This window comes from Cebus imitator, unplaced genomic scaffold (assembly GCF_001604975.1).
Source record: "Cebus imitator isolate Cc_AM_T3 unplaced genomic scaffold, Cebus_imitator-1.0 Scaffold537, whole genome shotgun sequence".
Classification (NCBI taxonomy): Eukaryota; Metazoa; Chordata; class Mammalia; order Primates; family Cebidae; genus Cebus; species Cebus imitator.
The window spans coordinates 1084319-1151805 of NW_016107852.1; the positions used below are offsets into that span (position 1 = coordinate 1084319).

General features: G+C 37.7%; 3 protein-coding genes across 5 annotated transcripts in view; 2 read left to right on the forward strand and 1 right to left on the reverse strand.

The window, feature by feature from the left end:
- Nucleotides 1-16728, forward strand: part of SCARB2 (scavenger receptor class B member 2) — a 56310-nt gene extending 39582 nt beyond the window's left edge. The window contains exons 5-12 of the mRNA XM_017514788.2: nt 408-499; nt 1027-1146; nt 2626-2795; nt 5432-5550; nt 6894-6967; nt 8559-8610; nt 12056-12214; nt 13711-16728. Coding sequence (XP_017370277.1) covers nt 408-499; nt 1027-1146; nt 2626-2795; nt 5432-5550; nt 6894-6967; nt 8559-8610; nt 12056-12214; nt 13711-13749 — 825 coding nt within the window. The 3' untranslated portion in view covers nt 13750-16728. The remainder of the gene's footprint in view (nt 1-407; nt 500-1026; nt 1147-2625; nt 2796-5431; nt 5551-6893; nt 6968-8558; nt 8611-12055; nt 12215-13710) is intronic.
- A 9852-nt stretch (nt 16729-26580) lies between these two features.
- Nucleotides 26581-57769, forward strand: NUP54 (nucleoporin 54). 3 transcript variants are annotated; one of them, XM_017514789.2, is made up of 13 exons: nt 26581-26791; nt 27462-27623; nt 30258-30341; nt 30442-30588; nt 37857-38083; nt 39898-40085; nt 41167-41363; nt 42573-42627; nt 43104-43197; nt 47857-47964; nt 54295-54414; nt 54707-54817; nt 56941-57769. In XM_017514789.2, the coding sequence occupies exons 1-13, from the start codon at nt 26725-26727 to the stop codon at nt 57067-57069; spliced, it is 1689 nt and encodes a 562-aa protein (XP_017370278.1). In that variant the 5' UTR covers nt 26581-26724; the 3' UTR covers nt 57070-57769. The 3 variants fall into 3 exon arrangements, with proteins under 3 accessions (XP_017370278.1, XP_017370279.1, XP_037589474.1); XM_037733546.1 differs by lacking the exon at nt 26581-26791 and adding an exon at nt 27060-27345; XM_017514790.2 differs by lacking the exon at nt 27462-27623 and having other exon boundaries at nt 26585-26791.
- A 7667-nt stretch (nt 57770-65436) lies between these two features.
- ART3 (ADP-ribosyltransferase 3 (inactive)) overlaps nt 65437-67487 on the reverse strand; it is a 39226-nt gene continuing 37175 nt past the window's right edge. The window contains exon 12 of the mRNA XM_017514791.2: nt 65437-65843. Coding sequence (XP_017370280.1) covers nt 65713-65843 — 131 coding nt within the window. The 3' untranslated portion in view covers nt 65437-65712. The remainder of the gene's footprint in view (nt 65844-67487) is intronic.

Below are 67487 nucleotides of genomic sequence, written 5' to 3' on the forward strand. Positions count from 1 at the left end.
GCTTATGTGATTGTGAAAGCTGGTAAGTCTGAAATCCATAGGGCAGGCCAGGAGCTGGAAACTCAGGTAAAAGTTGATGATGTGGTCTTAAGTTTGAAAGCTGTAGGATGGGCTGTAAACTGGAAATTTAGGCAGAATTTCGATGTTGCAGTCTTGAGAATTCCTTCTCTAGGAAACCTCTGTTTCTGCTCGTAAGGCTTTGAACAGATTGGATGGGGCCCAACCACTCATTGTTGAGGGTAATCTCCCTTAAAGTTAACTGACTGTAAATATTAATCACATCTGCAAATTACCTTCACCACAACATCTGGGCTAGTGTTTCACCAAGCAGCTGGGTACCATAGCCTAGTCAAGTTGTCATAAAATTATCACAGTTACTTTAAATGATTATATTAAATTATTTTCAGAAAAATGGTACTAATGATGGAGACTATGTTTTTCTAACTGGAGAAGACAATTACCTTAACTTTACAAAGATTGTGGAATGGAATGGGAAAACGTAAGTCTAATGATTTATCAGTGGAATTATTTTTTCAGTTTTCATTTAAACTATATATCTACTGCTACATTGTTTAAAAAATGTATGAAATTTTCTTGGATGAAAAATGTAAAAATATGTAAATAGTCTTGTAATTATTATTCTATAAATCAAGATGGTGGTAAAATATTTTACAAATTAAATATTTAGTGATTTGTAGATTTATCATGGCCAGGCATGAATCACAGGCCAGTGAAAAGTCTACTCTTGCGTAGTAGTCATTGAGCAATGTGTAATAGCTACAGCACAAATACTTTTCAAACCACCACATGTTTTGGGATATTTGGCCATTGCCTCTATGAAAATTGATTTGGGGTCAGGGACCTACTTTTTCTCCCCCTTGATCTAATTAACACTGTTGTGTCTGTGTATAGATAAGATACTGTGAGTAGACAGCTCCAGTTAAATCTTGCAAAGTCCTGACCATTTAAGAAAATCTAAACTCAAACGTGATCATCTTTACTCTTTCTTGTGCTTATCAATTATAGGTCGCTTGACTGGTGGGTAACAGACAAGTGCAATATGATTAACGGAACAGATGGAGATTCTTTTCACCCACTAATAACCAAAGATGAGGTCCTTTATGTCTTCCCATCTGATTTTTGCAGGTAAAAGCTTTAAAGATAAGTACTTTTTAAGACATAAGGTCTTGCACTGCAAGACCACCAAAAGTGTGAAGAATATGTGCAGACAAACTTATTTTGCATGGATGTTTATGCTTAATCAGTGATAAATGCTGATGGCACATCGAGGCAGTATAGTGTACGGGTTCACAGTACAGACTCCTGACTGTTGGTTTGAATCTTGACTCTACCCCTTACAGCTGTGTGACCTTGGGAAAATTATTTAACCACTCTGTACCTCACTTTCCTCACTTGTAAGACAAAGTTAGAAATTGTTAACTATGTTAGACATTGTTTTGAAGACAAATGAGTTACTATTAGTAAAATACTTAGCCCAGGGCCTGTCACACAGTAACCAGTATTAAGTGTTGGCTCTTAGTTACTATGATATGCTCTGTCAAGCATGTATTAACCTGGGCTTCTTCCAGTCAATAGGTAGTCTCTACATAGAAGTCAAATAAAAGATACAATTGTCCATATTTCAGGAGAGTGGTTTCCCTAGGGGAGGCAGAGAAGGAATGGAATCAAGAGCGTTATGTAGACAGGTTCAGTTATATCCATAATATATTTTTTATTTGTCTAAGTGGCAGATACAAAGGTATTTGTTATAGTATTTTTTCTCTTTCTGGTGTCTAAAATATTTCATTATGAAATGCTGTAGGGGTGGTTCATGCAGTGAAACCACCTATGTTATTCACAAGCCTGCAAGAAATGTATCAACACCTCTGGTTTAGAGATGAAAAAGTTAGGCCCAAAAAACTATTCCTGCCAGCCTTCAAAGGAAGGGCTGAAGAATCATTGTTGACTGTGTACAGCAACGTGCTCTGTCAGTCAGGCACTGTGCAGTGTAAGCGGTGGTCATGTTACATGTGAACATGTTTGAAACCAATAAGCATGAAAGGCAGAATTATGTTGAATTCCATTGAAATAAATGACTGGGCAAAATGTGGAAACTAATTTTGGGGGGTGGGAAATGAGTATCAAAGTGTGTATTCTAATAAAATAACTGTCCAGTGTGACACTTTTCAAGTGCCTAAGACCCTACCAGGCCACGGCCATTGCTGCCTGTTCTGCCTTAGCTTTGGCCCTGCCGTGCTCTGGCTTCCCTGGCTTTGCCGGTGGCCTGTCCACACTGGCATGTGTCCATGCCAATCTAGAGGCCTCTTCTTTCTTGTTTATGTGAGTCTCCATTCTAAATGTTATCATCTTAGTTTTCTACCACATATTGTTTTTTCTTGTTTGGATATCACCACCATGGCTACCTCTTAAACACCTTTCACCACAATTCATCTTCTGCTTTATTACACATTGAGTTGACAGAGTGCCTTCCATTCTTTTCTACTTGATGTATGAGCTTCTGGCCATTTGTACCCGAGAACTGTTGCTAACTTGCAGATCTGGGGCATATCTGCAAGTTACACTGACTGGAGTCCACATTCACTTTTTATTCTTACTTCCGAACAGGTCAGTGTATATTACTTTCAGTGACTATGAGAGTGTACAGGGACTGCCTGCCTTTCGGTATAGAGTTCCTGCAGAAATATTAGCCAATACCTCAGACAATGCCGGCTTCTGTATACCTGAGGGAAACTGCCTGGGCTCAGGAGTTCTGAATGTCAGCATCTGCAAGAATGGTAAGAACTCAGAGGGGATTGATATGGGTGTCAAGAATGCAGAAGGATTGGAGTCCAACAAAGAATATGTAACTGGACACAGTGACGCACACCTATAGTCCCAGCTACTAAGGATGCTGAGGTGGGATGATCATTTGAGCCCAGGAGTTCTCACGTCCAGCCTGAGCAACATAGTGAGACCCCTGTCTCTAAAAAACAAAACAAACAAAAAAGAATATGTTGTCAGCCCAATAGATGTTTCATAATGTGGCTATTGAATGGTAAAAAAAATTATTGGCTTTTCTGTGATGCTTTTTATTTCTAGAATGCTGTGTTGTGCTTTTTTCTGGGCAACGGTTTAGAAGTCTTTATAGTAATTATAGCTTATGTTTACTAAGCACCTGATGTATGCCAGTCACTGTCCTAAGTGCTTTACATATTTACATGTAGTTAATGCATGCAAAACATTAACTGATTTCATGTTCAAAACAATGCTAAGGCTGGGCATGGTGGCTCATGCCTGTATTCTTAGCACTTTGAGAGGCTAAGGTGGGAAGATTAGTTGAGGCCAGGGGTTCAAGATCAGCCTGGGCAACATAGCAAGAACCTGTCTCTACAAGAAAATGTAGATATATTTTTTCTTTTTTTTTCTTGAGACGGAGTTTCACTCTTGTTGCCCAGGCTGGAGTGCAATGGCACAATCTTGGCTTGGTGCATTCTCGGCTCACCGCAACCTATGCCTCCTGGGTTCAAACAATTCTCCTGCCTCAGCCTCCTGAGTAGCTGGGATTCGAGGCATGTGCCACCATGCCTGGCTAATTTTTGTATTTTTCTCCATGTTGGTCAGGCTGGTCTCGAACTCCCGATCTCAGGTGATCCGCCTGCCTCGGCCTCCCAAAGTGCTGAGATTACAAGCATGAGCCACTGCACCTGACCTTTTCTTGCAGTTTTTATTAAATTCTGTTTCCCTAAGAAGCTGATGCCAGAATCAACAGAAATATTCTACTTTGCACATTTAAACTTCTTGCAACAATCCTTTTCTGCTTCCCTCTTATGTATTGCCAAATTTGGACTGAAGTGAAACCCTCCAGGATTAACCTCCAGTGTTTTGAATTCTCCAGCGAAACATTTTGGATAGTGGGATGAGTGAGTGTTCTGGAGTGAGGCAGATCTGGGTTTGAGTCCTATTCTATTTGTTGGCAAATTGGCCAAAGTTTATTAAGGAGTGTTCCAGACTTCTTAATAAAATAGAGGTGGTTATAACTTCTTGAGGTTGTGTGAGAGTTAGAGATAAAGTATGTAAAACACTCAAGACAGCAGCCCTTATTAAGCCCTCAAGAGATTTAAAACATACATTTTCAAGGTCATTATAGGTCACAAGAAGGAAGTCATGGCTTTGTGGAACTATTAAGCAGTAAACAGCAAAATGCATGTGCATGTCAGAGATGTGTGATGTGTTCCTTGAGCCATGGACTGGTGGATGCGTAAGCAAATTTAAATAACTTGCCAATAAGCTCCTTTCTCCAAAAATATAAATCTGGCAGCAATTATTGAGTCCCTCTCTTCTTTTCAATAGGCAGATCTAGAAGAGGTTTCCCTTGGTGCCTTGTTTCCCTATTTGGTCCTATGTATATAAAACACATTAAATTTACGAGCACTTATTTGGCTCTTAAAATGAACAAAAAAGAAAAAAACCCAGAATCTTTGTGATCTGGTTAGAGGCAGGGTGTATAGCACAACCAGGCTGACTCTTAAAAAATTTATATATGGACTGCCCCTCTTACCCGGCCGGCCAGTGCGCCGGCCTCCCTTCCCTTTAAAAAAAATTTAAAAAAAAAATTATATATGGCCAGGCGTGGTGGCTCAAGCCTGTAATCTCAGCACTTTGGGAGGTGAAGGCAGGCAGATCACTTGAGGTCAGGAGTTCAAGACCAGCCTGACCAAAATGGTGAAACCCTGTCTCTACTAAAGATACAAAAAAATGACCCGGGTATGGTGGCTTGTGTCAGTAGTTCCAGCTACTTGGGAGGCTGAGGCAGGAGAATCACTTGAACCTGGGACGCAGAGGTTGCAGTGAGCCGAGATCGTGCCTATCTTTGGTAAAAAAACAAAATAAAACCATGACAATTTGTTTTTTAATTAACAAAAAAAGAAAGACAAAAAACCAGTCCACTCACTGATAGAGAATTGTAGTTGAAACTAATGCTTTGAGGTGCAATACTTCTCAGTCACTTAGTATTCTGCCTTCATAACCTGATGGCTAGCTGTCCCTGGGTAAATATGGTAACTTCTGTGAACCTCATTTTCTTCAAATGCAAAGAGAGGCTAATAGTTCTAACTTCCTTGGGCTGTTGGGAGCATTAATTAAAGTAATGTATATGGAGCACTTATTCTTTAAGTTTAGTAAATGTTTGTTGAAGAATAAATAATTTAGCTTTATATAATGTGGAATAAAAAATATTGGGGTAAATGAGATGTCAGAAAATGAAGTATAAATCCTGAAGCAGGAGGTACAGAATGATGTTTTAGCCTTCCCAAGTTAACTTATATGTAGCTTTTTTGTTTTGCTTTAGGATCCAGGCTGTGGCCAGGAACTTTTATATGCATCTTAGATTTTAAGAACAGCATCATTCATTTCTATTTTCCTTCAAATGCAGGTGCACCCATCATTATGTCTTTCCCACACTTTTACCAAGCAGATGAGAGGTTTGTTTCTGCCATAGAAGGCATGCACCCAAATAAGGAAGACCATGAGACATTTGTGGATATCAATCCTGTGAGTACATACTTCCTCCTCGTGAAAGAGCATATGTTTTATTCTGTCTACACAGTGTTCGCCAGTGTAGTCCTGAGCACTCTTTAAAAATGTCCTTACTTTCATATGCTTCCATAGCCCTGTAATTAGAAGGCTGAATTCTGTGGATGAAATAGCGGAAATACGAGCAAAGCTGCCTTTAACAAAAAGCAACAGTGAAAACTCAGTTACCGGAAACTACTGAGATTGGACCCATGTAACCCGGTCAATCTTCTGTTGCTAGCCTTGGACCTCAACATATATTTATTTCTCCCTTTGGGACACAGATCAGTAAGGTTAAAGATGTCCCTTTGCTTCCTCACTGCCAGGAATATTTTGGTTGAAATATGAATACATATATTAACCTCAGTCACTTTTGGCAAACTTCTTTCTACAGGTTATTTGAGAGTTTATTATATTACTAATTGTAAAGGTATCAAGATATACATAGAGGAGAAATACATACATATATGTGTGTATATATATAATACACATTTAATCCTGTATTCATAAAGGAGAAAAACAAAAACCATGCTAACCGTATCTTCATTTTTGGAATTTGAACATTATGGACTAGTAAGAAAAAGCAAGAACATTCTTTTAGCACAGTATTTTATGGGAACTTCACACTCTTAGCTACATACATTGCATTTATATCTGAGGAACCAGTGATCTCATGCTCTGGTGAGTAACATTGTGTGTGGTTTTCTCCCTTTTCTCTCTTAACCATCAACTGATCAGTCCCCTTGGATCAGCCAGACTGTTAGCAGTGCTTGTCACCAAGGGATGAGTGCAGTCTCATAACCTTAGTGCAGAGATGGAGCTGCCATAAGGAAGACAAATGCTGCAGCTGTGCCCCACGGTGGTGTTAGGTGGGCCCTATACTTGGATGCCACTTTCTGGCAGTGACCACCACCCTCTTCTTAGCTCAAATGGACAACTGCCTGGAAATCCAAACCTGACAGGGTATCTTTTGGGTCTCCTTCCTGTTGGAGTCCTTCTAGGGCTGTGCTATTCAGAGCGGCAGTATCCTTGGAGCTTGTTAGAAATAACCAGTCTACAGAATCAGAGCCTGCATTTTAACAGGATGCCCAAGGACCCACATCCATATTCATGTCTGAGACACATTGGTCTACCAGCCACCTAATACAACCAATGGTTCTCATGCTGTTCTGGGGATCACTTTTACTTGGTTCTGCTCTGTTTGTCACATATGGTAATGATGGCCTTGTTTATCAGGCCTACACAGAAATGGTGCTCTATTGAAAAAATTGTTTGCAGTTTAAGAAATCCTAATGTTTTCTTTTCACTTCTCTGCTTTGCAGTTGACTGGAATAATCCTAAAAGCAGCCAAGAGGTTCCAAATCAACATTTATGTCAAAAAATCAGATGACTTTGTGTAAGTTCTGCTTCTTTCTGTGAAGGAACAGCAGTTTTTCTCCATTGCCCTTCTGATTGGGTTGATGTCAGGAGTAGTACAGCCTGCTTCATCTGAGTCTGCTCGCCCCTGCCCTTCAGGGATGGGGCATGATCAGCATTTTCATGGGTGCCTTGGTCTTGGAATTTACTTGTTTTATTTAATCACACACTTAGAGAGTGCTTCCCATGGATCAGGTATTGTTCTCAGCACCTTATATAGATTCACGTATAACCTTGTATTATCTGCATTTTACAGATGAGGAAACAGAAGCAGAGCATTTAGGTAACTTGCTAGAGACCACACAGCCTTACTATCTAGTCAACTTTTATTCACTCCACTAAGCCTTTCCCTCACTCACCTTGACTATCTTGGTGTATTAGGCTGTTCTTGTATTGCTATAAAGAAATATCTGAGACTAGTTAATTTATAAAGAGATTAAACTGTCTCACAGTTCTGTAGGCTGTACAGGAAGCATGGTGCTGGCATCTGCTCAGTTTCTAGGGTTGCCTCAGGGAGTTTTTACTCTTGACAAAAGGTGAAGCAGGAGCAGGCACATCACATGGGGTGAGCAGGAGCAAGAGAGAGAAGAGAGGAGGTTCCACACACTTTAAAATACCAGATCTCATGAGAACGCACTATCACAGGACAGCATCAAGGGAATGGTGCTAAACCATTCTTGAGAAATCGACCCCCATGATCAAATCACTGCCCACCAAGCCCCACCTGCAACACTGGGGATTGCATTTCACCCTGAGATTTGGGGAATGAGTATCCAAACTATATCACTCAGAGACTTGAGACAGTCTCTTCCTCTTCCTCTTCCTCTCTCTCTCTTCCTGCTGCTCCCACTTGGGGCCAGCCATAGCTCTCATTTGTATAGTTAAAGTCTCTTGAGTCTAGCCTCACCTCCCCATGCAACTTAATTTGGATTCCAAAGTATAATCTCCTGCTCAGACTTTTCAATGAAAATTTTTTAGATATGAGAAAATTATGATAATGTTGAATGAAATAAACAGGATGCAAAACTATGCATAATATATTTATCTATTTCTCTATCAAACTTGGCTTGTCTCCCCCACTGAATTTGCCAGATTTAATACCAGGTGTCATGGCACTTTCTAAGAAGTAGATGTGGTTTACCAAAATGCATTTTGTCATCTGTATATGTATTTCTTAGGCAGTATAATTTAGTAGTTAAGAGCTAGAACCTTAGAATCCAAGTAGAATTACATTTCTGGCTCCACCACTTACCTGTGGTGATCTTAGGCAAATTATGTAGCCTTTCTGAGTCATAATTTTCTTGTCTGTAAACCTGACTACTGTAGGAATTGAGTGAGACAATATCCCGAAAACACCCAGCACAGAGCTTGCACATGGTGTGTGCTCAGTTGGCTGTTGTTGCAAGGACAGTACTTCAGTGGCCTAGTTACAGAACACTCTGTAAGAAATCAGTAAATTCTGGGTAATTTAAGAAATAAATATACTGGAATCTTCATATTGACACATGTGTCCAGGAAAGTGTACCATCGTGATGAGGATGTCTCTGAAATCTCATCCTTTGTCTTTGTAGTGAAACAGGAGACATTAGAACCATGGTTTTCCCGGTGATGTACCTCAATGAGGTAAGTCCTGAGATGGAGGGAGCCATGGGTGTTTTCAGACTCAGAAAACATCCGTTATGATGTCTACTATTGTAGTTATGCATAAGTTAAGATATGACAGAAGGGCAAAAGATTTTTAAAACCTGTTATTCCTCAGAAAATTTCACTTAAATGTTCACATGAATCTGCCTGTGTCTGAGAGTTGATTTGGAGAAATGATGAAAGAAATTCTCCTTCTCAAGAACACTATTTGGGCAAAACTCCCTTCTGGGTAGTTGCTCAGGTAAGAAACAAAAACAGAGGTAAATGAGCCATTGGCAGACATGTTGAAGCAGGATAATAGTTCACACTCAGATAGATGCCTGCTAGACCTTTGTCTCCTCCTTCTTTGCAGCCATGCTGGCTTAACACACCTGTGATGAATTCTTTTCTGAATCACATATCACGTTTACTGTAGTTATATCTCCTCAGTTTCTCCTGCTTCCACCCAGTTGAGGAAAAAAAAAATGCAGGTTTTTTTCTTCAATAAATTCTTGATTGGCAGACTTCTAGTTTTTAATATTTTCCTGTTTCCTAAAAATACTTGCTATTTGTAGAATATTGAATAACAGAGACTAACAAGAAAAAGAAAAACTAAAATCACTATTCACAAAATCTGTGTCAGCCTGATAATACTGTTTTTAATTTATTTTATTTTACTCAATGTGTTGTACAGTCTTTTCCAATAACAACTTTAAAAGGTAATCTAATGTTTTACATTTTATAAAATATGTGCTCTTTATAGAACTCTTAGAAATTTTTTTTAAAAATTGATTTATAAAGTAAATTATTGATGAGTCCCTCTTTCTCAGAGGCAGGTGCAGTTGACATCTTCAGATGTGATCTTCAGATGTCAACTCCTGATATTTTTCTGGTCTTGATATCGCATAGTTGAAATCATACTATAGATACAATTTTATTTGGCATTATATTGGTATTCACATTTACAAACTTTTTTTTTTTTTTTGAGACAGAGTTTCGCTCTTGTTACCCAGGCTGGAGTGCAATGGCGCGATCTCGGCTCACCGCAACCTCCGCCTCCTGGGTTCAGGCAATTCTCCTGCCTCAGCCTCCTGAGTAGCTGGGATTACAGGCACGCGCCACCATGCCCAGCTAATTTTTTGTAGTTTTAGTAGAGATGGGGTTTCACCATGTTGACCAGGATGGTCTCGATCTCTTGACCTTGTGATCCACCCGCCTCGGCCTCCCAAAGTGCTGGGATTACAGGCTTGAGCCACCGCGCCCGGCCCATTTACAAACTTTTAAAGGTTCGTGACTACAGTTCTAAGATGAGGTTTTTATTGTTTTATAGGAAAAATTCAGGCAGTGTTTACCAATTTATAGGACCTCTTTGCAATTGCTCCTGGATCATCCCTGTTCCTGTTTGCGGGCAGGGGCACGAAAGTAGGTCTTTTTGAAAATGCAGAAGGGCCCTTTCCTGCCAACTTCTGTTCAGTAGTGGCATATTTGAAGTCCCTCCACTCCCAACTTTTGCCTTGCTTTTTTGTGAAAGACTAAAAGTCCAGGTGTGTGGAGTGGAACCTTGTATTTTTGCTGCCTCCTAGGAAGAGCTTGATTATTCTCTTCTCTAGAAAAATAAAAGATTAGACCTGAAAGTGACCTTGGAGACTATTGCCGCACCACCTTTTTACTGAGGTGGGAACGCTGGGAGCCTTAGCCAATTACCAGAAATAACCAGTCTACTGAATCAGAGCCTGCATTTTAACAGGATGCCCAAGGACCCACATCCATATTCATGTCTGACACACATTGGTCTACCAGCCACCTAATACAACCAATGGTTCTCATACTGTTCTGGGGATCACTTTTACTTGGTTCTACTCTGCTTGTCACATGTGGTAATGGTCCCCTTGTTTATCAGGCCTACACAGAAATGGTGCTCTATTGAAAAAAACTGTTGTAGAACCCAGCCCATTGACTCAGTTCAGTGAAAAAAAAATCCTTTCTTTTTATTTTTTTATTTTTTATTTTTTGAGACAGGGTCTCACTCTGTCACCCTTTATAGTGGTGCAATTTCGGCTCACTGCAGCCTCAACTTCCTGGGCTCAGGTGGTCCTCCCACCTCTGCCTTCCAAGTAGCTGGAATGATAGCTGTGTGCTACCATGCCTGGCTAATTTTTTTTTCTGAGATGGAATCTCGCTCTCTCACCCAGGCTCGAGTGCAGTGGCCCAATCTTGGCACACAGCAACATCTGCCTCCCAGGTTCAAGTGATTCTCATGCCTCAGCCTCTCCAGTAGCTGGGACTACAGGCGCCTGCCACCATACCTGGCTGATTTTTGTATTTTTAGCGAGATGGGGTTTCACCATGTTGACCTGGCTGGTCTCGAACTCCCAACCTCAGGTGATCTGCCCGCCTCGGCCTCCCAAAGTGCTGGGATTACAGGCATGAGCCACCATGTCCAGCCCATTAATTTTTGTCTTTTTTGTAGAGAGGTGTTTTCACCACATTGCTCAGGCTGGTCTCAAACTCTTGAGCTCAAGCAATCCACCTGCCTTGTCCTCCCAAAGTGCTGGGATTCCAGGCGTGTGCAACCATGCCAGGCCTCCAATGCAAAGTAAGCCTAAACTAGGCCAGAATTGTTGCTCATAATTTCTATGGAATTGAGCTCTTCAGATACCACGTTCATTGCACTAGGTGGTAATTCCTCTGCTCTGCATACACTAAGTGTTATTCTAGCACATTTTCTACTTATCAACAGTCTCTGGAATTCTGGTTAGCCCACAACTTCACTGAGCACTTTCTATAGAGGGCTGTGGTCCTGATTACTATGTATGTAACCAAGAAAGAAATTATATTTTCCATATACCATTTTTGCAGTGTTTCATTTATTTATTCATTTAATCAGCCAGGATTAATCAAACACCTACTGTGTGCTGGGTTCTATACCCAGTGTGGAGGTGACTGAGGTTAGGTCTTGCCTTTAGGGACCTCACAGTCATTGTGAGACAAACAGAGTTAAAATGTAGAGTGCAAGGACAATGAGTAAGGACAATGATGAAGGTAGAGTGAGATGGAAACTCAGGGAAGAGGCCTTTGACTAGGTCTGAGGTGGCCAGCAAAAACTTTTGGAAGGAAGTGATACTGAGCTGGATTTTTAAGGATGAATTGGCATTACCTGATATAAAACAAAAGATGATACTGTCTCAATATTTCTGAACACATTTTACCTCCTTTTTCCAATCTATTTTAAGAGTAAAAAAATGTCTTCAGAGACAAGATATTAATGAACAAATGCCCCTTCTGATTAATCTGACTTATAAATGGATTTTCAGTATATTTGGCTTGCTAACAGGAGGAAGTTCCCAATTTGTATTAAATGATTTGAAGGAAAGATACAGCAAAAAAGGTTACACACTGGATGTTTAAATAGTATCAAGGAAATACTATTTTCTTGCCTCTCCAGAGTGTTCTCATTGATAAAGAGACTGCGAGTCGACTGAAGTCTGTGATCAACACTACTTTGATTATCACCAACATACCCTACATCATCATGGCACTGGGTGTGTTCTTTGGTTTGGTCTTTACCTGGCTTGCGTGCAAAGGACAGGGATCCATGGATGAGGTGAGAACTGGCTGAAGGAACTTCTTCCTTATTTGATAACTTTACTTGAGGAATTCAGCTGTACTTCATTGGAGGGCTGTCAGCTGGCTTATTAGGATGAATTCTGGGATTTTATACTGTGCATAGTGATTTCATGGTTATTTTACTGTTCGACCAAATGGGAAGCAAAGGAAGTGTGTCAAAGAAGGTGGAGGGATAGAATATACCATCTAGTATTTGGGGAATAGAATCTTTTTGGATGTATACCCTGAGAGTTAACTTTATGTCTTTGAAAACAATAACCTGAAAGAAAAGGAAGAATATGTAAGTTACGCATCTGATCTTTGGTGTCAGACTGCCTAAGTCCAAATCCCAGTTCTGCCACTTAACAGCTATATGACCCGGGAAACTGTGCTTCAGTTTTTCTTCATCTGTAAAATGGGATAATAAAAGCCTCCCTTAGGAGTTTTTCATGAGGATTGGATGATATAGTAGACATAAAGGACTTGGCCCAGTGTTAGCATATAGTAAGAGCTCAGTAAAGGTTTAATTATTATTACATATGATAAAACAGTTCCAAAATTTTAGAGCAAGGCAGCCAGGACCCTGCTTAGAAAGAATCCCTGATGTATCCAAAGATACCTATGATTTAGGTTCCACTGTATTAACAAATACAGTGGAATGTGGGCATAGTTACTTTCCTGGCAGGCTAGGATAAAGGGTTGGGTTGGTCTCTCCAAGTGACCAGCAGCCTGAAAACCTCCCATAAGCCTTTTCTGTAGAATCTGAAAACCTCCCATAAGCCTTTTCTGTAGAAGCCCTGCTTAAATTTTCTGCAGCTTCCTTTTTTTTTGCAACACAGCCTTTTTTTCCTCCAGTTTCCTCAACTAAGTGTCCAAGGCAAATGTGAAGTAGAAAATAAATAGGTGAAACCATCTGAGTAAAATTAGCTGGATTTCCCTGACTTCCATATTCTTCCATTATTTCTCTTATCCCATGCCAGTCACTTCAGCCTGAATTAGCTGTGAGGCAAACTATTTTGCCATTTCTATGTGTGGATCTTCCAGTCTGACTTTGTGCAGTCACTGAAATTGTCTTAGGCACAAATGAAACCTCATGGAAATGTTGATTACTGCTCCTCCAATTAACCTTCCTCATATATTCAACAAGCAAGCAATTATTGAGCACTACTGTCTCTGAGACACTATTCCCTATTAGGTTTCAAACCAGTAAGAAAGCAAATTCAATAGAGTCTGATAAGTTTTATAATCCAGATCAACACAGAGAAGCACACTGTTCTGGTATTTGAGAGTGGGAGTGGTCAGAGAACCTCCTGAAAAGGTTGGGGCTGAATCTTAACAAGAAGCAGCCCAAGAAGGGAGGTGAGTGGGATGAGCCACCTTCTTATAGGTCTCTCCTCCTTCCATGTCCCCACTCCTCACCCAAACTTCTCACACTGGGGAGAAGTTTCTGACATGAAACACCTAACTTCCTTTCTTCTCTCTTCTGTGTCTCAGGGAACAGCAGATGAAAGAGCACCCCTCATTCGAACGTAAACATCGCCTGTGCTTGGTGAAGGAACCGTGTGAGCTGTCCTGACCTGGACCATGGCAAGGGGAAACCCTCCACCTCCTTGCAGGCTTGTTGCCTGTTGAAAGGATGGAAAAGACACAGCGCTGGCAAGTGATAGGAACATTCTGGCCAGAGGTTAAAGAGCAGGCTGACATGGCTCAACATTAAGCTTTATAAAATCATGTGGGCTCTGAAATTGTTTTTTTATGTGTCTAGCAAGTATTTAATAAGCCCTTGTATAGTAATTCTTTTGTTGTTGGTTGCTGTTAGCTCCAGAATTTTGTGACCACTGTTGTGGATAAAATGTCTCTGCATCACATGTTAATGCTACTTGGTCTAACTTTATTCAGTGTGCTTCATTCACCAAACTTTGTGCTCAAAATCCATATATACCATTTTATGTTGTATTCCTCCATTTCACTTGCAAAACAGAAGTCAATTAAGAGTTCGGGACCCAGGGTAAAATGGTAGCCAATATATCATTCAAATGCATCTGATTTCTAAAACATTACATGTTACATTTTATGCTAATCTTCATTTCATAATTCCTCCAGGAAAACTCAGTCTTCCAACTACAATAAAATACTGGGTAGAATCAAATGGGAAAGGGGTTGGGTGGGGTGATACCAGTGAGTTGATAGTGACAAGCTCCTAAGGATTTTTAACATGTACTTTTGTGAATGAAGAGAATGCATAAATAATGTTGGTGAGGATAAGTACAGATATTTCATGTATAGTAGAACTAAATGCTAGTTATGATGCTTGTGGATAGTTGTTATTTTTTTAGTCAAAATGATTGTGATGTGAAAAGATGCTTCTGAGAGAATGTAATGAGTAACTGATTTTTCTTCCTGAGTCACCCTTGCCAAATATGATACTGTATTAATTAATCTACTTTTGAGTGATTATTTGTAAAATTATGAATATGGGAAATCCATCTATCTGCAGCCTAAGTTACACATAAGTTTCAGAGAGTCTGATTAGACTCAAGAGACATTTCTTCTGGAAAAGCTTTCTTCTTGGTACTTTTGAAATTCTTTTTACAAGTTATTTCCTCAGATTCAGTTCCTTCCAGTGCTTTGTAGCTCACTGTCACTCACCGAATACAGAAACATGTGCCCTACACTTCCTGTGACAATCATTTTGCTGACAGAATGATGGATGTTTAAAATACCGCACAAAGTACTTTAAAGAAAGGTGTGTTGGGACCAGAAGCAGAGCTACCACTTTTCAAAGGACTTCTTGGTTTCAGCATAACTTAAGTCAGGGGATCAGGAGCCATCATATGTCACAGTGTTCAGAATTGAAGCATATTTAAGGGCATTTTCTCTGATTCTCTAAGTTCACCATTTATTTTCAATTGAGAAGCCTTCGTTTAGCTGACAAAGTGCTTATTGAATTTCTTAACAACTGAGCCATTCAAAGGGATTTCTTTTTGTTTAAAATTGGATTTCAATGTAAGCAAATGAAAAATATAGATTTTATTTCCATAGCTTTTTAATCTCTGTATTGAGGTAATAAATCACTTTACTGACAATGTTTCCTTTTTCTACACTAAAGCAACATGTGATATATTTCCCCTTTTGAAGAGGCAGTTCATCAAACTTAGCTTTTCTAAAGAATCAAGTTAGAACCTTTAGATACTCCAACTCACCAAAATGTAAAAAACTAACAAAAATATTTGGTCTTCAATAAGGCTAAATATCTAGATGTTTAGAATTTATCAGTATTTAACTAGATAATTGGGCATGTCTTATTTATGCATGTACTTATCCATAGTAATAAAATTGACAAGCTAGTGCATACTTATTGGTTCAGTCCTATTATCAGGATATAATCATCTATGAGGAGGATATTTTAAATACTGTAAATGATAACAGTTAATGATAAACACATTTAGACTAAGTCACACACTGGCAGGGAGACCAAAAACATATTACTTCCATACTTGTGTCATGATGCTTTTTTTTTTGAGACAGAGTCTTGCCCTGTCGCCAGGCTGGAGTGCAGTGGCACAATCTCAGCTCACTAAAACCTCCACTCCCAGGTTCAAGCGATTCTCCTGCCTCAGCCTCCCAAGTAGCTAGGACAATAGGCACATGCCACCACACCCAGCTAATTTTTGTATTTTTAGTAGAGACAGGGTTTCACCATGTTGGCCAGGATTGTCTCAATATCCTGACCTCGTGATCCAACCACCGTGGCCTCCCAAAGTGCTGGGATTATAGGCGTGAGCCACAGTGCTTGGCCTGTGTCATGATTCTTAAGAGTTACTTGGTATAAATCACATTTGATACTATCCTTCTGAAAAGTCTGAGACGGACCTACAAACTACAGTCAAAATTACAGATTAAGAGGAATGAATGCACCTATTCGGTTTTAAAGTTGAAAATAAATTATTTCTCATGTTCATTCTCTCGTGGCCGTTATCCTAGAAAGACCCCCAAAGGCTTTGGGATTGTAAGCACTGTCATGATCACAGAATGCAAGCTTCTGGTACCATGATCCTCAACTTGGAGAGGAAAAAACCAAGACAGAGTGCTTAACTCACTTCTCTCAGGGAAAATTAGGAGTTGAGCACAGGACAGGAAATGGGCTTTGCCACTTTTAGCTCCAGGCTTTTCCAACTAGACTTATTTCCTCATGTTCTAGAAAGATCACTAATGGTCAAGTGGAACAAGCACTACACCAGTAACCCCTATTGGGGTTTTTACTTAAGGGAGGCTAATTTTTCATTTAAATCGCTCAAGATATGAGTCCTGCAAAAGGTAGTCCGCATCATTGGCCCCTCTGGGCATTATCACTAGAGTAAATTGCTTGTGCCTGTTAACAAGAATACTGACCAGAATGCTCTTCATGTAGTTATACAGTTGGTTCATTTCATGCAGTTCTTGACATGTTTATTTCTACCCTTAATGCAATGAAATGTTTCATTAATAAAAAGAAAACCACTTTATATAAAATTGCACTAGAAGTCATATGTCATTGGATGTCCTGTTGTTAGAGTTTCACTGGAAAGATGTTCCTTGACAGATGCAGCCCTGAGTCACACACTTCGGCCACCTCTGATTTCAGCTTTGCTGTAGTGGACAGTTACAAGCAGCCTGACAAGTCCCACTCCCAGCAGTCCTACACTCTGCTTTTCTGTCTCAAGCCTTTCCCCAGAGCCCTGGAACCACCATAGGAGTATCAGGGATTTAACCCAAGGCAACCCTCAACCAAATGGGGCAGGAGTTAGTCAGCTGATAGACATTTCAATCTTCAGAGAAGCAATCCTCAGGCTTATTCCACATGAGTCCTCAGTTGAGTTGCCCACAGTGGTAAATGCTATTAGTGTTTCTATATTCCCTGTCTTAATCACCCACCCCCTCAATGCTGCTTCCCAAATCATCCACATGTCTTAACATCTTTATCTTAGGTCTGCTTCCAGGTAAACCCAACCAAAATGCAGTAAGTCCACCTAGAAGGGCTCAGTAGGATCCAAGAGTTATTGGAGAGGCACTGGGGCTTTTGTTTTTTCCTTTTTTCTTTCTTTTTTTTTGGAGACAGAGTCTTGCTCTGTTGCCCAGGCTGGAGTGCAGTTGTGCAATCATGGCTCACTGTAGCCTTGACCTCTTGAGCTCAAGTGATGGTCCTACCTCAGCCTCCCTAGTAGTTGGGACTACAGGTGTGTGCCACCACACCTGGCTAATTTTTGTATATTTTCTTGAGACAGGGTTTCACCATATTGCCCAGAGTGGTCTTGAACTCCTGGGCTCAATCAATCTGACCACCTCGGCCTCCCAAAGTGCTGAGGCTTTTGTTTCTAGGGACATTTGTTCTAAAGTTATTAGTCCCAAAAGTCAGATTACCTTTAAAATCTTTCCCATCCCAATATTGCAACTAATTTTTGAAATCAGCAAGTCCAGATCAGTCTTTTTTTCCTTCAATTTTTTTAAATTGCATTTTAGGTTTTGGGGTACATGTGAAGAACACGCAAGTTGTTGCATAGGTACACACATGGCAGTGTGATGTGCTGCCTTCCTCCTCATCACCTATATCTGGCATTTCTCCCCATGCTATCTCTCCCCAACTCCCCACCCCTCGCTTTCCCTCCCCTGTTTCTCCCCAACAGACTCCAGTGTGTGATGCTCCCCTCCCTGTGTCCATGTGTTCTCATTGTTCAATACCCATCTATGAGTGAGAACATGTGGTGTTTGATTTTCTGTTCTGGTGTCAGTTTGCTGAGAATGATAGTTTCCAGGTTCATCCTTGTCCCTACAAAGGACACAAACTCATCGTTTTTGAGTATTAAAAACATTAGTATTCCATAGTGTATATGTGCCACATTTTCCCTGTCCAGTCTATCATCAATGGGCATTTGGGTTGGTTCCAGGTCTTTGCTATTGTAAACAGTGCTGCAATGAACATTTGTGTGCATGTGTCCTTATAGTAGAACGATTTATAATCATTTGGATATATACCCAGTAATGAGATTGCTGGGTCAAATGGAATTTCTATTTGTAGGTCCTTGAGGAATTGCCACACTGTCTTCCACAATGGTTGAACTAACTTACACTCCCACCAACAGTGTAAAACTGTACCTATTTCTCCACATCCTCTCCAGCATCTGTTGTCTCCAGACTTTTTAATGATCGCCATTCTAACGGGCGTGAGGTGGTATCTCAATATAGTTTTTATTTGCATTTCTCTAATGACCAGTGATGATGAGCATTTTTTCATGTTCGTTGGCCTCATGTATGTCTTCTTTTGTAAAGTGTCTGTTCATGTCCTTTGCCCACTATTGAATGGGCCTGTTTGGTTTTTTCTTGTAAATCTGTTTTAGTTCTTTGTAGATTCTGGATATCAGCCCTTTGTCAGATGGGTAAATCGCAAACATTTTTTCCCATTCTGTTGGTTGCTGATTCACTCTAATGACTGTTTCTTTTGCTGTGCAGAAGCTGTGGAGTTTGATTAGATCCCATTTTTCTATTTTGGCATTTGTTGCCAATGCTTTTGGTGTTTTGGTCATGAAGTCCTTGCCTATGCCTATGTCCTGAATGGTTTTGACTAGGTTTTCTTCTAGGGTTTTTATGGTGTTAGGTCTTACGTTTAAGTCTTTAATCCATCTGGAGTTAATTTTAGTGTAAAGTGTTGGGAAGGGGTCCAGTTTCTGCTTTCTGCACATGGCTAGCCAGTTTTCCCAACACCATTAAACAGGGACTCCTTTCCCCATTGCTTGTTTTTGTCAGGTTTATCAAAGATTGGATGGTTGTAGATGTGTGGTGTTGCCTCCAAGGCCTCTGTTATGTTCCATTGGTCTATATCTCTGTTTTGGTACCAGTACCATGCTGTTTTGATTACTGTAGCCTTGTAGTATAGTTTGAAGTCCAGTAGTGTGATGCCTCCTGCTTTGTTTTTTTTGCTTAGAATTGACTTCGCTATGCGGGCTCTCTTTTGGTTCCATATGAAGTTTAAGGTGGTTTTTTCCAGTTCTGTGCAGAAGGCCATTGGTAGCTTGATGGGGATAGCATTGAATCTGTAAATTACTTTGGGCAGTATGGCCATTTTCATGATATTGATTCTTCCTAACCATGAACATGGAATGTTTCTCCATCTGCTTGTGTCCTCTCTTATTTCATTGAGCAGTGGTTTGTAGTTCTCCTTGAAGAGGTCCTTTACATCCTTTGTTAGTTGTATTCCCAGGTATTTTATTCTCTTTGTAGCAATTGTGAATGGCAATTCATTCTTGATGTGGCTCTCGTTAAGTCTGTTATTGGTGTATAGGAATGCTTGTGATTTTTACACATTGATTTTGTATCCTGAGACTTTGCTGAAGTTGCTTATCAGTTTCAGGAGATTTTGGGCTGAGATGATGGGGTCTTCTAAATATACAATCATGTCGTCTGCAAATAGAGACAATTTGACTTCCTCCTTTCCTATCTGAATACCCTTTATTTCTTTTTCTTGCCTGATTAGATCAGTCTTAAAATATCCAGTTCAGTGTTACAAATGTCATATATTAAGGACATTTGATCCCTAAGATACATACTTCCTAGGAATCCTAATTCTGTAATAGGTTTATGTCACAGAGAAGCTCCTTGTACCTATTTCTTCTTACCCAAGGTAGTTAGAGACACCTGGAACATTGTAACATGCCAAGTCTAATTACTTCAAATCAGAGAGTAAGAAAAATAAAAAAATAAAAATTTAAAACAATAATGTATATTAAAACATATATTCATTAACAGTAAGAAAACAGTATTGGATGAGAGGTATAGAATATAAAGTACAAAAGCATGTACACACTATTCAGCACAAGATAAGGATATCATTTCCAATAACAACTATTTTTTCATTTAGTCAAGTTTTTAAACACTTTTATTGAGGTATAATTTATATACCATAAAATTCACCCATTTTAAAAGTACAATACAATGATTTTTAGTAAGTTTACTGAGTTGTGAAGTTGTAGGACATTTCTATCACCTCAGTAAAATTCCTCATGCTGGTTTATAGCCACTGAGTCTTGCCAACCCTAGCCCCTGGCAACCACTAATCTTTCTGTCTTCACAGATTTGCCTTCTCCATATAATCATTCAGTACGTGGTATTTGGATCCTGGCTTCTTTCTACATTATACCTAAAAATGTGTTCAACTAATTTCACTAAGCACCCACTTTATGCTAGGCACTATGAATATAAACTAGGCTACTGGTTTAAAAGAGATCTATGGATCTTATGGTCTAGTGTGGAAAACAGTAACCAAATAATCATACAGATAAATGTAAAACTTCAACTGAGTTTCATGTTTTGGGACCATCACTAGGAGCTGGAGTTTATTAAGCAAAGCAAAGCATTTCAGACAAAGGGAGCAAGACATGCTCAAGGACAGGAGGAAACATGTTTACTACAAGTGACTGAAAATGTTTGGCTGCAGAGAGGGATGAATGGTGGGAGATAAGGTTGGAGAAAAAGGCAGAGGCCACATCATGTCAAGTCTCATTAAACCATATTAGAGATTTGGGTATTTTGGTATGCCTTAAGACCAGTGGGGAGCTATTGTGTTTTCAACTGGGTTGTGGGAGGAAGGTGGGCAAGTTCGTTTAGAAGCTTGTTTAGAAAGGCCCATTTTAGGTGCAAGATGAAGACTACACTTGAAGAGAATCAACATGGATGCAGGGAGATCAATTAGGAGCTGTCGTGCTAGGTCTAAATGGGCATGCAAAATGGGTGCTCAGCTACAACCTCTTCTCACTTGATATTCTCTCCCTGACAATCCCATTTACTTCCCAGACTTCAATTACAACTCAAACACAGGCCTCTCTGTTCAGCTTCAGCCTCACGTATCTGGATACCTGCTGGATATCCTTAGCCAGGTTGTCCTCAAACGCAGTAAGTAAAGGAACTCATTTTTCTTTTCTTCCCAAATTCCCATTGTAAGAAAATGGCATTATAGTTGTATCTCACTGTACAGCCAGAAATCAGGGACTCATGCTAGACTGCTCCTTTCCCTCCCATCCACATACAATCAATTAAGCAAGCAATCATCCATCCATCTTTGTTTCTGCTGTTCACACCTGCATATCTGCACTCCCACTAGGACTCGTGCAATAATCGCTATTAGCATTACTTAGTTTTTAAAATAAGTAACCCTTTTACATTTTCAGAAAACTTAAAACGGGTTTAGGTTAAAAGTTTTCCTCCATCCATTTCCTAGCCACCCAATACATCTTCCTAGATGCAACCAATATTATTTGGTTTTGTACATGTATTTTTCCAGGAATATTTTGTACAAATTATGTGTATTTATATATTCTAGCCCTCTTTTTTTTTTTTAAAAAAAATTCATATTGTAGCACAAATACACAGTGTTCTGAATTGTGCATTTTTCATGTAATTTTTTTTTCAACTCCAAGGATGAACATTTCACATGTAATTTATCTTTGAGGTCTTTCTTTTCAGTACATAAAAGCCTCCTTTGTTCCCAGCTCAGACTGGAATAGTATTCCTTTGTATAAAGGCAACAATGTATTTAACCAAATCCTGATTTATTTCCAATCATTATTATAGACAGTGCTGTAATGAATTACCTTGTGTTCCATTATTTTGCCAAATCATTTATAAGATAAATTCCTAGAAGTAGCATTGCTGAGTCAAACAACATTGATAATTTTGATAGGTACAAAGGTTTTTAGATATTGTTGTTTGTTTTCATTTTCATTAAAGCTATACATACAAGCACAAAGATTTAACAATCAAACAATTCTACAATTGTTATTTTTAAAAAAGATAAGAAAAGCAGACACTACTCTCAGAGTGCTTGCGGCACCTCTTTTAGCCTTTTTTTTTTTTTACCCCCTTGTCTGTAGATGATATGCTGCTTGGTGAATTTTGTTTCAGCGTTACCCACTGACTCCCTGCTATGGAGGATGAGGGTTTAGCTCTATTCTATGCACACACATATTCTTTTCATTCCCCCATCTTTCCAACATATTTATGTCATAATTTTGTCTATTCAATTCACATTATTGGGATTATGTGGAAACTGCACAATTGAGCCATGTAGTAACCTTTCAACACTTTTCCTTTCTCATCTAATACGGTTTGTCTCATTGGCTTAGTTTTCACGTGTTTATCACCAATTCAACCACAACCTCGTTGCTGATTGTCTAAATGTCTCTCAAATTGCTCATCCTTATGAAGTAGCCTTCCCCAGAACCTGACTTGCTACATTGGACTGGTTGCTCTCCAAGTCATCCTGGGAATTCCCACCATCTGTGTTAGAGCTCCTAATGTCTTCCTCTTTCAGTGTTGGCTCCATCTTGGTGGCAAGCATCCTCTTGTAACCAACTAGTAGTTAACTGCCTGAGAAATAGGAGGTGTTTTGTTTTTTTGTTTTGTCTAAAAATGCTATTATTCTCCTTTCACAGTTGATCTATAACTTGGCTGGGAATAGAATTGTAGCTGGAAATAATTTTTATTCAGAAATTGAAAGGCATTTCTCAGCTACCTTCTAGCTAGCGTTGCTACTGAGAAGTCTGATGCCATTTTGATGATGGTTTTTTGTGTGTGACCTCTTTTACTGTCTAGAAACTTCTATGCTATCGCGGTTCTGTTATTTTGGAAAGTGCCTTAGTGTGCGTCTATTTTCATTAATTGTAATAAGCATTTGGCGAACCATTTTTCAACCCAGCAGTGTCTTTCAATTATGATAAATTTTCTTGAATTATTTAACAATTTCCTTACCTATACTGCCTTCTTGAACAGTCACAAGTGTACTATTTTTTTTTCTTTTTGAGACAAGGTCTTACTCGGTCACCCAGGCTGGAGTGCGTGATCTCTGATCATTGCAGCCTCAACCTCTGGGACTATAGGTGTGTGCCACACCTGGCTAATTTTGTCTATTTCTCTGTAGAGATGGAGTCTCCCTATATTACCCAGGCTGGTCTCAGTCTCCCCAGCTCAGTGACCATCCTGCCTTGGCCCCCCCGCAAAGTGCTGGGATTACAAGTGTGAGTCACTGCACTTGGTCCACAAGTGTACTGTTAATATCTGGTTTTCCCTCACTCAACTAAGTTCCCAAAGGCACAACCCATACCTTTCTTGTTTAGTGCTCAAAATACTGCCAAGTACATAGTAGAGCTCAATGAACCCTAAATGAATGAAAAATAGGAAGACGGCAAATCTTGAAGGACTTTCAAGAACAGATTTTTCTCTATACTTTTTCAGGAATTATTGTATCAGTGTGCATGATATAACAGTTTGTGTGACAGAGGACTTTTTGAACTAGTCCTCTAGTTTTACTTTCTCTTAAATTTTCCATCCTTGGTCTTTTTGTTTTACTTTCTGAGAGATTTCCTCACCTTTATCTTCCAACACTTCTACTGGGTTTTTCATTTCTGGTAATATCTTTAAAATTCCAATAGCTCTCTTTTGTTCTGCTAAGAACACCTTTCTTTGAAAATAACAATATCTCTTGTTATCTCTTTGTGGATATGTTCACTTTTTTAAAGTTTTATTCTCCTTGCAGTTAGTTTCCTCCAAGCTGCTTTTGCTGCTCTATTTGTTTTGATCTCTATACTTTGTGTTAAAGGCTCCCCGCAGCTTGGTAATCCTTGCTGGTCTATTCATATTTAAGAGTGGGACTTAAAAGCTGAATGTAAATTGAGTGCCTTAGTGAGGCCTGCAAAGTGTGAGCTTTATTATAAAGCAGGATTTCTCAAACTCTGCAATAGTGATATTTGGGGCCAGATAATTTTTTGTTTGGAGAGGAAGGGAGTCTGTCCTAGAGTATTTTGCAGCATCCTCAACTTTTACCCAATAGATGCCTGTAGGATCTTCCCAGTTGCAACAACCAAAACTGTCTATAGACACTGCCAAGTGCACCAGGGGTGGGAGGAGTAGAAGTCAAAATTGGATCCAGTTGAGAACCATTGCTATAAAGTGATGTGGGCTGAATCATTTATTTAGGGATTTCTGATGTCAGATGATTGTCTTTCTCTGATACTGGTCATTTCAGTATAGGAGCCATAGAAGATTGTCCTATAACTTCCTGGAGAGTAAAGGTCAGGCTGCCAATGCTCTGGGAGCAGTAGGGGAAGGTGTATAGGCATGCATTTCCACTCAGTCTTCCAGCATTCAGTAGGGTGCTACCCACTCTCAATAATGTCTGGTGCCCTCAAGTCCAGAGATACTACGATTTTATTTTTTTGACATTGGGGTGAGGGTCTTACTGTGTTGCCCAGGCTAGCTGAAGTCCTGGGCTCAAACAATCCTCCCACATCGGCTTTCCAAGTAGATGGGACTATAGGCTGGTGCCACTGTGCCTGGCAAACAATACTGTTTTAATCACTGTGGAGAAAAATCCTCCATTCTTTTTCTGGAGTAAGAAAGCATTCACTTGGCTGCACTAGGTCAGAAGAGGATTTGGGGAGCTCTATCTGCTTCTTAAAGACTTTCAACCACTTCCTCTCATTTTATTTTCCCTTTACCCTAACTTATGAAAATACATGATACCTCCAATTCCTCAGCCTTTTGGCAGAGTCCATAAATTAATCTTTGGTTTTTCTTTCTACTAGATTACGGGGTTGGTTTGTTTTTTTAAGGTAAGCTAAGTACTTAACCATTAGACTATGTGCTAAATCAGGGGTGTCCAATCTTTTAGCGTCCCTGGGCCACACTGGAAGAAGAATCGTCTTAGGCCACGCATAAAATACATTAACACTAATGATAGCAGATGAGCTTAAAAAAAAAATCACAAAAAAACCTCACAACGTTTCGATAAAGTTTACAAATTTGTGTTGGGCTGCATTCAAGGCCATCCTGAGCCATGAGCCACACATGGCCTGTGGGATGCAGGCTGGACAAGCTGGTGGTAAATCAAAGCTCCTTAACATGCTAAGGAAGGTCTTTCAAGATCTGGTTTCCACCTATCTGTCATTTCCCCCTGTTATATACCAGGTGCTTGTGCTGGGCATGGAACAAGAGGGACATGGTTCTTGCACTTATGGAATATATATTATTGTGAGGAAAGATTAGATTGATAATCTATCTGTGACAAACAGTGAAAGACGGCAGTGCAGTGGGTATGAGAGCATATTCAGTTTGCAGGTATCAGACACTGATCCACCATTCACCAACTTGCTCAAGACACAAGGCAAGGGGTGGTCCTTGAATCCATACTCCTCATGTCCAAATACTACAAGTCTTATATATGCTATTTCTTAAGTATCTCTCAAATTTATTCTAATTCCACTGCCAGATATAATCCAAGTCATTATCATCTCTTAACTGTACAGCTACAACAGACTCCTAAAAGCTCTACCTTCCTGAAGCACACTGGCTCCTTCTAAGCCATTCTCCTCATAGCAGCCAGAGGGATCTTCTAAAAATAAAATTCTAATCATACTAGTCCCCTGCCTAAAACCCCTTAAAGGTTTCCCATTACCCACCAGAAATAGTCTGAAATCCTTACCATAAATTACAAGGCAATATAATATAATGGTAATTTTTACAAATTGAGACTCTGGAGTGGAGAAACATCAGTTTAAAACAACTCCGGAAACTACCTGAAAGGTGACTTTGAACAAGCTGCTTTAACAACTCCAAACCTCAATCCTCTCATCTCACCTTCAAAATATAGTTACAGAAGCTCCTTTAATGAGTTATTCTGAAGATTAAATGATATTACAAGTACAGTGGAGGAGGGCCACTCTTCCCCTCTTTTTCAGTGCTTCCCTTAACGGCTATGGTTAGGAGTACAGATTCTGGACACAGCCTGACACTCTAGTACCTGTTTTCTCTTCCATAAATTGGGGATAGCAGTAACCCACCTCACAAGACAGCTGAGGATTAAATTACGTAAAATGGCTAGAGGAGTGCCTGGCATATAGTAAACGAAACGTGTCTGCTACAACTCCATTCTCTTCTCTTTCATCTCTTCCAGCGTGCCTTCTCTTTACTGCTTCCGCTCCGCCTACTCATCCTTCAGCACAGGGTTCAAATACCACCTCCTCGTGGGTGGTGGGGGGTTCTCAACCCCAGTCCAGCTTCCCGACCTCCCAGGCCCGCTCTTTGATGGGGCAGCAACTTCAACCCTATCACATGCAAATTCTAGCTGTCTACCGCGTATCCCTACAGTAACAACGTCAGCCCCTGCACACCTTTCCCAAAGAACCTTCTACGGCCGTTTTTAAAGGACTCTCAGGAGGCACAACCTCGCGAACATCCCAGCCTTTTACCTTAATTGTACCTTAATTGTGATACCCAACACCTTGTGAAACTCCCCGGAAGTGAGCCGGCTGGGGGCGTTCCCTCACAACCACCCACCTCCTACGCCCTTGGCGCTTTCCGGCCTTTTAGGCTTGGCCGGAAAAGAGGCAGAACTCGGTGATCTGACTGGCGGTTTCCCCGCCGGACTGAGAAGAGGAGCGCACCGCGGGTCGCGGGACTACCTCCTTGGTCTCCTGCTCTCGCGACATGGCCTTCAATTTTGGGGCTCCCTCGGGCACCTCCGGCACCGCTGCAGCCACTGCGGCCCCCGTGGGTGAGTGATCCCCCTAGACCTTCACCCGGGAAGGAGGGGAAGGGTCTGGTCCGCCCCCTGTCCGAGACTCTCCGGGTTGGCGATCCTGCGATCTCCCGCCGGCACCGAGACTTTAGAAGCATTGGAAAAGGGCGGGCTGCGGCAGAATGGGCCAAGGCGGCTCCGGAGGAGGCCGCGGAGGTACTCGCGGTGTCAGCAGAAGCTCGCGTGCTGCGCCTGAGTTCCCGCAGGGTCCTGGCTTCAGCGGTGCTCTTCCCGCCGCCAGGGATTCCTACTAAGAGAAATTGGAGGTTGCTCCCCTCTCCCCTTGCCCGAGAGCCTCCTTCCCTTCTGCACCTCCGCCTCCCGGATGGGCGGGAACGCTCGCGTGATTCCCGCTGCCGCACTCGGCGAGGATAGGGCTGACTATCCACCGGCACTGTCCTTTGCCTCCCTTAGTTCCAGCCCCGGCCCCTTGTGGTCCTCGCTATGGGGCTTATATAGGTCGTGCTTCTTCCATTCCCTCCCCCCACCCACCCGCCTCTGCTTTCTTAACCTGTTTAGAGCAAAACCAGGTTTGTTCACTTCTGTGAAACTTCCTGCCGATTCTTCTAATCCTTATCTTGCTTTCTTTTCTTTTTCCCTCTCCCTCCTTTTAAAATTTTGTTTCCTTTGCCTACATGCCTGTCAGGATTTGGTGGGCTTGAGACTGCCAACTCCACCGCCAGTGGGTTTAATTTTGGGGGTTTCGGATTAACTGCTAATCCTGCAGTGAACTTTAATATTGGGAATTTCGGTGTTTCTACTACCTCGGCGACTCCGTTCAATTTTGGTAACAGTCTGGCAAGTGCAGGTAGATACTGCGGGTTGTATGTGTAACGAGTATTGGGAGCTGGAGTCCAAGAATATTGTGGTTCCTGGAGTTTGGGAAAAAACAGTAACTTGTCTAATAAGGAAAGGAAATTTATTTCCTTATGTCAAATCAAAAACATTTGTATCAAGTTTTTACTGCCTTAAAAGATGTGGTTTGGAAAAGTTCTGGAAGTTATAATGTTCCCTTATTAAATGTGCACTTATCTTCCAAATGTTAAGCATTTGGATTATAATTTTGAATAGACTATATCTTTAAATTATTAGATTTAACTTTTAAAGTATAAATTCACCACCGTTCAAGCCCATCCTGCGATTCTTGGACTCCTGCAGTCATATTTCATTTTTTCTGCATCTTTCATTGGGATTTCATTTTATTGTCCTTGTGTTTCCAAAGAGAAACAAATCTTATACGAACAGCAGTAACCTGTTTTGTTTTTTAACTTAATGATAATGCATTTCTTTGGTCAACTCAGCAGATTAAGATATTATAAGATGCGTAATTTCTATAAGATGTAATTATAGAAAGAATCCAGAATTCTTTGCTAGAATTTTGGGAAATGCTCAAACAGAGCAGTTTATGTCAAATAGCATCGAATTCTAAAAGGTAGGGTAGCTGTCTTTGCATTCAAAAATTATGAAGATTTTTGTATGCATGTGGGTTGTTTGAAATTCATTAAAAATTTTGCAAAATACAATAATGGATATTATATATACATTTAAAATAGGTTTATGTGTACTTTACATAGTGACCCTATAGAAAAAATCTTGTTCTTCAGCTGCTCGTATATGAATTTATTGTCTATAGTCTCTTACATTATGCGTCTTATGCCCATGCCAATTATATGCATTTGATAAATGTTATTTACTCCCTAAAACTTACTTGGGAAGTCTGGTGTTTTGGTCATTCACTTGTTACTGCAATGTGATTATCACCCTAGCATCTGAGTTGAAAACTGTTAGAAGAATATTTGAAAACTCCAAAGACAAGATGATCCATTTTAGTTAAGATGTATTTGAAGTGATCACATATCATTGTCCTTTGATATGTTTACTTTTCCCTGTTTGCTTAAAATTGGCACTGGGTAAAACAGAACTCTTATTTTGAAATTTGTGTTTCTGAATAAAGCCATCCAGCTCATAATTCAGCAACAATAAACTTATTGGTATTTGCTTGATTTCATGTTCATTTGGAGTCATCACTGTTAAGTTTTGAGTTATGATACTGTAACATGTTTTAACTACTTTTATATGTGTTAACCTTCAGCAAAGGGCTGATAGAAGTTCATGTTTACTTTTTATTTTGTATTCTTGCAAATCCACTATTACTAAAACATTTTTTAATGTGGAGCATGATGAGAAACTGACTAATGTTTCTATTGTGTAGCCAATTCAGATTTTATAATAGTTATTCAATGGAAGTGAAGAGTAGTGAAAAGAGATTAGAACAGTGCTTAGTACTTTAGGTGATTTTTATGAAAATGTTCACAGTTTGCAGTACTGCAATAGAACCTACAAGTAAATAGAATATTTAGTTGTGCCTGCATGCAATATGCAGCTTACTTTTGAGTAGTTTTCCAAATCAGAATTAATGTAAAATGGTTGCATTTTTTCTTCTTGTATCTTCTATATTACAATATTGATGAATCTGTGTTGTATACCAGAAATAGAGGAGATCAAAGGTAGATTCTAAAAAACCTGCAATGTAATTCGACACTAATGGTTCAAACATTTGTCTTGAAAGGCTTTTTGGTATCACATTGGTAATCAGCTGAAGATTGACAATAAGTTACAAAAATAACAATAAAACTTTTAAATTGGCTAGCATTCCATTTATCTGTCAAATCTCTTCAAGAAACAAATTGTTGTGTGGGGGGGGTAAGTATATTGGTATGTTACCTTTGAAAAGTTACTTAGTCTTGATAGAGACTAAGTAGAAATATAAGCTAATCTAGACATAAATTAATTCACCAAATCCAAGGTTGCAACAAGTCTGCCAATGTGATATGTTTGGCACATTATTTTTAATTCCTTGCTCCCAAAAAAGTAGTTGAATTAGGGTTTAAAAACCAATAAATTTTACATAGAAAATCCAAATTTCCTGTTTTTCTTGGGGGAAAAAAATGGGAATATGTGACACTACTAAAACTACCTGTCTTATATCTGCTGGAATTTAAGAACTGCTGGTCTCAAAAATGGTTCATTTTAAACAGTTCCACTGTCAGTAAACACATAGTCTACTCATTACTGTTACCGTTCTAAATCTGCTAGGTATGAATTTGCAACACCTCCTCTAAAAGTACATACATAGTCATTTTAGAATTATGGCAATAGGCTTAATGTGTTTTCTCAGCTGTAACCGTTAACCACCCCTTTAATTGAAGGGTATATATTACATTGTGATATTTCTATTTTAAATGCTTAGTTCATTTCTTGTAACATTTTGACTTCTTGATTAGTAGTATAGTTTGCTAAAAAATTGATCTTGAAAGTAGAGAAAGGAAAAATTAGATCAATGTATTTTGATTTTATCTGTAGCAATTATAAAATAATTTTTAAAAGAAGTTGCCTTTATATATACAAAAGATTCTTCCTTTTTATTTTTATTTTTAATTAGGTGGGTTTGGAGGCTTTGGGACAACATCTACAACTGCAGGTTCTGCATTCAGCTTTTCTGCCCCCACTAACACAGGCACTACTGGTAAGAGGCCATCTTAAGTTATCTGTAGAAGTAAATGAGGTAGAGATCAGATTTTTTTTTTTTTTTTTTAACTTACAGAGTTCCAATTTTTCATTCAAAGGACTCTTCGGTGGTACTCAAAACAAAGGTTTTGGATTTGGTACTGGTTTTGGCACAACAACGGGAACTAGTACTGGTTTAGGTACTGGTTTGGGAACTGGACTGGGATTTGGAGGATTTAATACACAGCAACAGCAGCAGCAAACTAGTAAGTATGAAGTTTTCAGTTTCAAATAAAAAACCGTAATGATACTGGCTGACATTGAGTGTATTCAAAATACTTCAGTGGACTTTTTTTTTAAAAAATTATAAATATATTCCTTAGGATTTGGAATGTTACTTTTCATGTAAGACTTTTTTGATTGCACTCCTATGGTATAGTTTAACACATTCCTTTGTTCTCTATTTCTTGATGATTGAGTTAAACCTAGGGCTTACATTTATTGTTTGCAAGACTATTTATAGGTATTATATTTTTTATCAGAAGACATAAAATATCTGGTTATCTCTTTTTCTGAGTGATCAGCCATTGGTGATCATTACCTAGATCCATTAATTCATTAGGGGTTACAAATAGTGCTGTTCCACCTGGATTCATTTATTTGTTGGACTACTTCTATGAGGAGAAACTTCATCTCATCTGTGTGGTTGATTCTTTCTCTTTATTACTGGTTTTCAGAATAAAGATTTGGTTGTCTAGTATTCTCCAGTTTTTTTAAATGTCAGAAACTGCAGTCTTTATTTGCTATTTTTTAATCCATAGCAGTTATCATTCTTATTGATGCTTAAATTGTTACATCTAGCTAGTGCGAGCCTTTTCAAGTTGGCTCCCAAGTCCCTTTGACACACTCTGGTTATTAGTCTTTGATGGCTTCCTTACCAGTTGGTGTGGCAATAGGTTCTGCATTGTCCTGTATGGATTAACTTATTCTCACAAGTACCCTGTGAAATAATACTTTTGTTATCCCCATTTTGTGGATGAAGAGAGAAAACAGAGATTGTGACTTACCTGTAATACCTCTCAAGAAGTACAGCAACATAAATTCAACTATTCCCTCTAGTGCTGTTTTCACTTTTCCTATCTGACACCTCTTTAAATTACTTTTGTTTCATTTTTCTTAAATAACTTGATTGACAAGCTAAAATTCATTCTACTCAGTCATTGAAGATTAGTTATTAACTTATTAAACATGAATTTCAAGGATTGCCTAACAGTAGAATGAAGATAATAGTATTCTCAGAATTATTCTTTCAGCTATTCCAGTCATTCATCTTTTCTACTATCCTGGAAAAATGCAAAATTTGATGAAATATTTAAGTAGTTAAGGACAGGACAGCAAAAATGAAAGTGTTTTCTTTGCTTCTTGAAATAAAGTCTCTCAAACTATGACTAACTAGTTCCATTTAGTTTCGTTAGGAAAGTCGGAATTTGAATCTGGTGCTATTTTAAAAATGAAAGGGCTCATTTTGTTATGTAGTAGCCATTTATTGTATATATCGTATGTCAGGCATTGGGTGTACAAGTAAAACCACAATCCCTGCTCATAGTCAAAGAGATCCTAGGGCTTCCGGGCAGAGGAAATAACATGGCATGGTTTATGGCAGAGTATAATACATTTGGGACCAGTAGCTAGATCAGGGTAGTTTTATTGCATAAATGACCTGAGTCAGTGGTGAGAATGGGATAGATAGATATGAATTGGATTATTAGTGTGCCTTGTATGCTTTACTAAAGAGCTGTCCTTTAAGCAGTTCTAAACCCTTGTAGGATTTAAGCTAGACAGGAAAATAATCAGATTTTTAGAAGTATCTCTTAGAGAAATACAAAGACAGCTTATAGGTGGGCTGGAATGGAGGCAGATATATGGGTTCTGAAGCTGTTGCCAAAATCTAAGCAAGAAATAGTGAAGACCTGAATTAAGGCAGTGACAGTTCCGAGTGGAGAGAAAAAACAGGATGTGGATTTAAGAGAGATTTAAGTTGTAGAATCAATAGAAGCGAATGACTGGACAAAGGTATCTTGGGCTTCTGGATGGCATAACCGAAGGATCCCTTACTCTTCACTAAGATTCAGAATATTAAAGCAAGAGGAGGTGTTTGTGGGTAGAATAATGAGTTTGAGGTGTCCCCTGGGTAGTTATTCATATGGGTGTGAGCTCAAGAGGAACATAAGAAAGCCATCAGAACATAAGTAGTATTTAAAGTGGTAGATAGGGATGATGTCATTTAGGAGACTTAATTCCAGAGTAAGATAGAGGAGAGTACTAGAACAAAACTCTTCGGAACACTAACACATAAATGCTGCCATCTCCTACTTGCAAGCCAAGTAGGATACTGACCGTGAAATACTGAGCAGCATGGTTAGGACCACTGCTTGTCCTGTCTCAGTATAGAGATGCCCATCCATGTATTCCTCATACTCATTAGCTCCCTTTTACTAATCACAGCTATACCTATGTCAGTTGGCAATACCTGTGAATCAAGGGGAAAAGTCACATTTGGCTCTTCTGACAAACGACAGAAGTCCTTTTCAAGCCAAAGCATTCGTTATCCAGGATCCTTCAAGACTGTTGGATCTTTAGGCAACTGATACTTTCTGCTCTTTCTGTTAGCTCTTTTTGTCTTCACTACTCTAGTTTGGATTCCATGGCCTTACGTTTCAGTGTCTCTTGCCAATATGCTAAACTTCCTTATTTTTGTATTACCTCTGCCTGAAAAAAAACCAAGGCGTTGTAAGCCCAACTGTCTATCTAGATACTGCTTGAGAAAAATCACACATTATGGAAGAGTGGATAGTACCTCTATAAATTCTTGATTACCAACCTCAGGTCTCAATATTGACTGGTAATCCTGTGAAGTTCCTACTTTCAGCTTAATTCTCCCACTTTCTATAGCAGTAATTTTAAACCTTTATTCTCTTCAAATCTCAAATTTCTCTTTTCTTACTTTTAGCAGATGGCCTTGACTGCTGCTTCAAAGACAAAATAGGGCTGGGCGCAGCGGCTCACATCTGTAATCCCAGCACTTTGGGTTGCCAAGGCGGGCGGATCACCTGATGTCAGGAATTCGAGACCAGCCTGGCCAACATGGAGAAACCAGTTTCTAATAAAAATACAAAAATTAGCCAGGCATGGTAGTGTGCGCCTGTAGTTCCAGTTACTCAGGAGGCTGAGACACGAGAATTGCTTGAACCCAGGAGGCGGAGGTTGCAGTGAGCTAAGATCACACCATGGCACTCCAGCCAGCCTAGGTGACAGAGCAAGACTCTGTCTCAAAAACAACAACAACAACAAAAAAACGAAGAGAAAATAAATAGAATTCCTTATTGCAATTCCTTCAACTTCCCTCCACCAAATCTATTCTTTACCTCCCTCTATTCACCTTTTCCTCTTTTTACCTGTCTCAGGATCTGATAACCTGTCTTCTCAGGACCTGTGTGCTGTTGATTATTCTAACTGCACTCCCTCCCCAAAAATCTTCACCTTCTTCTCATCCACACTTAAGTAACTCAAAGTTTATTTTTTTCTTGAAACAGTAATAACAACAACAGAAAAACTACTTTAATCTCACATTTCACTTCAGCTACCACTCTTCTCCTCTTCATAAACTATTTGCTAAGCTGGCTTCTGTTTTCTTTATTTTATTAAATAGTTAAGGTCATTAATCATCTCAGTAAATCCAGGGAACACTTGTTCTTTATGAAAAATGCTAACAAAGAAAAAAAGAATAGTGATGTGAATCCTACCAGCTGAAGTCATCAAGTATCAGAATTTGATACATTTGTTACTATCTTCTTCCTTTTTTAAAATTGTTGAAGTATTTGAGAACAAATCCCAAGCATGTCATTTCATGCTTACTTTACTACTCTCTCTTTTTTTTTAATTGCATTTTAGGTTTTGGGGTACATGTGAAGAACATGCTATACTTCTCTTTTTAAGAAGGTGTACATCATTCCAACCCACAGTAATTCCTTGGTACTATTTAATACCCCATCTACAATCAGAGTTCCCTATATGTCTCAAAAGTGTTTTCTTATTTGGTTTGTTTGAATCATGATCCAAACAAGGACCACATATTCATTTTCTTGTCATGTCCCTTAAGTTCTTTTTAATGTAGAGAATTCCCAACTCTGTTTTTTCCCTCATGAATTTCCCAGTTGTCTTGTTAATTATCCCCCATTCTGTATTTTTCTTTTGCTTCCTTGTAATATTATTTAACTTTCTCCCTCATAATTGTGGTAAATAAAGTTTGCTTTAGGGACTTGATGCTTGATTTTTTTGGTAAGAATATTTTGCAGGTGGTGCTGTGTGCTTCATATCACATCACATTAAGAGGCTGTCTCACTTTTGGTGATGCTAAGATTGATCAGTAGGTTCAGATGGTGACAGCATAACCTTATCTTACTACTTTAACCTAATGGTTTCATTCCTTGATGATCATTGCCTCAATCAGTTATCTTATTAGGAGCTGCAAGATGTTGATTTTCTAATTTCCTACCTATCACACTGAAATTTCTTTTGTAAAAGGAACTTTTTCTTCATCCTCCAAGACTGCTTGATCACCCTGAAGTGTATAGTTTGTATAGGAAAGGCAGGATAATTTTTTTTCTTTTTAATGGACAGTATTTGTAAAAAGGAGTTGGTGGCTTCATTATTTCTAATGGTCTCTAAGGAGTTAGAATTTTTTAAAAATTTGATCTTTACTTTATAAAATTACCATTTTGAAAGCATAGGCTTTGATAAATATGTTTCAGTTAGTTGTATTTGGCCAATGGGAGACCTTAACTTCTGTGACACTCTACTTTTTTTCTACCTCATTGTTAGTCTTCTTACTGCCTTTGCCCACTCATCTTCCTCTCTCTGTCTTTACAGAGATCTTACACATACTCTTTGCCTTTACCTCTACCCCCTGGCTTAGCTAACTCCTTCCTTGGCTGACGATCTTCTCTTGATCCCTCTCTCAGACTTGCTCAGCTCCCTTATTTAGTACTCCCAGAACCTCTGTACTTCTCTGAAGGACTTATAACAATTGTTAATATTATTGTTTGATGTGTTCACTTTCTTTAATGAACCTTGTCCACCTTATTTACCACTGTATCTTTAATATTTATTTAGCTCTGAGCACTTAGTGGGTACCCAGTAAATATTTGTTGTATGAATTAATGGTGAATGAATGAATGAATGTGTTTATATATTTAAAAAAGAGAGACTGTATTACCAGGAAATATAAGGGAGAAGGGCTTTCAAGGAGGAAATATATTCAACAGAAGTTGAAGGTTTTCTTTTGAGGGCTGAAGGAATCAGCAGCAGGAGGGCTCTGAAAAGGTAGGAAAGTACAAGAAGTCAAATATTATTCTGTCTTGAAAAGAGTCTATTGGATTTCATAATTTGAGTTCAACACCCTCCAGCTAGTGAACTTTAAGTAAACTGGTTCAGTCATAATTCAGTGTGACGCGTAAAAGGGGAGGCCAACTATGTATGTCTCAGTATAGAGATCACAGTTGATTAATCTCATTTAAAAGTTGAAGATAGAGCCCAGGAATTTCTTGGTCAAGGGTGGAAAGTGAGCTTATAATAAACCAGCATTCAAGTGTTCTGTGTTCTAGTCCAGTGCTTTCCAATGTTTATATATACTCATTTGGGAATTAATACTTTTCTGGAGAGTAAAAGAGCCTCTCTCTAACCCTGTAGAAGCCCCATGACCTTGTGGTATTTTCAATGTTTAGAGCTGAAAGAGAACTTAAATAATATCTAATACAGTGTTTTAAAACTCAGGACATTTTGGTATTTATATTTTCTTTTTATCTACATACCATTTGTATTACTATTTAAGAATTTAAATCAATTTACATAGAAACACTAAATACAGTTATTTTAAAGTAAAATTTACCTTGTTGCTATAAGTAGAAAACTAGTATTTGCTGTAAGGAAAAGGTAATTGAAATTAATTACAAAGAAAATATAGTGTTAATAAATTGTAGGGAGATACCTTTGCCTTAAGTTCTGAGCCTTGGACTTGCTCCTCCCTTTGTTAAAAAATGACATACTTATCTCACACTGTGGGAAATATTTATCTACCCTAAGAACTTGGCCCTTCTTTCCATTAGAGAAACTGGTATTGTGTACCTATGCAACAATCTTGGATGCTCTTCACATGTAACCCAAAACCTAAAATGCAATTAAAAAATTAAGAAAAAAAAAGAAAAGAAATTGGTATCCCAGAGAGGTTAACTGATTTGCCCAAAGTTACACAGCCATCTAAAATTTCAGGATAGAATATTGATGGTTAATCCATTTGTTACTACTATATATGTTTTTTAACAAGAGAAAGAAAATGTTTAGTAAGCTGGTATTGATATAACAATGATTTTTAAGCTTACTTCGTATCCCCCAATTTATATTTATTATACAAATAGCAATAAAGGTTGTTTAATTCTACATCTTTACAAACTTTTCTTTATCCACATGGACTTTTTCCCTTCCTCTCTCTCTCTCCCCCTCCCCTCTCTCGCCTCCCCGATCTCGTCTCTTCTTTCTCCTCTCTTTCTTTTGTGTGGTGGGTTTAATATTGTGGATTAAATTTGTGTTCTGGTAATGAAATTAATTTGGATTAGGGCTGGGCACAGTTGCTCATGCCTGTAATCTCAGCACTTTGGGAGGCTGAGGCAGGAGGGTCACTTGAGTTCTGAAGTTTTGAGAGCAGCATGGGAAACAGTAAGACCCTGTCTTTACAAAAAATAATTTTAAAAAATTAACCAGGGGCATGTTGGTGCACTCCTGTAGTCCCAGCGACTCAGGATGATGAAGCAGGAGGACTGCTTGAGCCCAGAAGGTTGAGGCTGCAGTTAGCCATGATCTTGCCACTGCACTCCAGCATAGGCAACAAAGTAAGACCTTGTCTCAAGAAAAAATATTTTAGAAAAGCAAGTTTAATGTTATAAGGTTTGTCCTAGTGTATTAGTTTCCTATTGCTGCCATAACAAATTCCCACAAACTTAGTAGCTTAAGACAATAAAAGTTTATTATTTTATAGTTTCTGGAGATTAAAAGTCCAGAAATGGGTTTCACAGGCTAAAATGAAGGTCTTGGCAGTACTGTGTTACTTCTAGAGGCTCTAGGGGAGAATCCATTCTCTTGCATTTTCCAGTTTTTAGAGTCTTCGTGCATTTCTCAGCTTGCAGCTCCTTCTATCTTGCCATATCCGAACAGCATAGCATCTTCAGATCTGTTTGACTCTGAGCTCACTCTTCCACTTTTGAGAATTGTATGATTGAGTTCATCCTGATAACCCAGAATAATCCTCTTTCTCAACATGCTTAATTTAATCACATCTACCTTTTGCTGTGTAAGACAACACATTTGTAGGTTCTGTAGATTAGGATGTGGGCATCTTGTCGGGGGGGGCATTATTTTGCCTGCCATGCCTAGGATCTGGATTAAATTTTGTTTTTAATACTAATTTTGGGTACCTTTTTAGCATTAGGTGGTCTCTTCAGTCAGCCTACACAAGCTCCTACCCAGTCGAACCAGCTGATAAATACTGCAAGTGCTCTTTCTGCTCCAACGCTATTGGGAGATGAGAGAGATGCTATTTTGGCAAAATGGAATCAACTGCAGGCCTTTTGGGGAACAGGAAAAGGGTATTTCAACAATAATATTCCGCCAGTGGAATTCACACAAGAAAATCCCTTTTGCCGATTTAAGGTATTATTAATACTGTTTTTGTCTTCAATTAAAGAGTATGTATAACAGAAGATATATTTAGATTAAATTAATATCAAGATAACAATTGCTGTGGTCTTTTCTCCTTGAACATGGTATGTTTATGCTTTTATTTTGAAAATATAGAAATTATAAAATTGAAGTGATTTCTTACATATGTGTGATTGAAGGTGACCAGAATATGACTAAAGGATGGTGTGACTAGAATGTGATTTATAACTGAAAAAAAAATGTAAACAAGAGAATGGTTTGCTTGGCACCTATAAAGGGGAGCCACCAAACTATAATTTAGTGGTATTCATTTAACATTGGCCAGGAAAGTGTACGCTAACTAGCAGACAGGAATTCCCCTTGGCATGTATAATCCCAAAGCTATTAAAACAATATTGCCCATTTTCTTTGTTCTTATTCCTTCCCTACCAAACAATCTCATTTGTCTCTTCAGAACATCTGTTTATCAGCCAGTGAGAGTATTGAGGTTCATTTGGTAATGCATTTTACATAACAAATTATGTATTGCAATCCAGTTTATACCTCAGCCGCTTATGAGTTACATCTGCCTAGTTGGTCTCTTAAACCTAATCAATGTGTACATAACCCTGTGTTTGGAGCTGTAAGGCTGAGGATCAGACCCTTAAAGTGGTCAGCCTGTCTTGTTACAGAATATCTCTTTGTCTCATCACTAACAAAAAGTATATTGAATGCATGTAATTGAAATTTTGATTTATTTAGTCGCTAAGAGATATTCAGTAATAGACATAAGTTGAGTGTAACAATTTAAACTTTTTTCTTTTTTAAAAGTTAGTGTATAATGTAAAATGCATAATGTACACTTGAGTTAATTTAAATTCTTTTTTAAGGGTTGCATATAAGTATGGAAAGTGATAAAAGGCTTCTAGCTAAAAGAGCAATTCTTTAGAAAAGTATAGTTGGTCATATTAATAGGTAAAAAAAAATGCCTGTTTCATAAAGTTTTGTATTATATAAACAAAGTGATAAAGACATTCTTTATGGTATTTGTAAGTTGGCAGTGCCATTACCGTGATTTAAAAGTATTTATTTGTAAATTAGTTCTTTATATATTTAAAACTTAGTTTAAAATTCCATGAATCAGATATATAGATACTCCTCAACTTATGATGGGTTACATCCCAGTAAACCCATCGTAATTGAAAATACTGTAATTCAGAAATGCATTTACTATACCTAACCTACCAAGCATCATAGCTTAGCCTGCCTACTTTAAACATGCTCAGAACACTTACATTAGTATACAATTGGCCAGAATAATATAACGCCAAGTCCATCTTATAATAATATTAATAACAGTTTTATAATAAAAAACTAAAAGAATTTCATGTATGGTTTCTACTAAATGCATATTGCTTTTACACCATATAAAATGGAAAAATCATAAGTTGGGAACCATCTGTATAGTGAAATAAATTATAATTACTCGATTTTTGCAGCCACTTTTATAATGGCATGCATATGGTTCAGAAACAACCAACAATAATGAATATCAAAATTTTTTAGGGAGAAAGCTCTTTAGTTACTCTCTCAAAGAGGAAATTTTAATTTTACTCTATAGATTTATGTTATTCCTGGATAAAATAGTTTCTCTTTATAATTTGATGACCTCCTACGGCACAAAATGGTGGAAAGAATCATTATTCCCTCCATTACCAGACATTAAGTTGTTTTTTGCATTTTAGCAGATATTAAGCTATTGATATTAAACACCAGATTTAAGATCTGTACATATGTTTTATATTGTTTATTTTGTCATTCCACAGGCAGTAGGATATAGTTGCATGCCCAGTAATAAAGATGAAGATGGGCTAGTGGTTTTAGTTTTCAACAAAAAAGAAACAGAGATTCGAAGCCAACAGCAACAGTTGGTAGAATCATTGCATAAAGTTTTGGGAGGAAACCAGACCCTTACTGTAAATGTAGAGGGCACTAAAACATTGCCAGATGATCAGTAAGTATACATAAATATACTCTATTTCTGTGTATTTATTTCTGGTCCAAAGAGAGTGATCAATAATGTTATTGTTGCTAAAGCACAAATTAAATCTCAGAGCAAAATGCCTTTTCTCAGCTAGTGATTATTCAGTATTTATAAAAACATTTACTTGAAAGCTTTTTAAAAAATTTCGATTTTTAAACTTATTAGATGCTAATAATTTTCCAGATTTTCATTCAGGCCAGGAAGGGACCATTTGTCATAGCTGTGTGCAAATTGAGGGCCACAAAGACATTATTGGAAAATGTTAACTGATTACTGTTCATGTTCATTCATGGATAAATATTATTGCATTATTTCCCTTGACCTAAGTATAATTCTCAGTCTTAGTGGCGAGACATTTGTTTTAGGATATTTGGAAGAATGATTATTAATGAGATGCAGTAATTGAATCAGATTTTGCTTGTGGTCTTAATTGCAGAGAAGCAACTCATAAATTTCAGAATCTCCTATAATAAATAACATTTACATAGAATTTTGCAGCTAAGCAAAACCCTTTACAAATATTTTCGTATTTACCTGGCTCATTTTAATTTTATCATTTAAGTTGATTTGTAAATGAACACTACATTAGTAAAACTTTCTTATTTTCCAAGATTTAAGAAGAAAACAGCTGGGTACAGCAGCTCATCATGCCTGTGGGAGGTCGAAGTGGGAGGATTACTGGAGACCAGGAGTTTGAGACTAACCTAGGCAACATAGCGAGTCTCCGTCTCTCAAAAATAAAAAAATATATAGATAAATAGATATTAGCTTAATGCAGCGGTGTGCAACTGTATTCTCAGTTACTTGGAGGCTGAGGTGGGAGGACTGCTTGAGCCTGGGCTTGAGGTTGCAGTGATCACGCCACTGCACCCCAGCCTGGGCAACAGACCAAACCTTGCTCAAAAAAAAAGGGAAACATTTAATTGCCTCCTAAAACAACCATCTCTGAATTCAACTTATACCCTTCTGAAATCACATGCTCTGCAATGCTGAAGTTTGTGGCTATGGGTTTTGTGCTCCATATTTTATAAATTGGTTATTCTTCCTTCAGGACAGAAGTTGTCATTTATGTTGTTGAGCGTTCACCAAATGGTACTTCAAGAAGAGTTCCAGCTACAACACTATATGCCCATTTTGAACAAGCCAATATAAAAACACAGTTGCAGCAACTTGGTGTAACCCTTTCTATGACTAGAACAGAACTTTCTCCTGCACAGATCAAACAGCTTTTACAGAATCCTCCTGCTGGTATGTTTCTAGAATCACAGAGTTAAAAAAAAAAAAAAGATTTAGAACTAAATATTCCGCCTATTTCAAAGATGTTAGTTGGTTATTAAGGTTAATAAAACTAGTCATCACATATCCACTTATTTGGGAAATAGTTTTGAATATTTGTATGTATTTATTCATTTAGTTTTTTATCATACAGCTAATATGTAAATGTTAAAATAGAAATTTTGAGGAAATAGTGAACTGAAGAAAAATAGTCCATAATCCATCTACCTAAAGGTAATTTACTAGTAAAATTTTGGTTTATTTTTTTCTAACTTATTTTAACTGAATATTCAAGCAAAACCTGAACATGTTGTTACTGTAAAATACTCTGGATGGCATAACTAGATTGACTGTGTGATAGATTACCTTTACTTCCCTTCCCCAGAAGTAACTACTATCAATTTAGAGTACTCTGTTTAATCCTTTATCTGTGATTTGAAATGTAAGCATATTTACATGTAGGTCCTTTAAAAAAGGATTCTGCATATACATCTGCAGCTTGCCTTTTCACTTATAGTATTTCTTAGTACTTTTCATGTCAACATGTGAAGATAAATCACTGCATAGTATTTCTCAGATACACCTTTACTTAACACTTCTAAATTGTTTTCTATCTTTTCACTATTAAAAACTATGCAGTAATTAACAGCATCCTTGTAAACATGTCTTAGAACACATTGGTATGTATTTCTTTAGAATAGATCTCTGGTAATGAAGTTTTTGAGTCCATATTGTATATGTTAGATATTACCAATTTGCCTTCCAGGGAAGTTCTACCATTACATTCATAACAGGAATGTTATTTTCCTGGTCACTGGTGGCAAAATAATTAATTTAAAAATTGATTATCTTATGTTTATTAGCTACATTTGTATTTTTTGTGAGTTAATTTCTGTCCTTTTCCCATTTTCTAGATTTTTTTGTCTTTTTGATTTATAGGAACTCTTTCTGTATTCTGGAGGTTAATCTATTATCTTATAAGTTTTAGATTCTTCCTTTCGGTTTGTACTTTTTTTGAGCTTTATTTATCCTGCAAAAATGTGTATTCTTACCATGATCATATTTGACAGTCACTTTTCATTATAGCTTCTGGGTTTAGGGTCTTATTATAGGAAAGCCTGTGTCATACACATTATAAAAACAGAAAATTGTTTTAGAAAAAATATTTTTTATTTGTGGTAGGTGTTGATCCTATTATCTGGGAACAGGCCAAGGTAGATAACCCTGATTCTGAAAAGTAAGTATGTCTTCATCTTGTTTCATATAAGAACTAATATTTGCTACTAGGGGAGCAAATAAATAAGAGCTATTAATTATAATTCTTACATATGAGGCAAGTTTATTTTCATTGCTTTAAAAAAATATTGATTATTGTCCAGCTAAAGCTTCAGCCAAAACAAAAAGAAAAAAATTAAGAAGAAAAAAATTATGGTAAGGCAGCATAGCATAGTGAGAACTAACTAGGAGTGGAAAAATCTAATTGCATTTAATAATGTAATGTTTTGACTGAACTTTATTTCCTCATTTGTAAAATACGAAGGTTGAATAAAATCTCTTTGGTGTAACATGGTTATCTCATAGGCATAGTAGATCTGCCTTAGAGCCCTAGAAAGTTAATGTAAAATTATATGAATATTATTATTAAAACCTTAACTTCTGGAATTTTGTAGTAATAGGCTTAAGATCTGAAAATTGTTCACTGCATTTCTTCAGGTTAATTCCTGTACCAATGGTGGGTTTTAAGGAACTTCTCCGAAGACTGAAGGTTCAAGATCAGATGACTAAGCAGCATCAAACCAGATTAGATGTAAGCATTTAGCTTTTCATTCTCTGGCCCTGGAAGTAGGGAAAAGGATTAAAGACATTTAATTCCTTTTACTATGTGTGCTACTATTTTATAGGAAGCAATGTAGCATATACTGTAGGTTAATAATTACAGTTTTATACAACTACCTTCTTTATGATAGAAGTCCCCAAATCATATGAATCTGATTTGATATAATAATGAATGTAGAATTCTTGGCTTAATGGATTAATTAAACTGTGTTTCTAGTTTTAGTCAAGGATTGCATATTATTATTTATGGGGCCTTATGAAAATGAAGGTTATAATTAGGATTTTTTATGTTGACATATAATTGTCTTCGTATATTATTGTATGTTGATGAAGCAAATTTAAAATTATTTAATACTTAAATATACTTAATACTTTATTTCATAACGTAGACTTTTTTTTAGAAACCAAGGCGGGTGGATCACTTGAGATAAGGAGTTCAAGACCAGCCTGGCCAACATGGTGAAACCTAGTCTCTACTAAAAAATAACAAAATTTGCTGGGTGTGGTGGCACATGCCTGTAATGCCAGCAATTTGGGAGGCTGAGGCATGAGAATCACTGGAACCTGGGAGGCAGAGGTTGCAGTTAGCAGAAATCATGCCACTGCAATCCAGCCTGGGTGACAGAGTAAGACTCCGTCCAAAAAAAAAGTAGACCTTCATAATTAAATATTCTTAAAGATTCTTAAAGGTCATAGAAATTTGGATGATTTCAATTCTTTTAACTTTGCTAAGGTTTTATAACCCAGGAGCCTATGAAAATAATGTGTATTCTGCAGTTCCTGGGTGACGTTTTCTATTAATGTCAGTGAGATCCAGTTGGTTGATAGTATTTAGTTCTATATTGTTGATTTTTCTGTTTGTTAGTTGGGAAAGAGAGTTGAAATCTACAGCTACGCTTATGGTTTTGTGTTTTTCTCCTTTCATTTCTCAGTTTTTGCTTCATGTATTAATAGTTTGAAGGACTGTTATACAGGATTTTTTTTGGCAAATTTACCGTTTATTATTATATCATATCCCTCTTAATCCCTCTAATGGCTTTTTTTCTTTTATTTTTAATTGACATATAACTACATATTTATGGGGCATAGTGTGATAATTCAATACATGCATATATAGTGTGTAATGATCAAATACGGGTAATTAGAATATCCATTACCCCAAATATTTATGATTTGTTGGTATCATTGAAAATTCACTCCTATACTTATTTGAAATACAATAAATCGTTGTGAATTATAGTTACCTATAGTACCATAGAACACTAGAACTTAAACCTGCTATCCAGCTGTACTTTTGTATCTGTTAAGCAACCTTTGGCAGTGCCCTACTCCTGCTCTTTGTCCACTTCTCATAGCCACTATTCTACTCTTCACTTCTACGAAATCAACTTTTTTATCTTCCACATGAGTGAGAACGTACAGGATTTATCTTTCTATGCATGGCTTATTTCACTTAAAATGTCTTCCAAGTTCATCTGTGTTGCTGCAAATGGCAGCACCTCATTCTTTTTCATGATTAAATAGTAGTCTATTGTATGTGTATATATGTGTACACATACACACCATGTTTTCTTTATCCATCTCTTGATGGACACTTAGACACTCTAAAGTCTTTGATATTAACATAGCTACGCTACCTTTTTTTGATAAACAGTGTTTGTATGGCATACTTTTGTCCATCTTTTTGCTTTTAACCTACCTATATCATTATATTTGAAGATTCTTGCAGACAGCATAAAGTTTGGATTTAGTCCTATCATTTCATTATTTGTTTTGTGTTTGCAGTCTCTGTTGTTCATTCCTGTTTCCTCTTTTCTGCCTTCTTTTGGGTTATTTGGACTTTTCTTTAGCATTTCATTTTATTATCATCTCAAGTCTTAGAGCAGTACTTCTTAGTAGTGGCTTGTGGTGGTGGTAGTGATTTTGTCTCCCAGAGCACATTTTGCAATGTCTGGAGATTCGGTTGGGGAGTGCTGCAGTCGTCTAATGTGTAGAGGCCCAGATGCTGCACACATTCTACAGTGTACAGAACAGTACTCCCACAATAAGGAATTATCCAAGATTAACAGTGCTGAAATTGAGAAACCTTTCACTAGATAGTATGATATTTCTCTTCCCACTAGAACTACCAGACTTTTCTTGGAGCTCCCTTTCAGCGTTTATGCTCATTTCCAGGTTTAAGGCTGGGTTGAAACCAGACTAGGGATGCCTGTGGGAAAAAAATGGGTAAACTCACCACCAGTTACATGGTACTTTATATCTTCCCTGTTTTCCTGCCAGAGTACTCAAATAGCTGCCCCATGTATTCCATCCAAGTTTTATAGCTATATTAAATGGGAGAAATTGGGGTTGCATATGCTTAGTCCATCTTGTCTGGAACTGAAATTATTCATATCTTTGGCCAGTGTTTCCATGGGGCTTCCTATGTTTTCTTTATTGAACTTCAGTAATCGTCCTAGATTTTAGTCCCTATTTGTTTATAACATTGTAAATATCTTCTAGTTTCTCATCTCTCTGTTAACTCTGTCCTAATTTTTCATCCCAAAGTCTGAGAGTCTCCCGCATTAAAAAAATTTTTAGAGTTTAACCTTTCACATTTGAGCCTTTTTGTTGTCATCATGGAGTTTACCTTTATATAAAGTATGTGGTATGAACCTGGATTTATTTTTCTCTAAATAGTGGGTCCCTATTTTTAATATTGCTCATAAAAAATTTGATATTCCTCAGTGATTTATCAAAGAATTTTAATTACGCTAAGTTTTCACATATATGTGATCTATTTCCAGACCCTCTCATGTTTCAGTGGCTAGTTGGTCTGTTCTTATACCCTAAAAACTTCAGAATCAATTTGTCTAGAATGCTAGAATTATGGTTGGAATTGCATTAAATGCAAAGACTAATTTGTGGGAATTGAATCTTAATAAATCATTTCATCCATGAATATGGTGTGTCTCTTTAATCATTGTGGTCTTTTATGTCCTTTGAAATAATTTTTAAATATCCCCTTTTAAAATCTTGTGCATTCTTTCTTGGATCAGTTCCTAGATGGTTTTAGTATTTGTTAATAAATACTGTGACTGGTAACATGTCTAATTATTTTGGTTATTACTTATAGAAAATAATGTCATAATTATTCTTACATCTAAAAACCCTGCTGATTTTTCAAACTTGGGCTGGGGAGATTGCCGAGGTTATGTAATATATAACATGGCGACCTAATTTTGTCCTTTCGGCATGGCCTGTCATTGGAAAGTTTATTTAAGAGGTGATGTGCACAGGTGGATGTTCTAAAATATGTCTTGTACACCTTCTTATCCTCTCTCTTATGACATGTTAATATAAACCAGTGGCATAGAAAGATTAATCATGGTTGAGACAATTACGGGATTAATTCTGATTGGGATGCTTTAATGAAATAGCGAGATTTTAACCTAGCCTGTAAGGTTAAGACTTCCTAAGGCAGAATAGTGGGATTTCAGCCAGGTAAAACAGCAAGTCAAAGATCTAGAGGCATAAAAATGTATCCTGTTGTATAATCAGTATCATTCCTTTTCCTCTCCACTCTGATTACTCCCTCCAAGTATTCTGTAATAGTTAATGTTGAAATGTACTGTACTTTCTATCAGTAGTTATATACAGGGCTAATTGTCTATTAAGACACCCTCTAGATGTCATCTTATTTTTTCCATTCAGGCCTGGTTGTTGGCTATATTCCATATTCAAATTCCTTAATTATTTCTGAAGTATGTGTTTTCTTTTTTTCCTTCTGAAATAGTTTGATCGGTCTTGGGCTCTCTCTTTCTCTCTCTCTCTCTCTCTGTTGACCAGGCTGGAGTGCAGTGGCATGGCTCACTGCAACCGCAAACTCCTGGGCTCAAGCAATCCTCCCATTGTAGCCTCCTAAGGAGATGGGACTACAGGCACGCAGCACTATATCTGGCTAATTTTTTATTTTGTATAGAGACAGGGTCTTGCTATGTTGCCCACACTGGTCTCAAAATCTTGGTCTCAAGCATTCCTCTCACCTTAGCCCCTCAAAGTGCTAGGATTACAGGAGTGATCCACTGTGCCCAGCCTAGTTTTTTCCTTTTTTTTTTTTTTTTTGAGATGGAGTCTCTGTCGCCCAGGCTGAAGGGCAGTGGCACAATCTCAGCTCATTTCAAGTTCCGTCCCCTGGGTTCAAGCGAGTCTCCTGCATCAGCGTTCCCAAGTAGCTGAGATTACAGGCACATGCCACCATGCCTAGCTAATTCTTTGTATTTTTAGTAGAGACGGGATTTCACTACGTTGGCCAGGCTGGTTTCAAACTCCTGATCTCAAGTAATCTGCCTGCTTTGGCCTCCCAAAGTGCGGGGATTACAGGAGTGAGCCACCACGCCTGGCTTATGTTTTCTATATATTGCCTCATTGCTAAATTTCCTAGAGCTCTAAAGATATCTTTGCATGATTCTTTTAAAAAAAATTCTAGGTATGTAAAAAGGGAAGAAATATAAGCACAGATTTATAGGAAAAGAGTTTATATTTTGAGGGATGAATCTCGGGCTTATTCCAAGACTAGAATTTCCATACAGGTGTAACTGATAAATAGTTGTGATATTTGATTCCCCCCCCCCAATTTTTTTTTAAACAGATCATATCTGAAGATATTAGTGAGCTACAAAAGAATCAAACTACATCTGTAGCCAAAATTGCACAATACAAGAGGAAACTCATGGATCTTTCCCATAGAACTTTACAGGTAGTAATTTGGATTGTTTTCACCAGTGTTTATAAGGCTATGTGTGTGAAATAATGTGGTGAACATAGATTTTTATAATAAAAAATAACAGACTAAAATGAAACAATAACATTGTGAAACTAGGCGTACCGAACTTTTTCAGTAAAACTTTGAAATTGGAAAACAGATCTCATAGGTTTGAGTGAGGAGAATAAAAATATCCTAAAGTTCATACTTTAGTGAGAGTTTGAGGGAAAGCACTGAAGAAATGCAGCATCTTAGTGCAAGGGAAGCTTCTGTGAGATCACTGATGTCTCATAAGTTTCATAAAATAGTTAAGAAACATTTTTGATTTTGAGTGCTAGAAAAAGGAGTGTAACTGTAATGGGTGAAAAACAATAATAGAATTTCCAAATTAACGGGAGGAATTAAAAGAATAATAACAAAAACTGAAATTACAAATTATCATGAAAACAGAAATATTACATACCAGAACCAGTGGGAAACAGTAAAAGTTGTACTCAGAGGAAAACTTACAGCCATAAACAAGTCTGATTTTAAAAAATCAAATGTGAAAAATAAAGGAACTTGGTATTCATGTTAAATTAGAAAAGGATTATCAAGATAAGACAAAAGAAACTAAAAAGAAATAAAGATAAATGTGAAATCAGTGAAAGACTAAAAAAAGTAATAATGGAAAGAATAAATTGAAAAACTGTTCTTTGAAAAGACCATTAAAATCACTAAGCATCTCATCAGCCAGAAGAAGGGAAAAACAGGGCAAAATATACAAAATTAGTAGTCAGAAAAGAGACATCATGATAGATATACAAAACAGAATAAGAAGATACTGTATGGGCTGGGCATTGTGTCTCACGCCTGTAATTCCAGCACTTTGGGAGGCCGAGGTGGGTAGATTACCTGAGCTCAGGAGTTTGAGACCAGCCTGACAACACTCCACTAAAATACAAAAAATTAGCCAGGCGTGGTGGTGTGCGCCTGTAGTCCCAGCTACTTGGGAGGCTGAGGCACGAGAATTGCTTGAACCTGAGAGGTGAAGGTTGCAGTGAGCTGAGATCACACCATGGCACTCCAGCCTGGGCAACAGAGCTAGACTCCGTCTCACAAAAAAGAAAAAAAAAATGATGATACTGCATGTACTTTAGGGTAACAAATTGGAACTCGGAGGCTAAGTTTTGTTTTGATTTTTCTATGAAAATAAAAATTACCAAAATTACAGAGAACTAAACAAATACCACAGAAGCAGCTGGAAAAATGAAAGATGAAACCTGAAAAAGGCCTCAAGGACAGATAGTTTCATTGCCGAATTTTGTCTAACCACTAAAGAGCTAATTCCAGTGTTATTTTAATTATTCCAGACAATTAAGGAATAATGTATATAGCTTCCTCATTTGTTCTTTTTTCACAGCTTGAGATATAATTTACATTACCATACAATTCACTCATGAAAAGGGTACAATTCAGTAGTTTTTAGTGTATTCAGAGATTTATATAACTATTATTACCACAATCAATTTTAGAACATTTTCATCACCCTACAAAGAAATCCCATACCTGGTGGCTCACACGTGGAATCCCAGCACTTTGGGAGGCTGAGGGAGGTGGATCATGAGGTCAGTAGATCGAGACCAGCCTGGCTAACACGGTGAAACGCCGTCACTACTCAAAATACAAAAGATTAGCCAGGCATGGTGGTGTGTGCCTGCAGTCCCAGGTACTTGGGAGGCTGAGGCAGGAGAATTGTTTGAACCCAGGAGGCGGAGGTTGCAGTGAACTGAGATTGCACCACTGCACCCCAGCCTGGGCCACAGAGCAAGACTCCATCTCAAAAAACAAACAAAAAAAGGCCGGTCGCGGTGGCTCAAGCCTGTAATCCCAGCACTTTGGGAGGCCAAGGCGGGTGGATCACGAGGTCAAGAGATCGAGACCATCCTGGTCAACACGGTGAAACCCCGTCTCTACTAAAAATACAAAAAATTAGCTGGGCATGGTGGCGCGTGCCTGTAATCCCAGCTACTCAGGAGGCTGAGGCAGGAGAATTGCCTGAACCCAGGAGGCGGAGGTTGCGGTGAGCCGAGATCGCGCCATTGCACTCCAGCCTGGGTAACAAGAGCGAAACTCCGTCCCAAAAAAAAAAAAAAATATCCTATACCCATTGTCAGTCACTTCCCCGTTTCACTGCAAATCTGTTGGCCCCACACAACCAGTTTTGCCTCTATAGATTTGCCTGTTCTGGAAACCTCATATAAATGGAATCATATGATATATGGTCTTTTGTGACTGGCTTCTTATACTTAGCATAATGTTTTCAAAGTTTATCTGTGTTGTGGTATGTAATAGTACTTCAGGTACCAGTAAATGATTATTATTCACTTATTGCTGAATAATTTCATCATATGATTATACCACATTTTACTCATCAATTGATGGACATTTTGGTGGTTCTACTTTTTGGCTATTATAAATAATATTGCTATTAAAATTTATTTTCAAGTGTTTTTGTGGACATCTGTTTCTCTTGGGTGTAAACCTAGGAGTGAAATTGCTGTGTCATATGAGACACTATGTTTAACTTTTTGAGGAACTACCAAACTGTTTTCCAAAGCAGCTGTACCATTTTACATTTCTGTTTGTTTGCAGCACCTCATAAAAAAAGAAATTACAAACAGCTATTTTAAAGACATGCAAATTATGCTAAGTGAAAAAAGCCAGACTTAAAGGCTATATAAGGCATGATTCTATTTATATAACATTATACAAAAGAAAAGTAAGGACAGATAACAGATTAGTAGTTACCAGGAGCTATAGATGAAGAGAGAAATGTGACTACAAGGAGCATGGGGTGATGGAAGTCTTCTGTAACTTAATCATGGTGGTGGTTACACAACAGTATTTACCAAAATCATAGAACTGTACACCTAACACAGGTGAATTGTATGTGGAGTATACCTCAAATCAGACCAAAAAATCAAATTCTAAATAAAGTATAAGCAAAGAGAATCCAGCTATTTATCAATTTCTTAAAAAACATACTTTGACCAAGTAAAGTTTGTTTCAGGATTGCAGGGTTGGTCTTATTAACAGGACATCTATCAACATGACTTATTATATAGCAACACATTAATGGAAAATATAGAGACTGAAACCAAGAATGAATAGCAAATACTCAAAAAGGCAAAACACTAAAGTCACATTTAGAAACTAGACACTGATACCCAATATTATCATCATTATTCATTGCTATCTTGGAGGTTTTCATAAATATAACGAGCAAAGAAATAATATAAACATTGGGAAAATGGTTAAGTGATCTCTTTTTGCTGATATGATTGTATATCTGGAAAACCCAAGGGAATAACCATAGAATTAGCATAGTAAGCTGGCTAGATATAAAACTATGAAAATCAGATTTTCTTTATACTATATGGAAATAGGAAAATGTTCAATTCACTATGGTGACAAAATTGTAAAATACTCAGGAATATATTTATGAGGAAAATATAGGTATTTACAAATTATATTCTTAGAATACTTAATATCCACTTTACAAAATTAAAAATGAATTACAGCTTTTTGAAAATTGATTAAGCTGGGTGTGATGACATGGCACCTATAATCACAGCTACTCAGAATGCTGAGGCAGAAGAATCACTTCATCCCAGGAATTCGAGGCTGTAGTGAGTTACGATTGTGCCCATGAATAGCCACTGCACCTGTTACCTGGGTGACATGGTGAGACTCATCTCTAAAAAATTTTTGATTAAAATTTCTTTAAGTTTATAAAGAAGAGTAAGTGTTCGAGACTAGCTTGTTCAGGAACAAAAAAGAAATAGTGAAGGGGACTTCTTTACCAGATTTCAGAACCTATTTTAAACCTCTTGTAATGGAATCCATGTAACATTTGCATGGGATTGGACAGAAAGACACATGGAACAGAATTGAGAATTTACAAGTAGATGCAAGTGTGCTGAAAATATAATATATGACAAAGGCAGTATTTCAGTTCAGTGGGTTTATTTAATAAATAATGCTGGAGTATAACTATCCATAAGGAAGAAAATAAAATTAGACTATTGCATCATATACAAATAAAGTGGACTAAAGATTTAACTCTAAGAAACCTTCTAAGCTGTATGTACAATCTGGGATTTGAAAGACACTTGATCAGAAAGCTAGAAACTATAAACCAAAATTGGCCACATAAAAAATTGTGTATAGCAAAAGATACCAGAAGCCATTTGTCAACAATCAGGTGATAGTTTAGGAAAAGGAAATTTTGCAAATAGCATTGATTTTACCTGTGGCATTAATATTCATACAGAGAGATCCTATAATTTGACAATAAAACCCATTTGAAATTTGGGCAAAAGCTGTATAAAGGTGGTTCACAGAAAAAGCAAATGCAAAATAGTTCTTAATCATTAAAGGATGCTCCCTTTAATTTACTAGAAATCTGGGAATTGCAGAGTAAAGAAAAAAAAAAAAAAAGAGATCCCTTTACACTCATCAGGTGGGGAAAAATTTAAAGAAACACCACCACCTGTTGTTGATAGGAATGTGGGGAAAGGATATACTGATGTGTGGCTTATGAATCTGAATCATTAGGCTCTTTTAGGAAAGCAATCTAGCAGCTTTAGAACTGAAAATGTACATACTTTAAAACAGCCTTATTCTTAAAGATCTATACCAGCTAAATAGATATATGTACAAAAATGTTTATTATAGCATTGTAGTGTCAAAGCTACAAAATGTTTATAGCATTGTTTATAGTCAAACCTACAAAAATGTTTCTTATGGCATTGTTTGTAGTGAAAATGTATATCCATCAAGACAGTAATGATTATTGGTTAATACATTAAAAAAGCATGCAGCCATTAAAAAAATAACAAATTAGAGCTATACTTAAGGAATTTCATGAGATTTTGATAATAAAATTATAATTTTAGTTTATAATAAAATTTAATTTTGTTAATTATATAATCAATTTTTTTTAAATTTAGATAAGCAAAAAGGAGTCAGTGTGTGCGTGTGTTCATGAAAAAGATACAGTTGTAGGAACATGGATGAGAGTATGGAGGGACTTGCACTGTTCTTAACAGAGTAAGCTGGGCTTGGAGAGTAGCAGCAAACCACGAGTCTGCCTTTAGAGGCCACTGCATTAGACCCTTTCTCCCGATGTATTGTTAAGTTGAAAAGAAATAGAAGCAGCCTGGCATGGTAGCCCATGCCTGTAATTCCAGCACTTTGAGAGGCTGAGGAAGAAGGATCATTTGAGTTTAGGAGTTCAAGACCAGCCTAGGCAACATTGGGAGACCTCATCTCTACTAAAAAGAAAGAAAAAGTAGCCAGGCATGGTGGTGAACACCTGTAATTCCAGCTACTTTCGAGGCTGAGGTGGGAGGACTGCTTGAGGCCAGGAGATCAATGCTGCATTGAGCTATGATCATGCCACGGCACTCCAGCCTGGGCAACAGAGTGGGGTACTGTCTCAAAACAACAACAAAGGAAGCATGTCACAGAGTGATATATACAGTATGGTTTTATTTTGGAGCTGTGTATGTGTGCGCTCTCTGTAGGAGCAAGGAGAAAGGTACAGGAGAATGAACATCAGTTAGTACTTTTTGTCTTGGGGGTATGAGAGGAAATTTGTCTTTTATATTCTTACATTGTATTGTTTCTTAAAGAATACATTTTGCTTTTGTAATCTCAAAATCCAAGAAATAATTTTTAGACTTAAATATTATAGACTCAACCTTAAAGAACACTTTATTTAGAAAGGCTGTGAATAAATGTCTAAAACTAGTATTATGTTGCCTATTTTTTTGTACTGCTTTTAAGCTGTACCATAGTTTCAAAATTGTTGGCTGGGCACAGTGGCTTACACCTGTAATCCCAGTACTCTGGGAGGCCAAGGGTGGAGGATCACTTAATTAAACCCAGGAGTTCAAGATTAACCTGGGCAACATAGTGAGACCCTTACAAAAAATTAAAAAATTTAACCAGGTGCAGTCATGGACACCTGTGGTTTCAGCTACTTAGGAGGCTGAGGTGGTAGGACCTCTTGAGCCCCAGAGGTCAAGGATCCAGTGAGCTGTGTTTACACCACTGCACTTCAGCCTGGGAGACAGAGCAAGACCCTGTCTCAAACAATCAAGTGTACATCAGCGTACTTATCTGATAACTTTCACCTAATTAAAATGGACAGAAACGTGATTCAAATCTTGAGCTGTTGAACCCTCCTAATTTTCCGCTGATTCCTTTCAGCAACTAATTGTAATATTACCTGCATAACTAAAAAGAGATAATTCTATTTGGTTTTTATTTGTATAGGTCCTAATCAAACAGGAAATTCAAAGGAAGAGCGGTTATGCCATTCAGGCTGATGAAGAGCAGTTGCGAGTTCAGCTAGATACAATACAGGGTGAACTAAATGCACCTACTCAGTTCAAGGTAACCACTTCTAAGACTGTAATGCTAAAATTTGTTTCAGGTGGATCTGTGGACAAAATGTTATGTAATCTTCAAGCAGGAATTTTGTAAACTTGTGTTTGTTATCACCAATCAGAACTTCCTTTCTAAACTCAGTCATGGTACTTTTGGCTAGCATTGGTGTTTCAAATATAATGTACAGAGGGGGAAACAAATTTTTAATAGATGGTTTTGAAACCATCCTTTCAAAAGAAAACATTCTCTTTTACAAGTCTTCATCGGCAGTTGTAATTTGACTCAGTCTTACTTTTAGGGCCGACTAAATGAACTGATGTCTCAAATCAGGATGCAGAATCATTTTGGAGCAGTCAGATCTGAAGAAAGGTATTACATAGATGCAGATCTTTTAAGAGAAATCAAGCAGGTAAGTGTTGCATGAGGTGCATTATTTAATGGGTGAGCTCACCACTTCACATCTATTAGGATGGCTCTCATCCTAATAAAGTGTTGGTGAGAATGTGGAGAAATTAGAACTTTCTTGCACTGTTGGGGGAACGTAAAATGGTTCAGCATCTATGGAAAACAGTGTAGTGTTTATTAAAAAATTAAAGATGGAATTACGATATGATCTAGCAGGTCTGCTTCTGGATATATACCCAAGTACACTGGAAACAGGGACTCAAAATAGATATTTGTACAACTGTGTTCATAGCAGCATTATTCACAATAGCCAAAATGTGGAGATAATCCGAGTCAATCAAATAATAAACAAAATGTAGTATATATACACACAATGGAATATTATTCAGCCTTGAAAAAAAAAGAAGGAAATTCTGACACATGCCACAATGCAGTTTGACCTTGAAGTTATGCTTCATTAAGCCACTCGTAAAAGGGCAAGTATTTATGATTTCACTTATGAAAAGTACCTAGTAATCCCATTAATAGAGAGTAGAAAGGTGGTTGCCAGGGTGTGAGGGTAGGAGGGCATGGAAGGAACTTAACTGTTAATTGGTACAGAATTTCAACTTGAGAAGATGCAAAGTTCTAAACAAAATAGTGTTGATTATTGCACAACAGCATAAATGTACTTAATGCCACTAACCTGTATACTTAAAAATAGTCAAAGGCAAAATTTATGGTATGCCTGTTTTGCCACAATTTTTAAAAAGTGAATTATCTCTCTCCTTGCCAAAAACATGAATTTAGAGGTAGTAGAGACACTAAAGTTCCCTAGACCTTGCTCCTTAAAGTGTAGGCAGTAGCTGCACCTGGGAGGTCATTAGAAATGGAAAATTTCAGTTCTTATTCCAGATGTACTCAATCTGCATTTTATCAAGATCATAGAATGATTTGTATGCACGTTAAAGTTTGAGAAGCAACTGCTGTAGATAATACCTTCCCTACCTATCTGCTGCATGTAAGTTTCGAACATGTTGATCTAGCCCTTAAGCCCTCAGGTGACCTGGATGGAGGTAGGTTGAGGTGGCCAGAATCTCCAACCACTTTTCTAGGGTTTTCACCTTGTGTGAAACAGTTGAGAAACACTGCTTTGGCTTATTTTCATTAGTATAAATGCAGATTGGTTTAATGAAAATGAACAGTTGTGTCTAAAGAAAATATATTAAGATGATGAACTTTGTGGAATATTCTAGCTAGCTAATGCCTGTTGGCATGACCCTGAGGATTTTAGATAAAGGTTATATCATCAACAAATCCAATTTTATTATGTGCTTTAGAATTAATATGGCTGGTATTGTGCAACCAAAAACTAGTTTGGCTTCTAGGTTCTTGGACATTACACACACAACCAATTATATTCCATTGTTTTAAGTATTTGCAATAAATTAACAGATTCCAGTATATTGTAATAAATATAGTAAATAGAGTTGATATGTGCAATAAAACTGGGAATAAAGGATGAGCAGTGTATTGTTTTGGGATTGAATCATGGCTTACCATCTACTTTATGTCCCTGGACAGGTTATTTGCCTGTGTCTCAGTTTCTTTAACTGTGGAAATAATAATCGTACCCCAAAGGGTGCTCAGAAGGATTTTAAATGAGTTAAGTGAGTGAATACCAGTGAAGCTATTAAAACAGCACTTTAACCCATAAGGAAGAGTCTTAAGAATGTTAGCATCCATAGTCATCATCACCATTATCATCACTATGTACTTCATAGTTCAAAACATGAATATTCTCAGTTTTCAGAATATTATTTTGCTAGTCATCTATATTTGAATACGTTCTTTGAGTTCTGTTTTATCATCATGCCTTAATCAAAAGTTGATAAAAGGAATAGCTATCTAAAAAACATTTTTGTTGGAAGATACTGTTCATTATATATTTGTTTGATTTCATTCTTTAAAGTTTGTCTTTCACTGTTAGCAAAAGGTATTACAAATGTTTAAATATGCATGCCTTCTATATTTAGAGCACTTACTGTGTTCCTAGTAAAACAGTCAAAGTGGAATCCTTTTTCTTGTGACTAGCTTGCAGTTTTAATACATTAATGCATTAATATGTTGTTTCTTAATTTGTTCTAGCATTTGAAACAACAACAGGAAGGCCTTAGCCATTTGATTAGCATCATTAAAGATGATCTAGAAGATATAAAGTTGGTCGAACATGGATTGAATGAACCCATCCACATCAGAGGTGGTGTCTTTAGTTGACAGTTCACAACTTGTGTAGTAGAGGTTTGTGAAAATGCATCTTCTTACTGCGTCAGCCCTTCCTTAAGAAACTGACCATGTGGAGGGAAAAAGAAAACAATTCTCTCTTGGCTTGGTTTTTTGAGAAGTTTACTGACAAATTACTATTCATCAAATCTGAAATTACATAGTCACCTCACAGCTCTTCAGAGAAAACCTCTGAAAGATTAATATCTAAAAGCTGTATTTACTTTAAAAGAAGTGCATAATTACCAAAATTATATGTACTATTGTACATTTTTACAACAGCATTTTCTTAAGCTGCGTTTAATGATTATTGTTCATTGAGCCTGTACTCTTGCTTTCCATACCAAGTAAATACAAAATAATCTACTTTGCACAACAGAAGAAACTTAAATTACTTGACTGTTGTTGATTTGTACGTCAGAGTATAACTGTACACCAGTTTTTATATTTGTGAACTCATCTGTGGGAGGAGTAAAGAAAATCCAAAAGTATTTAATGATTAATGTTTCTTTTTTGTTCTATAAAGATTTGAATATGTATTTTTATATTATTTTACTTATTTGGAATTTACAGAACACACCTAAGCAATTAGGATATAACAAAATTACTTAACCATTTTTTCAACCATTTTGTTTTTTAAACTTTTTATTTCTAAAAAGATGAAAACTTATAAATAAATTCTTAATTTGTAATTTTATATATTCTGTCTTGTGCTTTATTTGGCTTTTGAGGAATGACCATTTATGTCCACATAAAAGTACTAAATTCATAATCACAATTCAGAAATTTTAGTCTTAAGTCTGATTTTTCCCTCTTAAGGATTTTTGTCAGTGCTGATACATTTTGATTAGGGTATGGCAAATAAAACTTCAGATATCGATTCTCCTGCCCGCTGCGAGGGACCTTTGGCAGGCGGGTGGCTGGCTCAGCAAGGCGCCACCCTGGGAAAGCATGCTGGGCCAGGAATGGTCGCGCGAGGCCCCAAGTCCATCAGCCACCTCCCTCTTTGCTGCCCCAGCAGATGCTGCAGGTGCAGGCACACACCCTGCGTACTCCGAGAATATGTAACCATTCAACATCATTCCAAGGTTCACTGCATGGCTTCAAATGAAAATTCCATTATTTTGTGATGGATGAAGAGTACTGAGTTGCACAAATACACTGCAGTTTCTTCATCCCTTCATCTGTAGATGGACAAAAGCCGGCCTAATTTTCCTGAGTAAATAAAAGACGGAGCAGCTCCACAGAATTTGTGGCAGCCCAGCAGTGCCTCTGCAGGCAGGCAAAGGAAAGGCCGCCTCCCAAGCAGATACCTGAGATCAAAACTATATAAATCCAAGAGATGGGAAGAAACCAGCACAAGAAGAATGAAACCATTAAAACCAGAACATCTCTCCCGCACCACGAGATCACAACTCCTCACCAGAAAAGGAACAGCAGGACAGAGAATGAATTTGACAAATTGACAGAAGCGGACTTCAGAAGGTGGGTAATAACAAACTTCTCTGAGTTAAAGGAACATGTTCTATCTCAATGCAAAGAGAAAAAACCTTGAAAAAAGGTTAGACGAAATGATAACTAGAATAACCAGCTTAGAGAAGAACATAAACGACTTGATGGAGCTGAACAACACAGCACAAGAACTTCATGAAGCATACACAAGTTTCAATAGCCGAATAAATCAAGCAGAAGAAAGGATATCAGAGATTGAAGATCAACTCAATGAAATAAAATGAGAAGGCAATAAATGAACAAAGCCTTCAAGAAATATGGGATTACAGGTATTGATCGACCTACGACCTATGCAACTTATGACCATTCGACTTTACGACCACAATTGCTAGCCACGACTGCTCCACGTCTGGCAGCGCAAATGTTGCCCCAGCTGGGCGTATGACAGTGCGGACCAGCTTCCAGCAGCACTACCATCTCCGCGTGCATATAGCTTACTCAACTTACGACTAAATCATGTTACGACCAGTCTGTCAGAACCAATCGTGGTCGTAAGTCGAGCACTAGCTGTACATGAAAAGACCTAATCTATGCCTGATTGGTGTACTGGAAGATGACGGGGAGAATGAATCCAAGCTGGAAAACACTCTTCAGGATATTATCCAGGAGAACTTCCCAAACCTAAGAAGGCAGGCCAACATTCAAATACAGGAAATACAGAGAACACTACCACGATACTCCTCTAGAAGAGCAACCCCAAGGCACATAATCATCAGGTTCACTAGGGTTGAAAGGAAGGAAAAAGTATTAAGGGCAGCCAGAGAGAGGTCAGGTCATCCACAAAGGGAAGCACATCAGACTCACAGCAGATCTCTCAGCAGAAACCCTACAAGCCAGAAGAGAGTGGTGGCCAATATTCAACATCCTTAAAGGAAAGAACTTTCAACCCAGAATTTCATATCCAGCCAAACTAAGCTTCATAAGTGATGGAGAAATGAAATGCTTTATGAACAAGCAATTCCTGAGAGATTTTATCACTAACAGACCTACCCTACAAGAGCTCCTGAAGGAAGCACTAAACACAAATGAAAAACCAGTACCAGCCACTGCAAAAAAATAACCAAATGGTAAAGACCAATTACACAATGAAGAAATTACGCTAACCAAAGGACAAAACAACCAGTAATATATCAAATTCACACATAACAACATTAACATCAAATGTAAACGGACTAAATGCCTTAATCAAAAGACACAGACTGGTAAATTGGATAAAAAGCCAAGAACCTTCGATGTTCTGTATTCAGGAGACCCATCTCGTGCAAAGACACACATAGACTCAAAATAAAGGGATGGAAGAATATTTACCAAGCAAATGGAGAGCAAAAAAAAGCAGAGGTGGCAATCCTAGTCTTTGATAAAACGGACTTTTAACCAACAAAAATCAAAAGAAACAAGGGCATTACATAATGGTAAAAGGATCAATACAACAACAAGAGCTAACTATTCTACATATATATGCATCTAATACAGAAGCACCCAGATACATAAAGCAAGCCCTTAATGACCGAGACTTTAACACTCCACTGTCAATATTAGACAGATCAACAAGACAGAAAATCAACAAGGATATCCAGGACTTGAACGCAGATCTGGACCAAGCGAACTTAATAGACATTTACAGAGCTCTTAACCCCAAATCCACAGAATATACATTCTTCTCAGCACCACATCGTACTTACTCTAAAATGGACCACATAATTGGAAGTAAATCACTCCTCAGCAAACGCAAAAGAACAGAAATCAGAACAGTCTCTCAGACCACAGTGCAATCAAATTAGAACTCAGGATTAAGAAACTAATTCAGAACTGTACAACTTCATGGAAAATGAACAACTGGCTCCTGAATGTAAAAGGATAAACAACGAAGACTGGATAAACAATGAAGGCAGAAATAAAGTTGTTCTTCAAAACCAACGAGAATGATGTCGCAACATACCAGAATCTCTGGGGCACATTTAAAGCAGTGTCTAGAGGGAAATTCATAGCAATAAATGCCCACATGAGGAGCAAGGAAAGGTCTAAAATCAACACCTTATTATCAAAATTGAAAGAGTTAGAGAAGCAAGATAAAAAAACCTCAAAAGCTAGCAGAATACAACAAATAACTAAGATCAGAGCAGAACTGAAGGAGACAGAGACACCAAAAACCCTTCAAAAAATCAATAGATCCAGGAGCTGGTTTTTTGAAAAGATCAACAAAATAGACAGACAGCTAGCCCGACTAGTAAAAAAGAAAAGAGAGAAGAATCAAATAGATGCAATAAAAAACAATAAACGGGACATCATCAATTCCACAGAAATACAAACTACCATCACAGATTACTACAAACAACTCTATGCACACAAACCAGTAAATCTGGAAGAAATGGATAAATTCCTGGACATTTGCACTCTCCCAAGACTAAACCAGGAAGAAGTTGAATCCCTGAATAGACCAATAACAAGGGCTGAAGTTAAGGCAGCAATTAATAGCCTACCAGCTAAAAAAAAGTCTAGGTCCAGATGAGTTTACAGCTGAATTCTACCAGACGTATGAAGAGGAGCTGGTACCATTCCTTTTGAATTTATTCCAAACAATACAAAAAGAGGGAATCCTTCCCAAATCATTTTATGAGACTAACATCATCCTAATATCAAAACCGGGCAGAGATGCAACTAAAAAAGAAAACTTCAGGCCAATATCCATGATGAACATCGACGCAAAAATATTCAATAAAATACTGGCAAACAGAATGCAACAGCAAATCAAAAAGCTTATTCATCATGATCAAGTAGGCTTCATCCTGGAGATGCAAGATTGGTTCAACATATGCAAGTCTATAAATGTAATCCATCACATAAACAGAACCAAAGACAAAAACCACATGATGATCTCAATAGATGAAAAGAAGACCTTTGACAAAATTAAACAGCCCTTTATACTAACAACCCTTAGTAAACTAGGTATCGATGGTATGTATCACAAAATAATAAAAGCTATGTACGACAAACCCACAGCCAATAACGTACTGAATGGGCAAAAGCTGGAAGCATTCTCTTTGAAATCTGGCACAAGACAAGGATGCCGTCTCTCACCCCTCCTAGTTAATATGTATTCAGAGCAATCCGGCAAGAAAAAGAAATAAAAGGTATTCAATTAGGAAAAGAGGAAGTCAAATTGTCTCTATTTGCAGATGAAATGACTGTATATTTAGAAGACCCCATCATCTCAGCCCAAAATCTCCTGAAACTGATAAGCAACTTCAGCAAAGTCTCAGGATACAAAATCAATGTGCAGAAATAAGCATTTCTATACACCAATAACAGACAGCCAAATTGAAAGTAGACTCCCATTCACAATTGCTACAAAGAGAATAAAATACCTAGGAATACAACTAACGAAGAATGTAAAGGACCTCTTCAAGGATAGCTACAAACCACTACTCAACAAAATAAGAGAGGACACAAACAGATGGAGAAACATTCCATGCTCATGGTGAGGAAGAATCAATATCATGAAAATGCCATAATGCCCAAAGTAATTTATAGATTCGATGCTATCCCCATCAAGCTACCAATGACCTTCTTCACAGAACTGGAAAAAAACCACCTTAAACTTCATATGGAGCCAAAAGAGAGCCCACATAGTCAAGTCAATTCTAAGCAAAAAGAATAAAGCTGGAAGGATCATGCTGCCTGACTTCAAACTATACTACAAGGCCACAGTAATCAAAATAGCATGGTACTGGTACCAAAACAGAGACATAGACCAATGGAACAGAAGAGAGGCCTCAGAAGCAACACCACACATCCACAATCATCTGATCTTTGACAAACCTAATAAAAGCAATGGGGAAAGGATAACCTGTTTAATAAATGGTGTTGGGAAAACTGGATAACTATGTGCAGGAAGCAGAAATTGGACCCCTTCCTGACACCTTACACTAAAATTAACTCCAGATGGATTAAAGATCTAAACATAAGACCTAACACCATAAAAACCCTAGAAGAAAACCTAGGCAAAACATTCAGGACATAGGCATAGGCAAGGACTTCATGGCTAAAACACCAAAAGCAATAGCAACAAAAGCCAAAATAGACAAATGGGATCTAATTCAACTCCAGATTCCATACAGCAAAGGAAACAGTCATTGGCAACAGCAGAATGGTAAATTTTTGCAATCTACCCATCTGACAAAGGGCTACTATCCAGAATCTACAAAGACCTAAAACAGATTTACAAGAAAAAAACAAGCCCATTCAAAAGTGGGCAAAGGACACGAACAGACACTTTACAAAAGAAGACATCCATGAGGCCAAGAAACATGAAAAAATACTCATTATCACTGGTCATTAGAGAAATGCAAATCAAAAACACATTGAGAAATACCATCTCATACCAGTTAGAATAGCAATCATTAAAAAATCTGGAGACAACAGATGCTGGAGAGGATGTGAAGAAATGGGAACACTGTTACACTGCTGGTGGGAGTGCAAATTACTGCAACCATTGTGTAAGTGTGGCAATTCCTCAAGGACCTACAAATAGAAATACCATTTGACCCAGCAATCCCATTACTGGGTATATACCCAAAGGATTATAAATTGTTCTATTATAAAGACACATGTACATATATATTCACTGAGGAACTGTTTACAATAGCAAAGCCCTGAAACCAACCCAAATGTCCATCAATGATAGACTGGATAGAGAAAATGTGGCACATATACACCATGGAATACTACGCAGCCATAAAAAACAATGAGTTCGTGCCCTTCATAGGGACATGGATGAATCTGGAAACCATCATTCTCAGCAAACTGACACAAGAACAGAAAACCAAACACTGTATGTTCTCACTCATAGGCGGGCGTTGAACAATGAGAACACATGGACACAGGGAGGGGAGCATCACACACTGTGGTCAGTTGGTGGGGGCTAGGGGAGGGACAGTGGCGGGTGAGGAGGGATAACGAGGGGAGAAATACCAGATATAAGTGATGGGAGGATGATGGCAGCAAACCACTTTGCCATGGTGTGTACCCATGCAACAATCCTGCATGATCTGCACATGTACCCCAGAACCTAAAGTACAATTAAAAAGAAAAAAATACACACACACACACACACACACACACACGGCTATCGTTTTTTAATAAAATAAATAGCATGTTAATTGAACCAAAAAAAATAAATAAATAAAACTTCAGATATCATGTAGTATTAAGAATTCCCTAGTATGTCAATAGTATTTGAAATACTAGAAACTCTGAGTTACACATCATATGTTAAATAGTAGGTCTTTAACCACTGGGTCATTTTAAACTATTTCTGACTATACACTGTATATTTGGGCTGTATCATGTTGGCTGCTCTTGAGGTACTCTAACTTTGCACTTCTCTATGATGCTTTGGCTTATATTGACAGGTGTTATAAGGAACAGCCCCATGAATCTTGCTATTGTATTTAACATGGGGATGGTGAAAACTGTGATGCACTATATATCTGGAGTCCATTCTCTGAGAACCCACTGAAGAGATTTCTCCTCAGTTGTATAGATTACAGTTGTGTACAGTAGGAATTTTTGTGGGGTTTCTTGAAACAAGTCTCTGTCACCCAGGCTGAGGTGCAGTGGCATTGTCATGTCTCACTGCAGCCCTGACCTCCTGGGCTTAAGCAATTTTCCCACCTTGGACTCTTGAGTAACTGGGACTACAGGCATGTGCCACCACAACTGGCTAATATTTCTTGTTTTTTGTAGAGATGGGGTCTTGGCTATGTTGCCCAGTCTGGTCTTGAACTCCTAGACTCCAGCAGTCCTGCCTTGGCCTGCCAAAGTGCTAGGATTACAGGCCTGAGCCACCATGCCTGGCCAAGACTAGGGACTTTAAAACTGATTATGTTTCTTTCCAGATTGACTGCCAGAAGTATGCAGCTACTTTTGCCAAGTTAATGGCATGCAAATTTGTTACACTACTACCCTCTCATCATTCTTTCCTACTCATTATATTGCAATACCAACAGTGTTGGGACAGGAATTTCTCTCCTTGTCCACATTTTCTCCTTGACCCAGAAGATAGGGATGTCCGTCATTCTTACCCATGTAACAAAGTATAGGAGTTTCTGTCCCTCTGCATACCTCCTTATAGTAGGAAGAGTTGGTCTAATTGACGAGACTTGTTACTAAGCCATATAATCTAGTGAATGGATCACTCATCATGCATACTATGCTCACTTCTCTAGCCTTTCATTTTTCATGTTTTAATATTGCTGCTAGTTCAACCAGATAAATATACCAGACAGGGCCTAAGGTCAGCCTTTTAAAGATAGGCCCAGTCATCCTGCTAGATTTCTTTCCCACTAGTGACTTCATATATAAGGCATGCCTGTGGTCCTTGATCATATAGCTGGTTAGATATAACTAACTTGGACTCAGTTATCCAAGCAAGTAATTAAGTGCTACAGACGAGCAGTTGTGTCCTCAGAAAATTCATGTTGAAATCCTAACACTCAATATGGTGGTTTTAGGAGGTAGAGCTTTTGGGAGATCATGATGAAGATGCAGCCTTCATGAATGGGATTAGTGCTCTATCTCTTTTACCCCTTCTGCCATGTGAGATGGTGAGAAGACAGTCCTCACCAGGAACTAAGTCTGCTGGCACCTTATCTTGGACTTTCCAGCCTCCAGAACTGGGGAAATAAATTTCTGTTGCTTATTAAGCTACTCAGTCTATGGTAGTCTGTTACAGCAATACAAACAGACTAAGACAGATGACTATTAGAACTTTAGACTATCCCTAAAGTTCTAATTCAGATATTAAATTCATGTTAAACAGTAACAGTATTGAGCATACTGGCAATTCTGAAATATTTAATCAAAATCTTTTATTGAATTCAATCAGAAATATACAGTTTTCAGGATTTTTTTCAATTATAAGGTTAGTATAGAAGTGAAAAGTTAATTCTGTGGCATATATCTGGACCAACTTTCTGAATTTGCAAAATGTGTAACAAATATACAATTCTCATTTTATCAAGGGACTTTGGCCAACAAGTGAAAATAAATCATTCCTTTTGATCTCCTGTGGAATCCCTATAGTTATTTCAAGTAAAGAATAAGAAACATAAACAGTGTATCATACTACAAAGCAACAAAGAGATTTATAGCAGAAACACTGATTAAAATGACCATCCCAAACTGTGGAAGCAGCATTTTGCCCGAGGATGCAGAAGGATGGCTTTTGGGACTTGGAACAGGAACTGGACCTGGAGCTGTTAACAAGAATACACAGTCACTGACACATCATTGTTTGTATCAAGTATCATCCACCTATACAATATATCCTGAATATCTAAACAATGACACTAAAGTTGAATTAGAAACTTACCTGAAATACTTGCAGCCAAGAACAATTTTCAAATAAATGTACTTCATTACAGATTTCAGGCTATATTTCCAAATACAGTTGATCCTTGGAACAATATGGGTGTTGGGGTGCCAATCCCCACATGATGAAAACCTACATGTAACCTGATTCCCAAAAACTTAACTACTAATAGCCTACCATTGACTGGAATCCTTACTGATTTATAAAGTTAATTAGAATTGTTACTCACTGAGCTATATAACCTAGTGGATGGATCACTCATCATGCATACCATGCTTGCTTTTTAGGTTATATTTTGTAGACTACATGTATTATATACTGTATTCTGGTCGGGGCAGGGTGGCTCACACCTGTAATCCCAGCATTTTAGGAGGCCGAGGCAGGAGGATCGCTTGAGACCAGGAGTTTGAGCCTGGGCAACACAGCGAGACCCCATCTCTATTTTTAAAAAGATAAAAATAATTGATTAGCACACATTTTGAAAGTGATATGTATTATATACTGCATTCTTACAATAAAGTAGAAAAAAAATTAAGAAAATCATAGGGAGGAGAAAATACATTTATAGTACTATACTGTATATATTAATACCCTAAGTTTACATCACCTGTTTACAAGATGAATTATCTGTCTGAAATGGCTGGCAACTGCAGCTGCAGACCTCAATCTACATATCAAACAATTCTACTTTTTCTTGTAACATCATGACTTTTCTCTGCTTGTGAGCACTTCTAGCATCACTAGTGGCACTTCCTGTGAGTCCTGTGGTGTTATTCAAGGTTTATGGTATTGCACCGAACATGACAAAAAATACACGAGAACTGTGAAAGATCACTTTTTACTGTGATGTGCAATTTACTGGCAGTGAACTCCTCAGAGACGTTGAGCAACACATGGTATTTTAAAAGGATACTTGAAACACTTGAACTCACTGCAATAGCAAGAGGAGGCAGCCATGAAATTATTACAGTGATACAGTATGTACTATAGTTAATTTTATGCAGTTAAGATACCATATCTTTACGTTTCTTTTGACTTTGAATGGTGCCACATATGGTCTGTGTGTACAAGTTTGGATAGTTTTTACAATAGATTTGTGTATGTTTTATGGTAGTAAATGATAAACTAGACTAGTATCTACATATATTTTATGCATTCATGACATATCTTTTTCTTATTTTTTTTATATTTCTAGGCCATGCAGTTTTAAACTTGTCTGCAAGTTTCTTCAAATTGATGCAAATCTCCAAAAAATTTTCCAGTATATTTATTGAAAAAAAAATCCGTGTATAAGTAGACCCATGCAGTCCAAACCTATGTCATTCAAGGGTGGACTATATGTGAAGGTCTGCAACTCTAAGTTTTTTGTTGTTGTTTTTGAGATGGAGTCTCCCTCTGCCACCTAGGCTGGAATGCAGTAGTACAATCTCAGCTCATGGCAACCTCTGCCTCCCGGGTTCAAGGGATTCTCCTGCCTCAGCCTCCTGAGTAGCTGGGATTACAGGCGTGCGTCACCATGCCCAGCTTT

What these genes read in the sequence shown, in the direction of transcription:
- NUP54 (XM_037733546.1), top strand. Translation starts at nt 27,141, where the DNA reads ATGGGCGGGAACGCTCGCGTGATTCCCGCTGCCGCACTCGGCGAGGAT. An exon ending in CACTAACACAGGCACTACTG is followed by an intron (nt 30,342 to 30,441) that starts GTAAGAGGCCAT and finishes TTTCATTCAAAG; the next exon opens with GACTCTTCGGTGGTACTCAA. An exon ending in AAAACATTGCCAGATGATCA is followed by an intron (nt 40,086 to 41,166) that starts GTAAGTATACAT and finishes TTCTTCCTTCAG; the next exon opens with GACAGAAGTTGTCATTTATG.